Raw genomic sequence first — 72,089 nt, forward strand, 5'->3', positions numbered from 1 at the left:
GTATGGCAGCCAGAGTGAACTGATATAGTCTCCATCCATGCATCCATGAATCCCCTGCCCCCTCAGCATCCTGCTTCCTTTGGATGGAGCTGGACTAGGCATCCATCCACCCACCATCCATCCATCCGTCCACCCATCCATCCATCCATCCACCCACCATCCATCCATCCATCCATCTGTCCACCCATCCATCCATCGTCCACCCATCCTTCCATCCACCCGTCCATCCATCCACCTGTCCACCGGGGCCTGGCGGGAGGCACGCACCCTTCCCCCGCGGCAGGCAGCGACACCCAGACTCTGGGCCGGATGATGCACTCCAGAGCGCGGCTCCCCAGAGCATCTCAGAGCCCAAGGCCTCCCGGGACCGCTCCCTGCCACTTGGCAGGTTATGGGACTGCGGAGATTCCAGCGCGTCCGCCCCTGCCACCGTGACCCTACGCGCTGGCAGCGGCTTCCCCGGGAACTTCCTTCAGCCCCAGGATCACTCCATGAGGTGGGGGGGCGGAGGGCGGCCACGTCCTGAGGTGACTCGCGGGGTGTCAGAGCGCAGGGCCCCAACCCCCCCTCCCCGACCCCTGGGGTCGGACTGAGCTGGAGGAGTGGGGGGTGCGCGGGGCGGTGCCAGGGCTGGTGCACAGCTGCGTAGGCAGCATCAGCGGCAGCAGCGGGCATCTGCGGCGCCAGGAGGGGCGCGGCGACGGGAGCCCTGGCCTGGGAGAGGGCTAGTGAGGTGGGAGGGAGGTGCGCGGTGACTCGCGGGGTAGCGGAGCGCGGCGCCCCACACCCCCGGGGGCGGGCTGGGCTGGGGAAGCAGGGGGCGCGCGGGGCGGGGCGGGTGCGGGGGGCCTGGCTGGGGAAGGGGGGGCGGGGGGCGGGGCCAGGGCAGTTGCGCGGCGGCGTCAGCAGTATGAGGCGTGCGCTAGGGTTCCCGGTCGCGAGGAGGAGGAGGATGCGGCGCGCAAAGGGGAAGTGGCTGCCGAAAACAGCCGGGAGGTATGAGCCGGAGGGCGAGGGCCGGGAGGGCGGCGCGGTAGACAGCGGGACTTGGCCCCACCAGACATCCCGGGCATAGGCAGCGCAGGCACAGGGCGGGGGCGCGGCGGGCGGGCGCCCCGGCCGGCGAGAGGCCCGGTGAGGGGGGAAGGAGGTGCGCGATCGCGTCTTGAGGTGACTCGAGGGGTGGCGGAGCGCGACGCCCCCCACCCCCGGGGGCGGGCTGGGCTGGGGGAGCGCGGGAGGGGGCGCGCGGGGCGGGGCCAGGGAGGGTGCGCGGCAGCGTTGGCTGCAGCGGCAGCAGTAGGAGGCCTGCGCTCTGGGTCCCAGTTGCGTGGAGGAGGAGGATGTGGCGCGCAAAGGGGAAGTGGCTACCGAAAACAGCCAGGAGGTAAGAGCCAGAGCGCGAGGGCCGGGAGGGGCGGCGCGGCAGAGGGCGGGACTCGGCCCCGCCGGACATCCCGGGCATTGGCGGCGCCTGGCGGGGGCGCGGCGCCTGGGAGAGGGCCAGGAAGGTGGGAGGGAGGAACGCGGCCGCATCTTGAGGTGACTCGCGGGGTGGCGGAGCGCGGCGCCCCACACCCCCCAACCCCCGGGGGCGGACTGGGCTGGGGGAGCGTTGGAGGGGGCGCGCGGGGCGGGGCCATGGCGGGTGCGCGGCGGCCTCAGCAGTATGAGGCATGCGCTTGGGGTCCTGGTCGCGAGGAGGAGGATGTGGCGCGCGACGGGGAAGTGGTTGCCGAAAACAGCCAGGAGGTAAGAGCCAGAGAGCGAGGGCCGGGAGGGTCGGCGCGGCAGACAGAGGGACTTGGCCCTGCTGTTCATCCCGGGAATCAGAGGCGCCATCGGGGGCGCGGCTGGCGGGCGCCCTGGCCGGGGAGAGGGCTGGTGAGGTGGGGGGGCGGAGTGAGGCCGCGTCCCTAGGGTGACTCGAGGGGTGGTGGAGCGCGACGCCCCCCACCCCCAGGGGCGGGCTGGGGGAGCGGAGGGCGCGCGGGCCGGGCGGGTGCGCGGCGGCGGCGGCAGCAGTAGGAGGCATGCGCTCGGGGTCCAGGTCGCGAGGAGGAGGAGGATGTGGCGCGTGAAGGGGAAGTGGCTGCTGAAAACAGCCGGGAGGTATGAGCAGGAGCGCGAGGGCCAGGAGGGGCGGCGCGGCAGATGGCGGTACTAGGCCCCGCTGGACGTCCCGGGCATTGGCTTGTATCTGATTAGATACAAGCACGTGAGATGATTTGGTCCTTTAACTGGGCTTAAAAAGACTCATCTGCTCCTATTTATGAAAAAGAGAAAGAAATCATTCTCCCAAAAGTATTTGATAAACTTAAGGAGTTTATTGGACTCATGACAGCTAATTTGTTATTATTATGCAAAATTCAAAATGAGTTGATTCTGGTTGCTATTGTGCTCTACCAAATAGTTTCTGTTTATAGTTCATTTAAATGTCATATTACATTTCAAACAATTTCCTGTCAGCTATACTTTACAGGGTATCTTTTAAGTATCTGACTTGTGTCTTAAAATGTCCAAGCGTCTTAAAATGTCCAAGCAACAATTAAACTATCCCATTATGCTTTCATGAATGGAAAATAGTGTTTTATAAATTTTGAGAATTGCATTACTCACTTGTAAACATCAACATCAACCAAGATGAAAATTGTATATTTTACTTTGTTGAATTACAAAAAGGGTATTAAGTTACATTGATAGGCATAACCAAGCTTGTCTCTGCTTGTTTTTCCAAGAACACAGATGAACTCATTTAAATGTAGCAGTACCAAGGAATCATCAGCCAGAGAGAAAACCATGGCAGAGAAAGTTTTCCCTCACAGATAAATGAGTCACTGTGTCTTTTAAATAGATTTTTCTCTGATGTTGAATGAGACATTATTTTCTTTGCATCAATAGAGTAGAAGTAGTTATATTTTTGTTTTTGTTTTATACTTGCGTTTCTATTCTTAAGTCAAACTTCTTTTCTTACTGTCATGGTCTGATACTGTGCCGAGTAAAAAGCAAATTTAGTTTGTTATAATGTATTTAATTTTACAAGAGTCAGAAGAGAGTATGCTTTTTTTATTTATTACTACTGGAAGCATTACAAATACTGTGCTAAGTGTTTTGCATGTACTATTTTATTTATCATCGAATAACCTGAAATAGGTACTATTAATTTATTTATAGTCTACAGTATTCATTTAATAGTCACAACTAAAACTTATTAGTCTGATGTTCCACAATGAGAACGTAAAGAAGCTGGCTCTAGCATGTGTTCTAACGTTCATATGCTAATCGATTAGGATACATTCTTTCACTCAAGGGGAAAAATGGGCACACACATACACACACAAATAGAAAGATAAGCTCTGCTTTATTTTATCCATGGATTTTTAAAATATTTATTTTCATTATTTCTATACTGGGAGTGCATTGTGATATTTACCAAATTTCTTACAATAAATTGTAGTTCAATTCACCCCCTCCATCACTCTCCTTTATCCTCCTCCCTCCATTCATAAAAGAAAATACATAGTAGAGAAGAAATTCATTCAGCTGATGATAGAAGTAACAAGATAGAAGTTGAAACCATAAATGTAAAATCTGTATGAATTTTAATTTTAGCTGTTTATTTTCTGGAACCTCAAGTACCTATGATAAAATATGAGCACACATTACTTTGCTAAACTGCATCATATACAACTTACTTGTATGTATGCCACTTTAAAACTTTATTTCTCCTATTTTTCCTTGTATGCCACTTTAAAACTTTATTTCTCCTATTTTTCCTGCCCCCTCTTAATAAAAATAATTTACAAAACTGAAAGTACAGCCTCTAAAGTATGGGGGCTTAGAGACCCTCATACTGATAAGTGACATTTCCATAAAATGAGAGCTACCTATGTAGTGATCATACGAAAATCAAAATGAATTGATTCTGGTTGCTATTGTGCTCCACCAAAATCATAGCTACTGTTTAAAGGTAGTTTAAATGTCATTTTACATGACGTTGCAAATAACAAATCAGCTGTCAGGAGTCCAATAAATTCCTTAATTTTGTCAAATACTTTCTGGAGAATGTCTTCTTTCTTGTTCATAAATAAGAGCAGATGAGTCTTTTTAAGCCCTGTTTCAAAGGATCAAATCATCTAGTGTCCTTGTTTTTAATCAGATGTCTTAAACAATAAGAAGAGACAGAGATCTTTATCTTAATATGAAGGCTCATATCAAGGCATGAGCTCATCAGGCTTATATCATTATCAAAATTAAACCCCTTTGTACTATTAAATGTATGCTAACAAAAAAAGAGGATCTTCCTAGAAAAAAACATTCTAATGTATATTTTCCACTTATGTTTATGAAAGGGGTTATTTTCAGATGTAATTATATGCCTGAATGCAATTGGATGTAATAATCAACAGAGAATAACTTTCCTTGGCCTACAGCCAGTGTTCCCCCACTACAGAGTTCATTCATTAGCTGTAAGAAGAGACATTTGCCAGTATTTTAAAATAATATTCTACTTTCTGTCTCGGCTATGAAAATTAGTTGGAGTGATTTCAATGTTTATTCAGTTAGTACTTATTTATCCACATTATTTTTCTTTTTGTAAATTGTTTGAGTGTAATGTTCAATTGAGAAAACCCTATAGAAATCGGTGAAACCAGACTTGGGAGGCATCTTTATGGAGAGTGCATTTTCATCTGTGGCTTTCAATTTTGCATGGGCTGTAGAGGACCTTGATCCAGTTCTCCCAGTTTATCCTGCTTTGTCTGGGTTTTATCAGCAATTTTGTAACATTAGGGAAACAAGGTTAATTATTCGTGAGTTGCAAATTAACAGTCAAGATTTTTAACTACATTATTTATCCACATTACATTCATCGTCTTCTCAGACTTGATTGCTGATTGATCTGTCATCTATCCATCTCTATCTACCTATCTATCTCTATCTATCATCTATCTTGGCAACTATAATTTCAAAGGTGTCATTTAAACATCTGCCTGTGTCTTAAAATGTCTTTTGTATATTTGCCCTTGGTTTTCTGGAAGGGGATATTTTAATATGTAATTATATACCTGAATGCAATTTGATATAATAATCAACAGAGAATTCCTTTGCCAGGACCTGTAACCAGTGTACCCCCACTACAGACTTCATTCATTAAATGTAAGAGGAGACATTTAACAGTATTTTAAAATAAATAGTATTCCATTTTCCATCTTGGCTATGGAAAATGAAAATTTAGCTGGAGTAATTCCAATGTTTATTCAGTGATTACATATTTATCCACATTATTTTCCTGTTTTTAAATTGTTTAATTGAGTTTAACAATGTACTCTTCATCTTTGCTGAATTCATTAATTGTGGATTCCTTGAGTTTTTATAGAAAGAATCATGCCATATGCTGACAGAAGGGTTTATTTTCTTCATTTCTAAGGTGACTGACTTTTTAAGAGTTTTCTTACCAATTACTCTGGTTAGAACTTTAAGTACAACATTGTGTAGTCTTGGTGATAGTGAGCATCCTTGTTTTGTTCTGATCACGGGAAAAGTTTCAGTATTATACTGTAGAGTATTCTTAGCTGTGAGTAATCATGTTGGGGAAGTTTTCTTCCATTCCTCATTTTAAACTCTTTTTATAAAGCAAAGGTGTTGAATTTTTTCAAATGCATTTATCAATGTTTTCAAATGTGGTATATCAGCTTGGGTGATAATCCATTTTTTCCCTTCCTTTTCTATTAGTGTGTTACAATATATTGATTTTCTTTAGTTAAACCACCTCACATTCCTGGGATAAATCCCACTTGTTCATGCTATAAGTACTTTTAATATATTGAACAATTTGATTTGCTATAATTCAGTTAGTATTTTTATATCTGTATTAATAAGGAATATTGGTTAATTTTTTGTGCTGCTTTTTGCTTTGGTATCAGAATAAACTCTTACCTCATAAAATGAACTAATAAGCAATTTCATATTGTAGAGTTTTTGGAAGAATTTGTGAAAGATTGGTGTTAATACTTTTTAAAATGTTTAACTCAGAAGCAAAGTGACCTAGTCCTAAAGTTTTCTTTTTTGGGAGGTTTCTGATTACTGATGAATTTTTGTTGCTATGTACTTGTTATAGGTCTGTACAGACTATCTTTTTTTTATTTTGGTGAGATTGGGGCTTGAACTCAGGGCTTCAACTCAGGGCTTCATGCTTCTAAAGCAGGTAGTCTACCACTTGAGACAGACCTCCAGTCCATTTTGCTCTGGTTATTTGCCCAAGTTTGCATTGAATCATAGTTCTCCTGATCTCAGTCTTCCTAGTAATTACAAGTACAAGCATGAGCCACCTGTGCCTGTCTATATTTTCTTATCCTAAAATTGTTTAAGTTTGTGAGATTCTAGAAATTTGTCCATTTCATATTGGCTATCCAGCCATTGGCATGCAGTTTTCATAGTTTCCCTCATAATCCTTGGTTCTGTAAGGTTGTATTCATTTCCCCAATTTTGTTTCTAATCTATGTCCAACCACTTTTTCTTCTTAGGTAGTTGAGATAAAGATTTGTTAATTTTGTTGATCATTCTAAGCAACCAATATACTCTATTGAATGTGTATCCCGCCATTGATTTATTACTACTTTAATCTTTATTATTTCCTTCTTTCTTTTAGCTGTCATCTCGTTTGTTTTCAATTTTTTTGTTTTCTTAAGATATAAATTTAAAGTTTTGAATTGACATCTTTTCCCATTAAATTGGAGGTTTTTCCATCCATAAATTTCCTTTTGATTAATACTTGTAGTAAATTCTATAAACTTTGGTATTTATTTTATTTGTTCCAAAACTATTTTTTCTTTTTCCCTTTGTTACTTGTCTCACCCATTAATTTATTGAAAGCATGTAATTTAAATTCCACATTTAGCCAAGTTTTATTCTTTCATTGTATTATTTATTTGTATCTGTATTTCATACCATTAAAAAAATACTATGTACTATTTCAATATTTTTAAATTAACTGAGAGTAGCACTCAGGAGGCAGAGACAGAGGAAAATCAAAAGTTTCAGCCAGTCTTGGGCTACATAGTGAGTCCTAGGTCCAGGTCATATACTGAGAAAAAAGGATTACTGAGACTATTTGGGGGAACTAATTATTGGTGTATTCTGGAGAATTTTAGCCTATACATGAAAAACGTGTGCATTCTTCTATTATATGGTGAACTGTTCTGAATTTATCAGTGTTTTAACTACTTGTTTACATGATCATACAGTATTATTGACTTTCTATTCATTCTTGGAAGTAGAATATTACAGTTTCTAATATATACTTGGCCGTTTCTCCCTTCAATTTTGTCCATATTAGACACATATACTTCTTTTGTTCATTTGTGTTGCTCTCACAAATTACCATGGACTGGGTAATTTATAAATAATAGCAACTTATTTATCAGAGGGTCTGGAGTCCAAAATTACAGTATCAGCAGAGTGAGAGACTGGTTAGGGCTGCTTTCTGCTTCTAAGATGGTACCTTGTTACTACAACTTCTGAGGGTGAGGAATAGTGCATCCTTCAATGGTGGAAGTTTTAGAAGAACAAGAAAATCCTGCTTTAGCCTCAAAAGCCTTGCTAAGAAAGCAACTCCCGATCATGAGGGGCAGAGCACTCATGACTTTACTCCTTATCAGAGGCCACACTTCTTAACACTGTTTGCACTGAGGATTTATTTTCAATAAGAATTTAGAGGGGACACCATTATTCAAACTTTAGCATATAATTGTGGCTTTAGTGTTTGTTGCTTCCATGATGACTGTTGTTATATCTCATTTATTGTACTTTTTTGCCTTTTGTAACTTTTTTTACTTAAAGTTTATTTTGTTTTACATTAGTATAGCCAACTCTGCTCTCCTTTAGTTTTTATTTGCATGGAATATATTTTTACCTTCATTCATCCTCTATATATTTGTGCCTTTGGATGTTAAATAATGCATTATTTCCATTCAAATGTATTACCATTTTTAGCCATTTTATTAATTAGAGCCTAATCCATTCACATTTAAAGTTGCTTACGACTAAGATTTTTTTTCATTTTTACATTTTTATATTTCTTTTACCTTCTTTAATTCCTTGAGTTCACCTAGTGTTGCCTTCTTTGATGTTTCTTTTTTGCATGTATACTTTTGTTGATTCTTTTTTATTTCCTTTTTGTATTTTGTGTATAAATCAGACATTGTAATTAACATATTAAAATGACAGCTACCCTCTTATGATGTTTTTGGCACACAGAACCTCTGGGTTCGTTGTATGACTTTTCACATAAATTTATAATTACTTATTTATATGTTTGTCTTTTAAATCAAATAGAAAATAGTTATAAAATAAATATAAAATAATACCACACTTTATATTTGCCTACGTAGTTATCTTTAATGCAGTTCTTTGTTTTATCACATGGTTTCAATTGATTGTCTAGTGTCCTCTGACTTCATTCTGGAGAACTCCATTTAACATTGTTTTGAAGGTCAGGGCCAAGGGTAATTTTGCTGGATATAATGGTTTTGGCTAACAGCATTATTTCAGTATTTTTAAAATGCTGTTTCATTTCCTTCTCACTTCCATAATTATTGATGTGAAATCTGTTAAAGTTATGATGGATTCCTTTTTTATGTTAAGTAGCTTCCGTCTTTCTACTTCTAAGATCATTTATTTGTCCTTAGTTTATGATAATATGATTAAAATGTGTCTCAGAATATATCTCTGTTTCTCCATATTGAAGTTTACTGAGCTTCATGAATATATGAACCTATGTTTGTTTATCAACTTGAGAAACATTTAGCTTATCATTTCTCCAAATACTCATTCTTCCTTTTCCACCCTTTCCTGTGTTTTTTATTCTTGTATGAATACCATTACAGTTAGGCTGACTTATTTGAAGATTTATTCCAAGTGGTTTTTAATAAGAGTATTAAAAAAAACCCTCCCATGTGTGCCTTATGCAGCTCACATGATGTGAAGAAGCTGTGTCAGTCCTGCCTTAATGTCAGTGGTGTGAGTGTTCATGGTGCTTTCTCATGGTGTCATTGGAACTTTTCACCCACAGACAGCGAGGGCCAACTCTGTCCTTATGTTTGTATGCTTCATGCTCCACATGTACCTTCAGTTCATTGCATGTTCTTTTGTTCTTTTTACTCTCTTCTTGTTCCGTTCCTGCTAATTTCTGGAGGAGGAGGATGCTGTGCGCGAAGGGGAAGTGGCTGCCGAAAACAGCCCGGAGGTAAGAGCCAGAGCGCGAGGGCCGGGAGGGGCGGCACGGCAGACAGCAGGACTCGGCCCCACTGTTAATCCCGGGCATCGGAGGCGCGGAGCCCCCCATCCCCGGGGGCGGGGGTGGGCGCGGAGCGGGGCGGGGGCTGGCTGGGGAAGCGGGGGGCGCGCGGGCAGCAGAGCCCCGGGTGTGGGGCAGGGGGGAGGAGAGGGAGGCTAGATGGATAGAATGCTGGAGGAGGGAGTAGAGGAGCACAGCTTCCACCTGCTGGAACAGTGGGTGGGTGACCCTGGAGTGCTGAGCACAGATGGACCCGCGGTGGCCCAGATCCGGTGATGCTGCAGCTGATCCTGCTTCCCGTGGGCCTACCAGGGATGATACACACGACACACACACACACACACACACACAGAGAACACACCAATACAGACACATACAACACAAACATACACATCACACACAGTACACATACGCACACAACTAGGCATACACAGAGACACATACATGACACACACATGCACAGAACAAAGATACACAACACATACACACGCATAGCACACACACACATACATACACAAGATACACAACACACACATTCACGCATCGAAACACAGCATACAACACACATACACGACACACACAGACGCACATGCACACACACCTCCTACACCCACAACACATACCACACTAACACGTATACAAAACACACACACAAAACACATACGTAAACAATACACATAAACAAAGACACACATACATACAACACACACAGACACACACCTAATATCCCCACAAACCTACACACAAAACATATACACACTGGCTGAACACACTAGACACACACACCAAACACAACACACACACCTGACACCCACACCAAACACATACAACACACACATACAATTGTGCTACTGGTACAGCCTGCATCTGTGCTGTTCCGAGCCCAGGTGCCTCCAGGAGCCTTGCAGTGCATTCAGCAGACCATTTCTGCAAGGCAGAGCTCGCCACAGACTGAGCACCCTGCCTGACCCCACAGGCAAGGATGGCTCTAGGATGCCATAGCCCAGAGACATTGGACCCAAACAGGGCAACTCTGGTGCCTGTGACTCACACGGACTTCTGGAGCATCCAGTCCTCTCTGGAAACCTCAAGAGGCCTTTGGGAGGGATACAGGGAGCCAGTGCCCAGGTTGCAGACACAAACACTGCGACCTCCTCTGGAGGGGGTAAGGGCATCTACAGTGGACCAGACCAGTCACCCTACAGACCTCAAGCATCTTGCTCTGACCCAGGCCTCTAGAGGAGGAAGAGGACCTCACTGCTCAGACCCCAACAGGGTTTGGCTTCCATCAACCCTCAGCAGAAGCCTCAGCAGACAGCCCATATGCAGGGAGGCATTTGGGGAGAGACTTCAAGCCCAGATGTCAGCCCTGGCAGAGTTGTCAGAGAAAATGTGCAGCATGGAGCTTGCATGCCCCATGAGGATTTCCCTGGCCACCCCGGGCTGAGTACCTGAGATAAACTGGGAGAACTATGGCAGCTACTTTCATCGACGTGTACCTGACCTAGCCCTTGGGGACTTTGTGTGCTTGAATTGGCTAAAGATGGGGTGCTGAGGGGCAGGAATGGTGAGGCTTTCTAACAATACTTGAAACCTAATGATAAGCAACATTTCCTCATTATTTTCCAGTGACCGACCTTACTGAAATGGTGCTACAGTTGCTGTGCAAAGAAATTCTGGCGTGAAGAAGAATGTAAAAATCTACCTTCTGTGGTTCAAGATCAGGTTGGGTGTGAGTAGGAGGTTGTGGGGATCCTGGGAGAGCTAACTTAGCAAAGGTGTCTTTAACTTTTCCTTGCTCCAAGAAGCACCCTGACTGCTTTGCCACTCAGGCAGAGGGGACATGTGGGGAGAGTTATTCGATTTTTTTTGTGCTTTATTCTTTCCAGAAATCCACAGCCAAAGTATAGGCTCTTGAGCTCCAGGTACTGCTCTTGGATCACCTTGCTCAGAGCTCACTCCATCTCCCTCTCATGGAGTGTACTTTCTGCTTTCACTTTCAGTAAAACTTGGCTGCTGCTTTGCAATCTGTTTGTTCCCATCCAGTTCTTTGTTCAGGATGCCAAACACCTGAGATCTTCTCAACCAGGGTCTTTTGCGACCACCCTCTGGGAACACTATGAATACATCTGGGACACATTCATCTAGAGTGCCTTTCCCCACAATTTCTTCCTTTTTTTTTTTTAACTTTCATTTTTCTCTGTTCTATTTTATCACCTTCACATTTATTTACATATGTGTACATTGTTTGGGCCACCTGCCCCTCCTCCCATGCCCCCCAATACCTCCAGTCTGGGCAGAACCTGTTCCACCATCTTGTTCTCCGATTTTGTTGAAGAGAAAACATAGGAGATAGTAAGAAAGACATAAAGTTTTTGCAAGTTTGAGGTAAAGATGGCTGTACAGAGAGAGTCCTAGTGTTGCTTCCATGCACTTGTGTATTACAACCCACATTGGCTCATCTCTGCCAGACCTCTTCACTTCTTCCTGGTCCCCTTCCCATACTGGCCTCTGCCAGGTTAAGATTACTTTATTTGCTCCTCTACAGAGAGCACATCAACCACATTCAAATTTTAGGTTACCTTCCTTTTTCCTATTCCTCCCACACACATTCTCTCCTTACTGTGTGACCCATGTCCAATAATAGTATTGAATTTATTTTGGGTCTACAATCTGCATTTTAGGGAGAACCTGTGATTTTTGGTCTTCTGAGCCTGGCTAACTTTGCTTAAGATGGTGTTCTCAACATCCATCTGTTACTTGTGAATGACAAAATTTCATTCTTCTTTGTGGCTAAGTAAAATTCCATTGTGTATAAATACCACATTTTGTTAGTCCATTCATCCACTGAGGGGCATCTTGGCTGTTTCCATAGCTTGGCTGTTGTAAATAATGCTGCAATAAAGATGGGTGTGCAAGTGTCTTTGAAATAACTTGAGCCGCATTCCTTTGGGTATATCCCTAGGAGTGGGATTGCTGGATCATATGGCAAATCTATGTTTAGTATTTAAAAAGCCTCTATATTGTTTTCCAAAGTGGTTGAACTTGCTTGCGTTCCCACCAGCAGTGTATGAGGGTTCCTTTTTCCCCTCATCCTTGCCAACATTTGTTGGTGGTGGTGTTCTTCATGCTAGTTATTCTAACAGGAGTGAGGTAGAAGCTTAGTGAGGTTTTGATTTGCATTTCCTTTATGGCTAGGGATGGTGGGTATTTTTTCATGTGTTTTTTGGCCGTTTGGACTTCTTCCTTTGAAAAAGTTCTGTTTAGTTCAGTTGCCCACTTCTTTATTGGTTTATTAATTTGGGGGGAGTTTAGTTTTTTGAGCTCCTTATATATTCTGGTTATCAGTCCTTTGTCGGATGTATAGCTAGCAAATATTTTCTCCTACTCTGTGGGTGTTCTCTTCAGTTTAGAGACCATTTCTTTTGTTGAGCGGAAGCTTTTTGATTCCATGTAGCCTCATTTGTCCAACTTTTCTCTTAGTTGCTGGGCTGCTGCAGGTCGTCTGAGGAATTCCTTGCCTATAGCTATTGTGTCCAGGGTATTCCCTGTTCTTTCACGTACTAACTGCAAGGATTTGTATCTAATATTAAGTTCCTTCAATCCACTTTTGAGTTGATTCTAGTAAGTGTGATAGGCATGGATCTAGTTTCAGTTTTCTATAGGCAGATAACCACTTTTCCCAGCAACATTTGTTGAAGAGGCTGTCTTTTCTCCATCATTTGTTTTTGGCACCTTTGTCAAAAATAAGGTCGGATAGCTGTATGGATTCATATCCAGGTACTCTATTCTGTTACACTCTTCTTCATATCTGTTTTTGTGCCACTACCATGCTGTTCTTATTGCTGTGGGTCTGTAGTATAGTTTGAAATTGGGTATTGTGATACCTGCAGCATTGGTCTTTTTGCTCAGTATTGCCTTGGCTATTAATGGTCTTTTGTGTTTCCAAATAAACTTTAGGGTAGATGTTTCGATTTCCATGATGCATGTCATTAGGATGTTGAGGGGAATTGTGTTGAATGTGTAGATTGACTTTGGTAGTATAGCTATTTTTACTAGGTTGATCGTGCCAATCCATGAGCATGGGAGATCTTTCCATCTTCTATAGTCTTCCTTGATTTCTTTCTTCAGTAGTTTGTAGTTCCCTTAGACAGTTTATTTACATCCTTTGTTAAGTTTATTCCTAGGTAGTTGATGTTTTTTAGGCTTTTGTAAATGGAATTGTTTTCCTATATTCTTTCTCAGTTAGTTCACTGTTGGTGTATAGAAAGGCTACTGATTTTTGTAAGCTTATTTTGTATCCTGCTACATTGCTGAAGGTGTTTGTGGTGTCTAGGAGTTTTGGGGTGGAGTTTTCTGGGAATTTGTAAGGTAGTACTTGTATATACTCTCAAAGGTTCTCCAAGTTATTAAGTTCGTTAGTTCTTGTGAGAGAGCACACAGTAATTAGTACCTATTAGTCTTTGCAATTGAAAGGTAGTACTCAATGTAGCATTCACATATGAAGTATTTACATTCACTGTTTTATGACTCATGTTCCTAAAAGAAGCACAAATTGCAAGTTTACCAAATCTACCTTTGTTAATTTTGAATTTTTCTTATTTTAGATTTTCATTAATTTCAAGGATATGTATGTATATATACACATACATATAGTGTTCATATATAAATAATATAGCCTCTGAAACTAAACAAATCTTTGCGCTTGTGATTTACAAAATATCTGATAACACCACCTTTGATATTCTGTATTCTATATTCTTTCACCTCACAAAATATTTTGATGTTAATTATTTCCAGAAATACTTTCTGTGACCAAAGATCAAGTTAAATTAATGTATTCCACTGGTTGAATTATTTGAAAATGTGAAAACATTTCACCACAGTGCTTGTGATGTTAGGTCATCCCCATAACCACGGAATTAGGGATGTGGACATGAACTTGACAGGTGAGATTAACTTCATGATGTAGTTCACCGCCTTGCAGGTCAGAGACATTCAAAGCTGCCTGTGCTCAGCTCCCACTGCGCTGCTGTCCCTGCATCTTGCTCTACAGCCATGGCTACTCAGGGCTCCTCTCGATGCTGTTTGGAGAAAATGTTTGTCACTGTGTCACCCAGGTGTCCAATACAGTAGTGTAACTGGGTGTTTTCAGTTGAAACTTGAAATTGTGGTGTTAGTAGTCACATTGGTTTTGAGGAAATCCTCAGGTTAAGGTGAAGTGATCATGAGCAACAAAATGAGAATGTTTTGAGGAAAATTGGGTATTAGGTGAAATAATTATTAGCAGTTAGAATAACTTTTCTGATATTTGCTTTTTAAGAAAATCATTTCAGGAAATACACAAATCAGATTCTGCGTGATGGACCCTTCAGAAGATCTGAGAAGCCAGCTTGGACATTTAAAATCAGAACTGTCATTTATACATATGCTAACTGGCTTCAATATGAGAAATTCTTCTGGAAGACAAGGACTGCTGACCTCTGAGATTATCAAAAAGGGTGAGCATTATTTTAATCTAGAAATAGTTTTGAAGCTCACCTTGTTATGACCAGGAACTTGGTTATAATAATGTTGAATTAAGATTCTGCACATTCACTGTCATGGTGTACTTGTGCAGTGAGGCATCTTTTGAACATCATATTTGCTCAGTACTTTTTTTGTGTCATTAGGGTGTGAATTCAGGCCTTGTGCCACCTAGGGAGATGCTCCAACTCTTGAGCTGAAGTTCAGCCCCCAAACTCTTAAAAGTCACCTGAAGTAAATATTAAAGTACAGAACAGTGTCCTTGATTACCTTCCTGGTCAAGTAAGAGTGATATGGTATTTGCGATTTTAACACACCCCAGGGCCTCATGCATGCTAGGAAAGTGCTGTACCAATTGAGCCATGTTGTCAGCCTATTTTAATTTTTTTGAGACAAGGTGTACATCGTGGCCCAAGCTGGCCTCCTGCCTCAGCTGCCCAATTGCTGGCATTACAGGTGTGACCATTACACCAGCATTAATTTATAAATCTTACAATTCATCGCTCCCATGAAAGCTGCCTCACTGTACTGTAGTACTCCTAACTGTCATTACCTAGGGTCAATAATCGACCATCAGCTGAAGCTTTTCCCAGAAAGAAGCAATCTGGTCTTAATGACTAAGTTTTATTGCCAAGGATCTAAGGTGCCCTGAGAGGTGAAAGGAAGGTAATTTACTGTTGCAAGTGAATGTTAGGAATTTTCTTTGATCAAGAACAACGTTCTTTAGCAGAAATCATTTTTGGAAGTGCTTGCTGATTTTTCTACTGAAATAACTCTTAGGAGAGGGAGAGTGCTCAGTGGGTCTTCAGCAGCTCACTGCAGCGGTGTTTTTAATTACTTATATAATTGAAGTGATGGAATTTAGAGACTTGAAAAGATTTGAATGGAAGAGATGGGATTCAGAAAGTACAGCCAGGTAGGGTTTGCATAACAACTTGAGCAGTAGAGTGCCTGCCTAGCAGGTGGAAGGTCCTGAGCTCAAATACAGTCCCACAAAAAAAAAAAAAGGCTAGCCCTGTATGAAACTCTTTATCTATCTATTCATTGCTGGTACTGGGGTTTGAACTCAGAGCCTCACATTTGCTAGGCAGGTGCTCTACCACTTGAGCCACTTCAACAACTCTTTTTTGTGTCTGTGTTGAGTACTTTTGATATAAGGTGTCATGAACTATTTGGCCAGGCTAGCTTTGAACCACAGTCCTCCTGATCTCTGTTTTGTGTGTAGCTAGGATTGCAGACATGAGCCACCAGTACTCAGTTGACAGTCTTGAGTAGTAGTCACCCACCTCGGGTGGGTCTCAGACCTCAATCCTCCTCACTGTGAGACCTCATGCAGAAGGATTACAGGTGCATACCACCATGCCTAGCTTGTTGGTAGAGATGGGGGTCTTGCAACATTTTGGAGTTTGTTGGGTGGTACTGGACTTTGAACTCAGGGCCTTGTGTTTGCACAGGTAGTCTACTACTTGACCCACACCTCTAGACCAGGTCTTCTAACTTTTTGCGTGGTCTGTACTAGAATTGTGATCTTCTAATCTCTGCTTCCCAAGTAGCTGGGATTTGAACAGGCATGAACCACTGCGCCTGGCCTCTGTTCTTTACTTTTTATTTTTTCATGATTTCCCAGCACTGTACTAATGAGGACTGCTCTTACCTTTTTGTCAGCTCTAAAAGCATGTTATGAAGAGTAAGTACTTTGGCTTGATAGTTGATCATTTTGAAGGACAAATCTTCCGGTGTTCATTAATTTTGATAAAAAATATACTCTCACTGTTTAAAATTTTTTTCTAAATTTTATTAAGAGTATAGATCTTTAAATTAAGGAAATTCAGTGAACCCCCAAAAGAACAAACACAGCAAAAACATACAAAACTAATTGCTATCTTGTTTAGGAACAGCTAAAACATGATAAAAACAAAGAGCAATGTCCAGATTTCCCAAAATTCACAAGAGTGGTTATGTCTGGGGAGAAGAATGGCAAGGCTTCAAGTATATTAGTAAATTATTTTCTTCAAGTAATCTAAAGAGTACATAATTATTTATTACTCATTAAATTGTGTGTACACATTTGTGCATATAGTATAGAGATCACAATATTAATACAATATTAATGAAGTCCATCTTTTTTTGTGTGTGTGGTTCTGGGGAAGGAAACCAGAGCCTTGTACATATTAGGCAAGTGTTCTCCCAGTGAGCTGTATCCCCAGCCCTCCATTCTTCGTCTGTTACTTATAAGAAGAGAAGCTATTCCTAATCACACTTCTTATTCATTTAAAAAAATTCTGGGGCTGGCAGAGTGGCTCAAGCAGTAAGAGTGCTTGTTTACAAAGCATGAGGCCTTGAGTTCAAACCCCAGTGTCGCCAAAAAAAAAAAAAATCTGTGTTCAAGTTAACAAGTACTGACATTACAGTTTGGCACACTGTTTTTCTTTAGAAGCAATTATACATGCATTTTATACTTCCATAAAGAAAAGAAATGAAGCCTGGACCTTAGATAATTCAGAATATCTCTATGGGCCTGAGTTTGTTGTCTACAAAATAAAGTGTTTGCACCAGGTTATTTTAGATTCATCCACAATTCAATGTTTACTGCATTTTGACACATTTTTATGGAGAAAGCCCAAGGTCACCTAGGTTTTCTTCTATGTTATTTTCATAACATAAGTTTTACATGTGTGTCTGTGGTCCATTTTGCATTAATTTTTGTAAAAATTGTAACTCAGTGTTTAGATTTACTTATTTGCTACATGTGAATATACAGCATCTTCTATGGAATAGACTGTCCTTTCTCCATTGAACTTCCTTTGCTCCTCTGTCAGGAATCACTTTATAGCCAGGGGTGGTGGCTCATGTCTATAATCTCAGATGCTCTGGAGGTGGAGATCAGGAGGTAGTGGTTCATGGTCAGTGGGAGCAAAAATTTAATGTGAGTTCACCTTGACAAATAAGCTGGTTGTGAAGGTGCATGTCTCTAATCCCAGCTACATAGGAGACTGTCTATAGCAGGATCACTGTCTGAGGCCAACCTGGGCAAAAAGCACTGGATCTTATGTGAAAAACAGCTAAAACAAAAAGGACTGAGGGTGTGGCCCAAGCTGTAGAGTGCCTGCCTAACAAATGTGAGTCCTGAATTCAAACTCAGTACTCCCACACTCCACTGCCAAAGAAAATCACTTTTCTGTATTTGTGAATCTATTTCTGGACTCGATCTTGAACTTGTGATCCACCTTCTATGCTTTCACCAACACCACACTTTTTATTAGTGTAAAAGTTAAGTGTCAAAATTAGGTAGTGTTAGTTCTCTGACCTCATTCTTCAGTATCATGCTGGCTGATCTGAATCTTTTGCCTTTTTTTTTCCTACTGTGTTGTGATTGAACTCAGAGCCTTGTGGCTGCTAGGCACGCAGTCAAACTCTGAACTATATCCACAGCTTCTGCCTTTCTAGTCCATGTAAACTAGAGATTCTCTTTTCTTCTCATTTATTTACTTTTTTTTAATTATAAAAAAATTTTATTGCGATGTATTTGTTATATGGGGGGAACCATAGTGATAGTTCTGATTAGGATTATATTGTACATTATTTAGATTGCCCTGATCATGTCTCCTCCTAAAAATCACTTCACTTAAAGCATTTGCAAGAGATTTCTTCTATTTCATATAAGTATAGGAAGTCCATCTAAGGTATATGCTCATCTTAATCTCCTTCATTCACCCTTCCTCCTCCCACTAGTGCCCCCAGACACACACTGTACCTGTTTTATAGTCCTTGTTTCATTACTAATATTTAAGTTGACGTTCAAAGGGTTTCTCTATGTTTCCCCTCTGTGAGTATATTTTGTTCTGTTCCATCCCTTCTGTTGCTCTCCCTTACCTTTTTACCTCCCACCCTCCCCCCTTTTTCAACTGCTTTCAGTACACACCTTCATATCCTCTACCTTCACAGATGTTATGTTTTATGATGTTACTGATGCTCTATCATTCTCTTTTCCTTTCCCTCTTTCTCTGAGTTCCATGGAGCAGTTCTACTATGACAAACACATTCTGCATCTGAGTTTGTATATGTTTTTCTTTTGGATCTATCTTCCACGTATGAGAGAAAACATGTGGCCTTTGTGTTTCTGATCCTGGCTAACTTCACTTAACATCATGCCTTCCAATTGTATTCACTTTCAAACCACATGTCATTATCCCTTCTGGCTGAGTAAAACTTCTGTGTATACACCACATTTTCTTATGCACTCATAGTTGTAGGACACCTGGGTTGTTCCCACAGCTTGGCTATTGTGAGTCATGCTCAGATGAACATGGGAGTACAGGTGTTTTTATTGTATCCTGTCTTATGTTCCTTTGGGCAGATGCCCAGGGGCAGTATCAGTGGATCATATGGCAGTTCTAGCTTTAGCTTTCTGAGGAATCTCCGTACTGCTTTCTGAAGTGGTTGTACTAATTTGCATTCCCACCAGCATGTTTAAGGGTTCCATTTCACCACATCCTCGCCAGCATTTGTGGTTATTATTGCTCTTGATTACAGCCATTCTAACCGGGGTGAGATGAAATGTAAGTGTTGTTGTGATTTGCATATCTGTTGTAGCCAGGGAAGTTGAACACTTCTTCTTGTATATACTGTTCATTTGTACCTCTCCCTTTGAGAATTTCCTGTTTCATTCATGTGCCTGTTTTAAACTCTTGAGTATGCTTGTCATTATCTACAAAGCAGCTTGCTGGGGTTTCAGTTGGGTTGCATGGAATCTATAGGTCACATTAGGAAGAACTGACATCTCAACCACATTGAATCTTTCTTTTCATAAAATCATGATCAGGCATTCCATTTAGCTGTCATGTGTCTTTAGTTTCCTTTAATCTGGTTGATCCTTCTTTGTCTTTTGTAACACTGACTTTTTTGAAGTTCACTTACGTTATAGATTGTTATTTTTTTTCCTTTCTCCTTTCCTTCCCCTTCCTCTTTCCCTTCCTTCTCCCTGTGTAGTCCAGGATAGCCTTGATGTGTGATTGTTTGACTTCAGCCTCCTGAGTGCTGAGCTTACAGGTATGTGCCACTACACTTGGAATCAAAGTTCACAATCATCTTGTTAGAATAACTTGGTTCTACTAATTCTGAATACCTACCTAGCACTCTATTTAAATTGACTTCCCTCTGGGCTTTCCCCATTGCTGTCTTAGGTTTCAATTTTCCTGGATATGCCAGGACAGTTCTACTTGTCCATGTACTATTCAATTTATCCCAGTGAGTTCCAGCTTCCAAAATTAGGTTGCTCTTATCTTTCCTTTTCTCTTTACCCTTGTAGAATTGTGCCCTTCTAAAAATAATCTCATTCACAAAACTGCATGCCAACCTAACATCAAAATTGTGCTTATGAGGTATAATAAATTTCTGTTTCTTGATCTGGGTGGTGGTTGCATGGATAAACATATATGTAGAAAATGAGTCAGGTTTGAACTTCAGAATAGGGCATGTTGGCTGGCTGTGGTGGCAAATGCCTGTAATCCCACCTACCCTGGAAATGGAGAAAAAGATTGAGCCTCAGGCTCAACTTGAGTAGGAACTAGCAAGACCCTATTATAAAATCAAGCTTTGTTACATGATTCAGGCTGGCAATCCCAGCTATTCAGAAGACAGAAATAAGGAGGATTGAGGGACCAAGTTGGCCCAGGCAAAAGTGCAAGAGTCTACTTGAAAAAAACAAAACTAAAAGCCAAAGAACTGGTGAGTCTACCCAACTGGGCATACATTGAGAAACCCCTTTGAACACCAACTTAAATATTAATAATGAAAAACAGGACTGTAAAATGGATACAGTGTGTATTGGTGTACTAGTGGGAGGAGGAGAGTGAGTGAAAGAGATTAACATGATGGTATATGGTTGATGGACTTCATGTACCTCTATGAAGTAGAACTGAGAAAACTTGCAATTGCTTTAAGTGGGGTGGGGAGAGGGTTAAGGGGAAGAGATAATGGGGACAGTGTAACCAATGTACAGTACAAGTCTATTCGGAATTGTTAATCCCCCCATATAACGAATATCCTAATAAAAAGTTTATAAAAAATAACCTTGTTAACACCTCCCTCAAAAAAAAGGAAAAGGACTGGCTCAAGGGGTAGTTTGCTTGAGGTGTTGAAGTAAATGCTCAGTGCTGCCAAACTAAATAGATGCATAAACAAACAAACAAAGGGCTTGCTGGGCACCAGTAGCTCATTCCTGTGATCCTAGGTACTGGGAGGCTGAGAACAGAGGGTCATAGTTTGAGGCCAGCACAGGTGAAGAGACCCCATCTCCAAAATACCCAGAGAAAAATGGTCTGGAGGTTTGGTTCAAACAGTAGAGCATGTTGAATTCAAACCCCAGTTCCACAAAAATGTATGCATGTCATATCTTGAAAATAGCACTCATATTAGTGAAATTTTGAGAGGTAACAGAGATAAGCATGTGGGTTCCATTTATTGTCTTCAACAGTATTTAGGACAAATGGTCCTAATGTATGTGGCCCACCCTAGGTGTTGTGAGACTAAAGAAAGAGGCTAGACATATCTACAGTTGCACAGAGTAGAATTTATTGGGGGGAGTTACTGCCAGAAGCATGGCTCTGGGTGGCAGCAAAGACCACTTGGATTCCCTAAATATGGTTTAGAAAGAATGGCATATTTGTGAGTTAGGACAAAAGTGACTTCATTCCGGCTGGAATGCTCTCAGTTTATCTTAATATTGAGAGTCAGGTGCATCTGGGAGCCAGGATCCCTATTTAAAGCTCCATGAATGTCTCTAGTGGTTTTGTCTAATAGTGATTGTTGGAAAAACTGACTAGGGTTACTCTGGGACCACCATAGTGGTTATGAACCAGGATGGCTACAGTCATGTCAAGCCAAATCCATACATGAACAAGATAATGATGAGAAACAGAAAAGAAAGAACATCAAACAGTGAACATGATTCAAACTTACCTAGGGTTTTCTATGTCTATTTCTGTTTACCTTGAATGTTGGTATAATTGAGCACTAGAAAGTATAAATTGATATTGATCCAATTTTGTAAGGCTAATCAATTTGATATACTTTCTTCCAGATTTTTAAATACAATTGCTAATGTACACTTTCATATTTCTACATATGTTGTAGATATTCATACAAAATAATGGATATCTGAAGACATCTGTTGTTTGCATATAAAATGCTTGTTTATCTAATTTACAGACGTGAAGAATGTTCTACAGAGACACCGATTATCAGAAAGTTGCCACATGGTTACATTTCAACTTGAATTTCAGATTCTGGAAATGCAGGTAAATTAAGGAGCATGTTGAGATAACAAAGATCTTTCTTCTATGAGAGAAACAATTCCCACACCCCAGCTTCTAGCAGTGACTGAGCTGAGGAGGAGTCCATGAGGCAGAGCTCCCTTAGCACATTTCATCACTTCAGTTTTGTTAAGTATCAACCCCATCATCTGCACGTGGTAGGGTTGTTGCTGAGGCCATAAGCACTTTCTTGTAGAGCAGGTGTCACGATGCTCCTGGGCTCCCAGTGTAAGACCCTGAGGTTGCAGAACAGTGCCAGATGCCACCAGTAGTTAGCATATGGGCCTGCCATCTGTTATCTGTAAGTTTCCTAAGCTGTGTAAGAGATTTCTCTAACATTTAGCATAGTAAAACAAGAAAAAATACTACTTTGCTCTTTTTCTGTGGGTCAGGAATTTGGAAGCAGCCCAGTTGGGTGTCCATGCTCAGGCCTTCTCTTGAGCTTGTAGTCATCTAGGACCATAGCCTTCCGGAGGCTGCTTTGGCTGGATGACTCTGCAAGTTAGTTGTATTGGAGTGCTGAAACACAAGACAGGGAGGGGAGGGAGACAACTTTGGTTAAGGTTTTAATACAAGATGATGAGGCAGACAGAATGATAACACATAGCCCTACTGACTGGGGATGGGCAGTGCAGGCTGAAGCATCTTCAAAGTCTGTCTTCAGGAAGGGCAGAATTCAGGCATAATTTTGAGAACTGACAATGTTTGATGGCGAGAAAGCAAGTTTCAACCAGTAGATTTTATCATTTGGAAATGTGTACAAAAAAGAGGAATAAAACAAGTCCAGGAAGGCTGACTTGGCTTCAGCTTTTCAAATGAATGTAAGTATAGAGCAGATGTTAGTCAACCCTGTGGACTGGCTGCATTTTTGCAGTCAGGGAGCCAGAATTCTCATTTGTGTCAGTGTGTCTGCTTGTGAGCCTGTGTTCACACACATGGCCATGCATATCTGTGAGAGCATATGTGATTATCTGTGAATGTAGATGTTCATAATAAGCCTTTGTGTGTCTGTACATACACATCCCTATGCTTGCAGTTGTGATTTTCTCTATCTGGCACTGTGGTATTCATGTCTGTGTTGAGTTGTGTTTCAGTTTTATTTTTATAAGAGATGAGGACTGGTTATGGAGACCAGGGTAGCCTTTAACTCTAAATGCTCTTCCCTTAGCCTCTTAAGTGTGGGGACCACCACACTTGGTCCTCATTATATTGTTCTTCTCCTTCTTGTCATTGTCCCATCTCTGTTAGTGCATGTGCATCAGGTGCCAGCTGTCTCTGAGGGTTCCAGGCTAAGGCAGGTAAGATAGGCATGGCTAACTGAGGCCTTTCTATGAGACAAATACTAGGATGATCTCAAAAGTACAAGTAATGAAAGGAGGAAAGTCATGAGAGTCAGAATAACCTGTCTGAGATCACATGCCTTGTTGGAAAGAGGCACTGGGTGTGAACCTAACTTGATTTCCTCCCAGTTGGGCACTGGCACATTCAGACCCATCTGGAGACAGTGGTGGGGTGGTTGTAGGTGTGACATGGAGCAGTCCAGGAAGCATTCAGCAGCATAGTGAACCTAGGAGATGTCTTGTCTAAGACAAAGTGTCAGTTGAGGAGACCTTCAGAGATATCCTCACTTCCTGGATACGGGCCAGAGAATTTAGAACCCTGTTGGCCAGGCAACCACTGTCCTGACCCACTGTAACAAACTCATATCTCTCTAAACCTTATAGAGTAAAGGATGTTTTCTCGATGTCTCCCATTGCGCAGAGGCTCACATTCCAGGAGAAGCAACCCTGGAGGCCAGCCTCTGTCTGGAGAAACTACATCAGTACTTGACCACAATGCCAGTGGAGATGTTTCCAGAGGACCCCAAAGGTGACAGAGGGCAGGACAGGGCAGTTGAAGGGGGGGCACACAAGCCACTCTAATCTCCCAGAGACCACAACAGATCCCTCCTCTTGTGGGTGTGTGTCTGTGTGTCTGTGAGTATAGGAAAATTTGATCCTCCTATTTCACTTGACTCTATGACAAAGTCCTTTTTCCAGTGAGCTACTGTCTCCATGCTTGAACTGTCCCTCTTTGGCCCCAAACCAGGAAGAACTTGTGCCAGCCAACTTCCTCTGTGAGGCCTACAGGGAGAAACTCTCCAGGGCAAAAATTTTGGAGAAAATGGTGCCTTCTGTGCTGTTCTGGGACCCCATCTTCCTCCCCACAACCAGGGGCAGCAACCGAAGGTTCACTGCAACAGAGCATGAGCTCAACAGACTGTTCAAATGGTGAGCCCAGAGAATTTCCACTGCTGTGACTTAGCAATGTAGTATCCTGCTCCTGGCCCAGTTTGTTGTTCAGAGTAGGTGGCTCAGGTTATTACTCCTGGAGGATGATTCTGGGACTCATTAGGATCATCCCTGTATGTGGTAGCCCAATGCCTCATCCTACAGAGTCAGCCAACTAACTAAACCTAGCATAATCTCTGCCTTTGGAAGGCAAGGCAGAATTACAGGATCTTATCTCTTCCTGCAGTTCTATCACCACATCAAGGTGTGGAACCAACTTCAGAACCTATTTTGGAGGATGTGGAACTCAAATTATCTCATTTAGAGGCTGTGGAGTTTGAGACAGCTCCCGAAGAGACTCCAGTGCTCCAGCAGGCCATGCTGCCGGTTCCATCATGCAAGTCTACCTGGCCTTCATCTGTGACCGTAGAAAAGGTGCTGATTAAGTATAAAACTCAACTCTTGATATTCTAGCCCAAATTGGTGGCAGGGCAATTAATGCTAACTGATGTAAGTGGTTGTGCAGTCATAGTGGAGGCAGGCATTCTTGGGACCCTGTGACCCTTCTGCCCCAATCTGGCATTCCCTGGTGCAGGAACATTTTTCCCATTGAAATCCAGGGAGCAACATGAGCAGGGCCATTTTCTAGACCCGATAGATAATTCAACTCCACTTTGTCCACTGCACAAAGGCCAACGCAGTTACTATGTAGATTCAGGAATGGAACAGGATGGCTAGTCCCTGATTGATCACCTGTGTCAGAACTCTGAGTGAATTCTCAATGATTGGCCTCACTCCGTTAGTGAAAGTGAGAGGGAGTTTAAGCCTGTAGGTTTGCATGAAAGGATAGATTGGGTAGTGGGTGCCCAAGAGGCTGTGAGCACGAGCAGAAGCTGGACAGCTTCCTGAGGGAGGAAAGAATGACTTAGAGTCACCGTGGTAAGGTCTTGGAGCATGAATGTGAAGAGCATATCACAGGGTCCCCAGGTTCAGGGACAGCGACCTTAAGATACCTAGTCATGACAGGTCATTTTAGCTTCAAGGAGAATGGGAATGATAAGGGGAACCTGAATCAAGGAAGCCATATCCCACACAACCACCAACATGGCCTCACAGCACCTTCCATGCAAGGGTGGGTGTGGGCAGGGCAGGTGCCCTCCTGGGTGACACACCTCCTCAGAATAGCTTGGATCAAGGGCCCTTCACAGTGTGCTCAGAAAGAGTTGAGTGTTGAATGGCAGGTACATGACACCATCTAATCTAGTACTCACTGGGTGACTACGGTCTGTGTGTTATAACACATCAACCTCCATCTCTGTGTTCTGTGACTTTGCCCTTGTCATCATTTCTCATCCTCTTATACATCACCCAGGCCTTCCTGGGTGATGTCTGATCAGTCGATGGACATAAAGCTCATGCCAATTTTTAGTCAAGAGTTGTAGAAAATATTTGGTTTGTAGGAGAGGGCCATGCATTAAGAATTTATTGATAATAAATATTATATGTAGAATTCTATGTGATGAAGAGAAAGAATCTTCTCTCGAGACCAAATTTGGGCAAGGGGAGGAAGCAGATGTGGACTGGCATGACCTGGGCCACTTACACTCTGGTGAAGCCTCCTGATAGCAACATTTGTTGCTCTCTCAGGAGAGGGAAGCAAATAGCAACATTTGTTGCTCTCTCAGGAGAGGGAAAGCAAATAGGTGGACCTATTTGCGACAGCTCCTCCTTTGGCAGGCAGACCCAGCACCATAACCCAGGGCATCCTACCTAGGACTACCTGTAGTCCTATCCATCAGCCTGAGATTCTCCTTCAGGACAGGGCCCTGATATTGGAATCCTGGGTCCTAGCATCACTCCTTTCTAGGGTTGTCACCTCCTCTGTGAGGGCAGGAGGAAGTGGAGGCAGTTCATGTTGCACAAAGAGGGCAAGCTCAGCCGTACAATCTATAAGAGCAGCTGCCTGGTTCACTTTGCTGTTTCTGTGCATTCTTACTGTTGCCTGCAGTTCATTCTGCTTTGTGGCACTGGGAGCAGTATTCTCACTTACCTTCATGAAAGCCCATCCTCATTTGTCTGTCTGTATATAGTTTTGTTTGGATGGCATTACTGTGTGAAGTTAGCCATTCTCAGTGTCCTTGATGCTTTCTCAAGTGGCCTTGAGCAGAGGAGAGGTTCATCAGAGTGGGAAGTGCACTGCCTGGGAATCTGGTACCACAAGGATAACAGGAAGGGTTTCTTGTGATACCTGCCTCTCCCAAAGCCACGATCAGCCCTAGTCCTGACAGACACCCTGGAACTCCTTGTCCACCCAGGATCTAGTTCCCATCATAAGGGTGGTCTCCACACCTCCACATTCCTCCCAGATATTCAAATATCATGCAATGTCCTGAATACCCCCAAACACTTCCAGGGATACACAGGGCTGTGAATGTGCATGTAAATATGTGAGCTTGCATAAGCCATTTTGTCCATATGTATCCATTTCTATATACACACCTGTGATCTTCCCTTCATTCCAGTATTGAACTTAGGCTTGTGTAGAGTTGTGTTTCGTTTTTTATTCATTTGAGGGACAGCATCTTCCTATGAGGCTCAGTATAGCCTCGAACTTGAGATGCTCTTCCCTGAACCTCCAAAGTATGGCAATTGAAGATGTGTACTGCAATGCCTGCATTTCATTTTTTTTTGTTGATTCCCTTATCTACCCTTCTAATTGTCCCTTCTCCATATTAGTGCATTAGCTACATCTTCCAACTGTCCCTGAGCGCCACAAGTAACACAGGTAGCTATGGGCATGTAAAAGCAAGGGTTTCCTAGCTAGCAGATGCTAGGGTGGCTGCTCAATGAGAAAAAGGGGAGAGTGGGGAGGATGTGAGAACCACAGTGACCTGTCCAGGGTAACATCCAAGGTTGGAAGGAGGGGCCACTTATGAATCCTGCTCTATCACTTCAAATTTGGGTTACTGTCTAGCCAGGCATGTCTGAGGACAGTGTGGGTGAGGATTGGAATGTGGCTGTGTGTAGCTTTCCACATGGTCTGGGCAGGCAGGTGGGTCAGAATACCAGTGGACCTGGGGCAAGTTTTCTCTGAGACAGAGGTTCAGTGGAGTACACCTTCAGAGATGACCTTACTTATAACATTGAAAGCCAAAGACAATGCAGACTTTGAAGACCAGCAAGTAGAATGCAGAGCAACTACAGCTAGCTCATTTCTCTGGAGACACTAAAGAGTGAAGGATGTCCTCTTTGTGTCTCTTGACTGGCATATAGTCAGGCTCCAGGAGAGGCCAGAACAGAGGCCTCATCCACATTTTGAGACACTGGATCAGCTCACGAACACACATCCTTTGGTTTTTCCCAGAGGATGCTAAAGGTGACACAATCATTGACAGTATAGGTGATGCCAGCCATCAGACCAATCTGTCCCCTCGCATAAAGCAACAGATCACTATTGGTATGCCTGTGGGTGTGGGTGTGTATATACCTGAGTGTGTGAAAAATTCTTTTTGGCAATTTTCACTTCACTATAGTGCAATGCTTTTTGCCAGTTGCTACTGTTTGTGTTTAAATTGTTCCTCCTTTTTCTCCACCTAGAATGAAAATACATCAGCCTCCATGTTGGATGAGCCCTGCAGTGAACTGAAACTCAAGGCAAGAAATCTGCAGAATTTGGTGACCGAAATATTGAACTCTGCCTTATGTGAGGACACCACCTGTATCCACAACTTTCTGGGCAGCTATAGATATTTCACTACCACCGAGCAGATGCTGGATGTGCTTTTCACTTGGTGAGCACTACTTCAATACCCAAAGGACAAGCCAATTCCTAGCTGAGACTTGGCAATGCCCTGCCTTACTTTTGTTCTGGTTTAATTGTGGAGACTGGAGTGCTCAGTAGAACCCTTTCATAAGGACCAAGAGGAATGAGCCCTAGAAATGCCTCTCCCAGGCCTGCTCCTGTGGAGTTCGCCACCAGGTCTGTTGATTACATTGGGTGTCCCGACCCCTCCTTGGAGAATCTCTCTGACTTGGTCCTCACTTACCATGTCCTCACCCCAACAGTCTATTTTTAAAAGGAGGTTTCCCATGTCCTGTAGCACATCAGGGACTGCTCCAGGTTCTGAGGAACCTAGACCCAGTGCGGTATCTGTACAGGAGCTAGGTGACCTCATTCATTGCACAAATATACACAAAGCACCTACTGTATGGGATTGTGTTTCCAGCCACATAGCACAATACTGTAAAAGGACAGTCAAATTGTTGATGTCCTAGGCTCCATTCCCTTGGGAAGTCACCCAGGAACACTCGGTGTCATAACAGGTACAGTAGATGTGACACTTTCATGGACTTCTCTAGGTTCGACTCCAATGAAGATGACAGGCCAGAGGAAGAACTGAAAAAGTAAGCAGATGTTGGGGCCAGTGGGTGTGCATCTGTCTAAAGAGTGGGGACATGTGTAGGCTGAGTTTGGTTAGGATTAGACACACCCTGTGATCCAAAACACTTGTGATTCCAACTGCAGGGCTCAGGTCTAGAGCTTCACCTGAATACAAGGAAGCCAAAAGAGCTGTGGGTGTCATTCTGAGCACTTGATTGCTAGATGAGGTGTTAGGACCTCAGAGCAGGACCCTGTGTTAATCCATCATCCAAAACACATCCCATCCCTGTGGTAGTTGCCCACCATGTTGCCCCTCAGGGCCACAGAAATGGGTTGATGTCCTCACTTCATAGTGGGAAATTAGCTGATACCCAGGGACCCAATGCATGCTCAGAAGCAGGCTTTGCCAATCAGGAGAAAAGTGCTATGGGCAGATAGACCATGCCCATGGTCTTCAGGGTATTGAGGCAGCTGGAACTGCAATGTGAGGGCTCCCAGAGCCGTGTGTATGCCAGGCAGGAGAACAAGCCCTAGTGTAGTTGACATGAGGAAAGAGGCCCCAGAGACACATAGAGCTGTGTGTGGAGAGTCCTTGGACAAGGAAGAAGTGCTCAAACCACTTAGCTTGGGCTCCCTCTCATAGAGGATCCCTGCAACTCCTGTTTTTTTTTTTTTACCCTGACTGCCATGGCCTGGACAGACAAATATCATGGTCTAGAGTGTGCAGTACTTTGGATAAGCAGGGGTAGGCACAGGAACCATGCACCCATTAATCCACTGTGGCAGGGAAGGGAAAGGGAAGGCCAGGCCTGTGATTGAATTGCCCTTCCATCTGCTTCCAGGGTCTTGTCATCAATCTTTGGCACCTGGCTGGATTATTTCTCTCAGGATTTCCATGAACCACCACACTTCCCGTGCCTGAAGTTATTACTTAATTACCTGGGGATTTATATGCCAGGCTCAGAAGTGGAGGTCCAAACATTCCTTCTGCTGGACCACTGGGAGGACATGCAGCCCAGTGAGATGGAAGGTAAAAGTGAGGAGCCTGGGGACAGGGGACAGAGAGCACATGAAGAGGGATGTGTGCACACAGCCCTACCTTGTGTATATTCCTAGTCTGGTCCATTTGGAGAGCCTTTAAGGCCTCAATTCTTGGACATGGAGCTTGACCTGATCAGGGAGAACCCTTCTATATTGGATTCCCCTCATGACCTTGTTGATCACTTCATCCTGATGGAATCTGTGAGTGGCTCTGCAGGGCAGGGTGGTGGCAGGTGTCCTTCTGACTTCCTCTGTCCAGACCTGGTATTCCATGGCTCAGAGCCATTTTTCCCCATTCAGATTCTTAGATCTACATGAACATGGCCATTTTCTTAACCAGACCTCATTTTCCCCCTTCAGTGCCTGAAATTTGGCCTTCTGCAGTAATAGAATCAGGGTGGAGAAAGGTACAGCAGAAAGGACTTCATTTGTCCATGTGCTAGAACCTCAGCATTTAGGTGAGTGCTGAGGGGCTGACCCCACACTCTTTGAGCAGAACATGGAGGTTATACTCTGCAGGTTTGTGTTAAAAGTTAGGGTTGCTCAATTCACCAGACTAGGAGTCTATGAGCCAGACCAAGAGCTGGACACCACCCTGAGACAGGAAAAGGTGATTTAGAGTCATAGTGGGAAAACCTTGAGGTCAGAGTTTATAGGTCCAGGTGCACTGCAGGGACCCACAGTTCCTCAACAGCATCCTTGACCTTGAGCTCTCTTTGACACAAGGTCAGTTTAGCCTCCAGGAGGAAGAGAGTAAGGACAGTGGAATCCATATACAGGAAGTCATATCCCACACAGATGGTGTCAACTCAGCATCTCTGAATCTTTGATGAAAGGAAGGGGCTGGGTAGAACAGGTCCCTCTTTGGTGACAAACCTCCTTGGATTAATAAATACCAATTACCCCTCACAGCCTGCTCAGAGAGCTGAATGCCAGAAACATACACCATAGAATCCAGGACTGCCTGGATCACAATGAGAATGGTGTGACAGGTCAATCCCCATCTCTTCTTCTGTGGATTCTGCTTTGTCCACCTGTCTTACTGTCTTCATCTCAGTGATGAGGATTCACCCAGTGAAGGTTGATCTCTCTAGGGGCATCAAAGCTCTCTGAGATTTTAGTTGAAAATTTTGGGAAATCTTTCATTTCTAGGAAAGGGCCAAATGTGGGCATTTCATTGACTACAAAAATTCTCAATACAATCCTGTCTGCTGCAGAGCTGACAGTTGGTCAGAGTGAGAAGCAGGTATGAGCGTGTCATGACTGGCAAGACCTGGACTAGGGACATTCTGTGGATACCTGCTTACACAGACCGATTTTTCTCTCCCAGTGGAAGGATAATCATTCTGTATCCTTAGGGACTAACTCAGTAGATTCTCCTCTGTCAGGCTCACCTGGTATCATAACATAAGTCATCCTACCCAAATTTACCTGTGGGTAAAGTCCAGCAGACTGATGCTATCACAGAGGACAGGGTCCTGACTTTGGAATCCAGAGTCAGATGCTCATTCCTTCACTGGCCTGTCACCTCCTCTGAGAGGATATGAGGAAGTAGAGGCAGCATGGTTCTCCCACAGAGGGAAAACAGACATGCAATCAGACAGAGCACTGCCTGGTCCCAATTCTCACTCCAGGCCTTTCTGCAATTGCCTGCAGTTCTTTCTGCTGTGAGCAGGACACTCCTTCACCTGTACAAAAGTGCACCCTCCATTGTTGGCTCTGGGTATTGATTATTTGGAATGGATATGAAAAGAGGGCCCTGCTTTGTGGAGTTAGCCATTTTGAGTGACTTGATACTCTCTGAGGTGTCCCTGAACAAGGGAGAGATTTGTCAGAGTGTCAGTGCCCTAGCAGTGAATCTAGCACAAGGAGGATGATAGAAAGGGCACTTTGTGCTATCTAACTCCGACAATGCAGGTTCAGTGCTGGTCCTGAACAACACTCCTGGAGGACCTTGTCCAATCTCAGGACCTGCTCTGACCATCAGTGAAGTTCTCAGGCCTCCCCAGTCCTTGAAGGTCTTCAAGTAACAGGCACGGAGTCCATCTCCTGTCCAAACACCTGCATCCATAGCCAGCGATATGAATGTTTGTGTGAATGTTCATGTTCAATTGAGGTGTTTTGACATTATATACATATATATTATAATATGTATAAATACACAGAGATAGATAGATAGATAGATTGATAGACTGATACATGTACTTATCATTTTATCTCAATTCCATTGTGGAACTTAGGCTTGGTTTGAGTCCTGTGTCATTTTTGTAGTTGAATGAATGACACATTCTGGGTGTGTGGTCCTGGCTGTCCTTGAAAACAACATTCACTTCTATTAGCCTCCAAAGCATGGAAATTACAGGTGGGCATCAGCACAACCCAGTCTGCATTATATTCTTTGTTTTTCAACTTACTTCTATTGTTCCTTCTCTGTGATTGTGCATTAGCTTCCTTTTCCACTTGTCCCTAAGAGTCAAGGGAATACAGTCACCCTGGAATGTATAAAAGCAAGGACTTTCTTGGTAGCTGACACCAGGATTATCCACAGCAAGCACATGGGGACAGTGCCAAGGACAGTAAATATGCAATACCTGGCCATAGAGAGGCACCTGCTTAAATGAGGGTCCAGGTATAAACCGAGCTCTTTCCCCTCAAAATTACAAAATGGGCTGACTAGATCTGCTCATGGCGGACATGGTGTAGTGTGTGGGTGTTATCGTGTGGACAGGGTAGGCAGGTGCAGCAGTATACTGGTAGATCTTGGGGCTATTTGGTCTAAGGACAGACACTCAGTAGAGTAAAACTTCAGAGAATAAACCTCTTACACCACTCAGGACTAGTCACATTGTAGAACACAGGGGACAAGTCATCTACATTCCAGAGTAACTCAGCAAACTCATTGCTCTAGAGAACCTCCAGGGAGAAGGGGATACAATTGGTGTCTCCTAATTTGTACATACTCTGTACCCAGGAGCACCCAAAAGGAGGCCTAATCCCAGTGTTGAGACTCTCGTTCTCCCCAAGCCCATGATGCCTCTTGATTTTTGCAGGTGCCACCAAAGGTGACCCAGGGATGGCCAGAAGAGCTGGCAAGGGACATCTAGTAGAATCTGATCCCCCACCTAAAGCAACAGATCCCTATCAGTGTGTGTGTGTTTGTGGAAAATCTTTGGGTATTTTCTCAGTGCACTCTCCTTTTGCTGTTTGATACTGCTTTTGTGTTTGAATTTATTGTCATTTGTCCCCACCTAGATTGAAACTCCACCAGTGTCTCTCCAAGAAGAGTCCTGCCATAATGAAATTCCTGAGGCACACAACCTGGGGAATTTCACAGACCAGATTTGGACTGCCCTGCTCTCTTCTGTGTGCCCAGAGTTTCTCCAGGAGAATCATTCTACCTTGGTCTTCACTTACCCTTGGCCCTGGCAAAGCACCTCCCCATTTTTAAAGGAAGTTCTCTATTCTGTGGAGCAAACACTGTCATATCACAGTCCAGGGAGCTCTTGGGGATGCAGGAAAACAGGCCCAGCAAACTAGCTGGGAAAGACCCAGGTGGCTTCATTCATTTCTGAAATACAACATGAGGCTTTACTGTGTTTGGGCAGGATTCCAGGCACATAGCGTATTTTAGTAAAAGAGCAGGCAAGTCAAGGATTTCCTGGGCTCCATTCTTGTGGGAAGTTACCAGGTAACACTAGGTGTCACGGTAGATGTGACAGCTGCATTGACTCCACAAGGTATGACTCCAATGAGGAAAAAAGACCAGAGGACAAACTGAAAAAGTGACCAGCTATTGGGTAAAGAGGATGTGTACCAGTCTCCATAGGGACATTTAGGGGCTGCATTTGGGTAGCACTAGGCACACTCTGGGTGCCCAAACTCTCCTGCTTCCAAATAGAAGTCTGAGGTTGGGGGGCACCTGAGTTGAAAAGACTCCACGAGAGCTGTGGTTGTGTCCTGAGCACCTGAGTGTGGAGTGGCTGCTTGGGCCTCAGCAAAAGGCACCTTTGAGAGTCCATCATACACAATACAGCCTATCCTCCTGGGGCTTGCCTACCCTGTTGCCCATCAGGCCCCAGAGAATCTGTGAGGGTGGCCTCATCACTAGTGGAGAGTCAGCTGTTCCCCAGCTGCACTGTAAGTGCTCTGAGGGAAACTTGCACAGCAATGGAATAGTGTTCTCTCAGACAGCTGACACGCATTGCTTATGGAGATGAACCAGCTGGAACCACAAAGTGAGAGAAACTAGCCCCATAGAGAAGCCAAGGAAGAGGACATGCCCTAGTGGAGTTGACATCCCAGAGGCAAGGGAGGCCAAGGCGCACACACAGCAGTATGTGGAGAATCCCTGATCAGGGAAGATGATTCAAGCCATTTAGCTTCTACCTCCCCCCCCCCCATGCAGGCTTTCTGCCCCTGTGCCTGTCCTGCCACTGCTTGGACAGACAAAACATTTGGTCTGCTTTTTCTTGTCCTTTGGATAAGATGGTAGCAGGCACAGGATCCTAGCACTTCCAAGTCTGGTGGAAAAGGACAAAGAAAGTCAAGGTGAGTTCTGTCATTCTTCTGCCCTACTCTCTGCATCCAGGGATATCAGCTCCATCCTTGGCAGATGGCTCTACCAGTACTGGGAGAATTTTGACAATTCTGCCAAGTTTCCCTGCCTCACACTGACCACAACATACATGCAGTTACAAATGTCTGGAATACATGAGGAGTGCGAGGCCCAACTTTTCCTGGTTCACTGGGAGTACCGGGTGCCCAGTGGGGCCATATATGAAGGTGAGGAGCGTGGCATGCATCATTAGCACATGAGGAGTGGTCTATGTAGGCCCCACCTTGTGGACCTTCTATTTCTGGAGTTGGGCAAAGTGGAATGAGGGACCCACAACCCCGCAGCACTGGGACCACAGTCTAGGAAGGTTTCCTGTTGTGGGGCCAGGGCTCTGGCTCCTCCGGCAGCCTGGGGTTATCTCTGATGTTCAAAAACATCAGGCCAAGGTGGTCTTCTGGAGATTTGTCTCCTGCAGCTACATTAACAGGTCTCGTGATGGTTCCCCAACCAAATGCAGAGCCTGAGCCACCTCCTTCAGAGGCCCAAGGATTTGAGCCAAATCCTATGCCAGGACCAACAACAAATTCTCCTGGGCCTATGGCTGAAGACATGGATGTGGAGTGGATCGATGAGGACACTAAGTTCATTGCCATGCCTCAAGACCTGGTGCAAGAGCACTTCCTGGTAGTGGATGATGTGAGTGGTGGTGCCGGGAGGAGTGTTCACAGGTGTCTTTCAGACCTCCTCTGTCCAGACCTGGCATTCCCTGGTCATTTTAATAACCAGGATCACTATGGAAAGAGCTGATCTTTAACCAAAGACCTGAGTTCTCCATTTGAACAGTGGAGATAGGCCACCACAACTGGCTGTATGCACTCGGAGATTGCACAGAGGGGCAGCCAAGCATACATTTGTCTTCTGTGCCAGGACCTCAGGACTTTGGGTTAGGTCTGAATTGACTGACCCCCACTCAGTGTGTTAAGTAGATAGGAGGTTAAAGTCTAGGGGTTTGTGTGAAAGGGTAAAGCACGGTGCTGGGTTCTCCAGGCCCAGGCAGCTTTGAGCATGGACACAAGATGGACAGCACACTGAGACAGGAAGGAAGAAGTAGGACTCATAATGGTGTGTCACTAGAGATACCCACAGCTTCTAAAGAGCTTCTTTGACCTTAAGCCCTGTTTGGCACCAAGTCACTTTAGTGAATAGAGGGAGGACAGCCATGGTAATGGAACCTGAATCCATGTAGCCATATCCCACACACATACTGTCAACTCAGTTTCTCTGCATCATGCATGGATGGGAGGGGCTGGGCAAAGGCAGGGGCACACCTTGGTGGTGAACTCCACGGAGTAGTAAAAATCAGTGGCTCCTCACAGCCTTCTCAGAAGAAGCTGAGATCTGAATGTCAGACAAGGCACATACACCATTGAATCCAGTACTGAGTGGATCACAATCATCATGGTGTGAAAAGTCAATCTCTCTCTGTCTTCTGTGGCTTCTGCTTTGTCCTCCTGTCTCACCCTCTTACACCTCAGTGATGAGGACCCCATGCATTTCATCCTGCTGTGTCGTTCAGGGAGCAGGACACTCATTCCCCTGTACAAAAGTCCACCCTCCATTGTGTGGTTGTGGGTATAGCTTAGTTGGCATGGATATGAAAAGCGGGCCCTGATTTGTGGAGTTATCCATCCTGAGTGACTTGATACTCTGAGGAGTCCTTTAATAAGGGAGAGATTTGTCAGAATACAAGTGCCCACCCATGAATCTGGTACCAGGAGGATGATAGAAATGGCACTGTGCTACCAGATTCCCCACAATGCAGACTCAGCCCTGGTCCTAACCAACACCCCTGCTACACCCATACACACACACACTCACACAGGCACACATATACACATGCACTTGTCATTTTTTCTCAATTCCATTGTGGAACTCAGGCTTGGTTTGAATCCTGTGTCATTTTTATAGTTGAATGAATGACACATTCTGGGTGTGTGGCCCTGGCTGTCCTGGAAGACAACATTCAGTTCCATTAGCCTCCAACGTATGGAAATTACAGGAGGGCATCACCACAACTTGGCCTGCGTTATATTCTTTGTCTTTCAACTTACTCCAATTGTTCCTTCTCTGTGATGGTGCATTAGCTACCTGTTCCACATATCTCTAAGAGTCACAGTAAATACAGCCACGCTGGGATATGTAGAAGCAAGGACTTTCTAGGCATCCAACACCACCATCATCTACAGTTAGCACATGGGGACAGTGCCAAGGACAGGAAATATACAATACCTGGCCATAGTCACACACCTGCTTAAATGAGGGTCCATGTGTAAACGCAGCTCTGTCTCCTCAGAGTAGGAAAATGGGCTGTCCAGATCTTCCTGGGGCTGATGTGGTGTAGCATGTGGTTGTGACTGTGTCTGGTTTTCCACATGAACTGGGCACCCCAGGGGGTCAGCATATCAGTACACCTTGGGGAGGTTTTGTGTGAGGGCAGTGAGTGGGTAGAGTATAACTTCAGAGAATAAGCCTCTTATAGCACTGCGGACCAATAACTTTGTAGATCCAGGGGACCAGGCATCTACATTCCAGAGCAACCTCAGCAAACCCACTGATCTGGAGACTCTTCAGGGAGCAGAGTGTTCTCTTGGTGTCTCCCAACTTCCACAGTCTCATTCCCCATGACCTCCCCAAGTGATGCCTAGTACAAATTGGCAGATGTTGGGTCACTACAGTCCCATGAAGCCACATGATCACCAAGGTGACACAGTGATTACCAGAATAGGTGTCAAGGAACCTTCAGACCATACTGAACCTTGTTTAAAGCAAGAGATCCCTGCCAATTTGTGTGTGTGAGTGTGTGTCTATATGTTTGGGACATTTTTCTCTACACTCTGAAGGCAAATAGCGTTTCTTGTTTGATATTTGAATATCACCTCATTATACCCATCCAGATTGAAAATGCACCCGTGTCCATACAAGAGGATTCCGGGAGCAATGGAATACACACGGTTGGCTCCCTGGAGAACTTATTGGAGCAACTTTGGATTGCCATGTTCCTTGGGGACATCATATTTTTCAACCACTTTCTTGGCATCTATGGCCAGTTCACTACTGCAGAGCATGTTCTCTATGTTCTCTTCACATGGTGAGCACTGTTTCCTTACCCACTGGAGTCCCTCACTCCTGGCTGTGATTTGGCCATGCAGTGTCCTGCTCTTGTCCCAGGTTGATTGTAGACACTAGTGTGCCCAATAGAACACCCTCATGAGGTGTTGCCATTGCCTACAGGGATGAGCCATAGAAGCAGTTGTCTTGAGCCTGATGTTGTGTAGGCAGCTAGCCAGGGCTGTGGCTGCTCTGTGCATCCCCAGTCCTCCTGGGAGAATCATGCTACCTTGGACCTCACTCACTCTTGGCCTCAGCAATCAGTCTTCCCAGTTTTCAAAGAAAATCCCCAGTCTATGGAGTACTATCTGACCTGTCTTAAGCAGATTGGCAGCTCTCGGGTTCTGAGGAACACAGGCCGAGGAAGTTATCTGGGAATGAGCCAGGTGATTTCATTCCTTGCACAATGTAACATGAGGCACCTGGTACGTGTTGGCAGGTTTCCAGGAATGTAGTATATGTCAGTCAAAAAGCAGGCAGATCCCTGACGTCCTGAGCTCCATTCCTTTGGAAAATTACTCAGTAATGCTATGTTTCATCGCAGGTTCAGTAGTGTTGACAGCTTCTGTGAGTCTGCATGGTGTGATTCGCATGAGGCTGATAGACCAGAGAACAAGCTGAAAAAGTAAGCTGCTGTTGGGTAAAGAGGGTGGGCACCTGTGCCAGGACTGTGTACTTTTAGGGGATGCTTTGGATAGGACAAGGCACACACTGGGCCCCAAATTGTCTGGAGAGATTCTCTAGTGGAGAATCTAGTGGATTCTCTATTGGAGAGACACCAGTACTGAGATTCCTGGAGTGCTCACAGTCAGCATGTCAATTGAATAGTGTAATTGGCAGACAGCCAACACATATTGCTTAGGGAAATGACACAGCTAGAACCACAATATATGAGGGACACCAGGGCCCTGTGGAAGCCAAGCAGGTGAACATGCCTTAGTGGATTTGACATCACAGAGACACACAGAGCAGCATATAGAGATTCCCTGAACAGGGGAGATGTGCTCAGACCATTTAGCCTTGGCACTGTCCCATGGTGGCTCCCAGCATCTCCCTATTCTTTTCCTTCCCTGCCACTTCCTGCACAGACAAAGGTTTGGTCTGGTTGTTCTGTCCTCTGTATAGACAGGGATGGGCACAGGATGCCAGGTCCAACAAATTCACTCTGGCAGTGCAGGGAAAGGAAGACCAGTTTCTGATTCTGTTGCCCTTCTATGTGCTTCCAGGGCACTCACCTACATCCTTCACACGTGGCTTAACATGTACTGGGAGGATTTCTATGAACCTAGTGAGTTTCCCTGCCTCAAATTGATGGTAGCGTACTTGAACCTCCATATGCCTGGTTCAGAGGAGATGTACCTGGCCCAACATCTCTTGTTTCAGTGGGAGTTTCTGGAGCCCAGTGAAACAGCCTATGAAGGTGAGGAGCCTGGGTTTGCATGCTGGGCACATGAGGAGTGGTCTGTGCAGGGCCCCACCGTGTGGACCTTCCATTTTATGAGGTGGGCAAGGAGGAATGAGGAGCCTGTGACTCCACAGCACTTGGACCACAGTCTAGGCTGTGTTCTTCTCTGCAGTCAGGGCTCTGGCTTCTCTGGCAACCTTGGCCTTTTCTGATTTTTGAAAGCATGAGGACAAGGCGTTCATATGAGGATCTTGTCTCCTCCTGCAGGGCTTTTAACTGCTCAATTGCTGACGCTTCAACCCAATGCAGAGCCTGATCCATCTCCCTCAGAGGCCCAAAGATTTGAACCAAATCCTATGCCAGGACCAACAATAAGTTCTCCCAGCCCTATACCTGAGGACATGGAGCTGGAGATGATCAGTGATGACACGCAGCTCCTTACCATATCTGAGGACCATGAAGAGCACTTCATGGTAATGAGTGGTGGGAGTGGCTGTGCAGGCCAGGATGGTGTCGGTTCTCACCTGTTCTGTTCAAATGTGGCTTTCTTTGGTTCACAGGCATTTTTCCCATCAGAGGATCCTTCCTGCCCTGGCCTTATTTCCAAAGAGGATGAGCCAATGGAAGAGGAGCTTTACTTCCTTTTTTCTTAGTTTGTTTTATTCTTTTTGTGATATAAAAATGAGTCTATGAAAATTACTGTTCATATGATATTTACATTATTTACATATTGATTATTTACATTATTGTAACTAATTGACAACATTATTTGACATAAATAAACATAATTTTCTTTACTCTTTGACATTAGATGCCAAACTTCATGGCATTTCCTTCAGACCTAGTAGCATAGCACTTCATGCTGACAGATGCTGTGAATGGGTCTGCAGGGGAGGGTGGTAGCAAGTGTCCTTTAGGCTGGTTCTGCACACACCTGGCATCTCCTGGCTAAAAGCCATTTTCCCCTTCAATTCAACCTGAAGAGGGCCATTTTCTTAATGCAAAACTTCAGGTCAACCTTTGGACTGTAGATGTGTGCTCCCTCCAGTTACTGTGCAGAGTCAGGGATGGGGTAGAGGTGCATCTATGCATATATTTACCTCCTATGCTATGACCTCAGGCATTTGATTGAGGCTGGAGATGGCTGACCCATCCCTTTTGTGAGTATAACATGGTATTTAGAGTGCAGGGCTTTGTGTGAAAGAGATGGATGCTGTGTTCACCAGGTCCAGGAGTGTGTGAGCATGAGTGACAAATGGACTGCTCCCTGAGAGAGGAAAGGACTTTTGAGTCATACTGGGTCCCTGAGAGAGGAAAGGACTTTCGAGTCATACTGGGATGACCTTGATGTCAGAGTTTATAAACCAATGGGTTGCATTTGTCATTTGTGGGAGTCACAGTTCCTGGACAGCAACCTGTTTGGCTATTAATATCCCTAAGACTAATCCCTAAGTCTATTCCAATGAAACTTTAGAATCTAATTTGGTAATACCATTTGGATATAGGAAAATAGTATGGAAACTATAATGCTCAGAACTTCTTTGAATTATACACCGACAAACACAAAGACAGAGATATTTTAATTTTAGTACCAAATTTATCCCTTTTATCCCTCAGTTAAGAGTAAATCCAAATTTAAAAACCCTTTTCTCCTCTTAGGAGGGTGGCATTTTTAGTGATTTTGATCTCAAAACACACAAATAAAGGAGACTCACAAACCCAATTTTCTTATAGCTCTTACAGTGAGGAGAAGATCTCTAGAAAGAATGTATTTCTATATAAAAGTCACAAAAGTTGTTAAATCATTGAATGAAATTTGCAGTGGTGGAATATATATATAAATCACAACACAAGGAACTAGCAGCAAAAATCAGGACACTAGCTAAAAATATACAAAATCAAATCCATGCTTCATTACAAATGATCAGGATTTCGATACATAAGGCCAGAAATTATTCTTCCCTTTAAGTCCTGAGATATCTGTCAGGGAACGAACAAAAGAGACTGTGTTTTTATTTGGCTTGAGTAAAGGGGAGTTTTAAAATGAAGTGCAATCTTAAGTCATGGTATAAAATATAAATTGGAGAATGCAGAAGTTAATTTTATTCCGACTATTGCAATAGTGAGAACTTTCATTTCTGCAGGAAAACACAAAAGTTTTACAGAGGCATCAAACAAGGGAGTCAAGTGGAAGGGTTGATGGACTTTAAGTTGTGAAGAAGAAGGACTTCTTGCAGTTAGCTGTTTCAAAAGATAAAGTATGCAGTGAGAAATTTCTTAGTCATAACTGCTTTCCAGGGCCACAGGATAAAAGGAATCCAATATTATCAAGAATATGCATGGGTTTTTCAAATCTGGTCTTTGACAAGGAAATTCAAGGCATTGACGAAGATGGACTTAAAACTCTTTTTAAGACAGCTAAGGCAGTCTTGAGAGGAAAGTTTATAGCCATGAGTGCATATATTAAAAAGATTGAAAGATCCCAAATCAATGACCTAATGATACATCTCAAACTCCTAGAAAAACAAGAACAAGCAAATCCCAAAACAAATAGAAGGAGAGAAATAATAAAAATAAGAGCTGAAATCAACGAAATAGAAACCAAAAAAACCATACAAAGAATTAATGAAACAAAAAGTTGGTTCTTTGAAAAAATAAACAAGATCGATAGACCCCTGGCAAACCTGACTAAAATGAGGAGAGAAAAAACCCAAATTAGTAGAATTAGGAATGCAAAAGGGGAGATAACAACAAACACCATGGAAGTCCAGGAAATCATCAGAGACTACATTGAGAACCTATATTCCAATAAATTTGAAAATCTAAAAGAAATGGACAGATTTCTAGATACATATGATCATCCAAAACTGAACCAAGAGGAAATTAATCACCTGAATAGACTTATAACACAAAATGTTCCTGAACATTGCCTTTCAATGGGTTACCTGTTGTTGGTGGTGTTGCTGATGATGGCTATTCTAACAGGGGTGAGGTGGAATCTTAGCATGGTTTTAATTTGCATTTCTTAATTCTCTTTAAATCCTTAGCAGAATTCTTTCTACAAATGGACAGTGCAGACCCAGCAAGGACAGAGGTGAAGGTGGAGTTGTGGTAGAGAAGAGGGCTTATGGGAGCCTGACTAATGCTGGTCAGGAAGAGACCCTTTGTCAGTTCTTCCTCTTGTTCAAGGGAAAAAGAGACTATGTCCTTTCTTCTGAACAACCTGAGCTCATTTCCCATTCTTTTGCTCTTATGGACTTGGTAGCAGAGGATATTTGCTAGACAATGTAAACCATTAGGTACTTAATGAGGGGAATTTTTTATACAAATAAAAGGAAAAACAAAGATTGGTGCTTGGAGCAGACTACAGAGGTGGGGGTTGGCGGTTGAGGGAGCTAGATGAGAAGAGTTCTAGCTATTGAGCTGGAAGCAATGCTAGGTGGTGGAGCAAGGACAGGAATGGAAAACCTATAAGTTTCCTGGTTTAAAGTTTATGAGTCTTTGGTGGCACAACAATGTCACAGTCATGGTCACATCCTGGAACAGAGCATGGATGAGTCTAATAGCAGCTCTCAGACTGTCTCCTTTTGCTTTTTTAAGTTTTATTTATTTATTTATTTATTTTTATTCTTGTATTGGGGGTCCATTGTGCCATTTACAAAAATTCTTACCATATATCATAGTTGAATTCGCCCTCTCCATCATCCTCCTTTATCCTCCACCATTCCCCTCCCCACTCCGCCTCATTCCTGGGGTAGTTTCAACAGGTCTCATTTTTCCATTTAAATATACATATTAATTAATTACAAGCATAATATTCCTGCCATATTTACACTTCTGTACTCTTTTCTTGTATCCTCCCACTCTCCCACTGGTACCAACCCCCCAGACAGGACCTGTTTTGTTTTTTTAAAAAAATGACATTTTTGTTTAAGATAGCTGTTAAAGACAAGGCACCCTGTAGCTGGTTATAAGCATGTTCAGGAAATTACCAGAGTAAAACAGTAAGTATCTATGGTGAGAAGAGTCTCTAAATGACCAAGGCTAAAAATCTAATTAGATTCATTGGGCACGTTCTGAGAAGGAGATTTGTTTATTTTTGTATAACATAACATTTAAAAACAATACCTAGGATTCTGAATAATAACATCATAAATCACATATCGTATACAGTGTGGGCATTAATAAATTTCTAGGAGCTAAACAATTTATGAAATATTTGGATTAAAAACTTCTACCTGTGAAAATACAACTTAGCAACAGGTAAATGTATCCTAATTTATAATGTTTCCTAGACAATTTAATAAATCAAATAAACATGACTTTTTTTAGGTTTCTCTTTTTAAAAGATAAAACAATTTTTTTTTAAGATTTTTCCAAGGTCTCTCTGAGAACTCTCAAAATCATTTTGAGGTCAAGATTTCATTTGGGGTGTGATTTGAGGAAACTATAGCAAAAATGTCAAAAAGGTTTGAACATTTGATTAAGTAAGATCACAGGTCACTGTGATATAATACTTAGCTACCTATTTATCCAAAGTGACAATAAAAGATTTCAAAGTGCCCATAAGTGATAACATAATTATTAAAAACTTTCAGCAGTTTTGAAAGGTTTTCTGAAATACTCACAGACATGGTAAAGGTAACAAAAGGCCTAGGAAATTATTCTCATAAGACACAAAATTTTTGCTTCTGTCCTTGCTGGGTTAATTAAAAAGAAAGAAAACTCTCTTATAATGCCTTACAAACAGCAGACAGATAATTCAAGAAATTTTGTCCATAAAAAACCTTTGTAAATGAATATACTCAAGCTTACATTCAACCACCCAAGCTTTCTTTTCTGCAAATCTTCCATAAGTTTTTACATCCAGTCCATTTGGTACCTGAATTTTCCTCTTTCTCATTCTAGAACAAGTCATTTTATATTAAAACAAAATTACTCCCTCTTCCCCTTTATTATGGGAAAACATGCTACATGCCTTGTATTCTTTGCATATATGTTATTTTCCTTGTAACAACATTTTCTTTTCCAATGTGGTATTGGAGTTTGAACTCAGGGTGCTGGGCTCCACCTTTTAAGCCACTCTAGCCTCTCAACAGAGAAAACTAAGAAGCAGCAATTGTAAAATGTCTGTTACATACCAGGATTCTGGAGCAGACTAGAAAATTTTATGAGTATAGTAACTGACAATTTTTTACGGATAGAAGATTCTTCATTGTACAGTGTTCCAATGTAGCCAAGAAGAACATGTCTACCCACAAAGGCAAATATATTTAGCTTCTGTATGAATAAAGACATTAAAGTTTATGCTCTTAAAGTTATACTCAATGATTTAGTAATTAATCTTACTTATACATTATTAATGAATATCTGTTACTTAATTTAGCATAGGTCAAATGGGCAAAAGGCAAAAGCCCCTAAAAAGGTTTCAGAAAGTATTTTTAGGCAGATATAATAAAACATAAGTGTTGTTGGAAAGTCCCTGCACAAAAATTTATTCCACTTAAGTCAACTTAACACACATGCTCTCAACAATTATGCTTGGGTTTTTGAGATAAATTTTTTAAGATATTAAATAAAGCTCACCATAATTTCAAGTTATTTTCCTGCTATTTTTACAATACATGCATGTTAGGCAAGAGTTTTAAAAATCACAAAAGTGAAAAGGCAGGGTGATCAAGTGGATCAAGTGGTAGAGCACTTAGCATGCGTGAGGTCCTGAATTAAAACCTCAGTACCTAAAACAAACAAACGAACAAAAACCCAAAGTAAAAAAACCTAAAGAGGTGAAGCAAATGGGCTTGTGTTTTCTTTGCTTCTGTGCATGATATACACAGCAACTGGTATTCATTTTTGTTTCAACTTTAGGTTGAATTTATAATTTTTATCATCCTAAACACCTGGTAAATATTATAATATGTTATTTGGCTAGTAAATCCAAGCAGAATAAAATTATGTGTTCATATGATATTTAATGCTGATAACTAACAAGACACTCTAATTGCTTTATTAAACTAACAATCCCAAGCTAGTCTTACTCAAGTCACATGAACCTGAAAAACATTTGAGTTAGAATCAAATTACCATTTGGGTTAGTTTGTACATTTCTTGGATTTATAGAAATATTTAATTTATATGAGCACATATCATCCAATTTGAATAAAGTTCTTTTAAGAAACTGTAAGTTAATTTGATAATACCACCAAGGGGTAGAGAACTATCATGTATACGTGTACATGTGTCTGTCTATACACCTATACATGCACACACATATCTGTATGTGCACACACTCACAGACCGGTGCAAATGGAGACGTTAGAGCTTCCTTTCTGAACTTTAGCCATGACTTGGATTAACACAAAGCTCACTAGCTTATATAAAATAGGGGGCTCTAATCTTTGTTACACTTTACAGATTTTAGATAGAACAAAATTTTTTTCAAATAGAACAAATTACGATTCAGTGCTCAGCGTAATGGGTAATGCGTTTTACATCTATCTGTGGGACAGACTATGAAAATTTTCTGGGTTTTGTGCTGGATAGGGGTACTGCAGCGTTTACAAAACTTCTTACAATAAATCAAATACATCATATTGAATTCACCCCTCCATCAGTCTCCCCTCCCCCACTCCTGGAGCAGTTTCCACGGGCCTCATTTTTCCACTTCCTACAGTATTTGCACTATATTCATCACCCACACCCTTTCCCCACCTCCTCCCCCATCCCACTGGAACCAACACCCCCCAACAGTTCTGATCCACCCTCCTGTTCTCTGGTTTTGTAAAAGAAAAAAACGATATTCTTGTTTGTTTATGATAGCTATTCAGGGAGTTCCCTCGTGACATTTCCGTGCACATATGTATTAGAACCCAGATTGGTTCGTCTCTTCTATTCTTCTCCTTTTTACTTTAGTCTCCTTCTTACAGTGATTGCAACAGATTTAAAAATTCTACATTCATTCTTGTTTGTGAAGTACATCAACCACATTCATTTGCCCTTATTTTATGGAACTTGTGGACTAAATTTTGAACAATAGACCTTTTAAGAATCAGAAGCAGTCTGTCAACAGTTTTCAAAGGCCATCTGACTAAATAAAATATCTAACCTGTTTCAAGTTAGCTTTATTTTTTGTCTTTTCAGCTCTAACTGGTTGCTTTCAGAAGGGGGGATCTGGGTTCCTTGATAGCCCCCAGTGGGGCAGGAAACCTAAAGTTCACATGACTATAGGGATAGAAGGGCTGGACTGGGAAAGAAAAAGTCTGGCAGTGTGTGCAAAGGATAGAGGAGGTAGGAGATTGAAGGATCATTTCACAGGACACAGAGGAGCTCACAGAAGAACAGAGTCAATAGAGGAAGAGGGAAAAGAGGAGGAGAGACCTTAGATGCACCAGAGAGCAGAGTTGTCTGAACAAAGTGAATGAAGTTCCCAAGTTACTCTTAATAATCTCTTGCCAACAGGAAAGAGTTGGTGGAGCATATAGTCAGCAGATTTTTTAAAAGGTGGGAGAGTTTCAGTAGATTGAGAGGTTCTCACTGGAAAGCAGGAACCAAGAGAACAGAGGAGCATTACAGAGAGCCAGGAAAAATGGCCAGTTGAGGAGTGAAGGAGTAAACCCCACTCGAAACACACAACCAAAACAAACCTCAGCAAGGAGGCATTTTCCAAACAAAAGATTCAGAGAATCATAGGAGTCAGATCTATTACTTGGATCCCAGGTCTAGGACTTGGACTCCAAAGGCTCCCAGATCATCCAGCCCATAGCACAGAAAATGGCTTTGAATGAGAGCAGTGGGGTCCTGGCTGAGAGGCCTGGGACACAGTGATAAATCTAATCCTATCCAAATTCTAGTAGTGTAATGTTAAAGAGAACCAGAACCAGGAAATGGTTAATGAAGTAAAACCAGATTTTATTCAGAACTCTTGCAACTAGGGGAAAAGTGACCTCAGTAGTGGACTCAGTTATGAAGACAATAAAATAGGGATGCATAGCTGATGGGCAGAATGAGTCCTGTGGATGGAAAACCACTAAGAGGAGACATTCAGTGTAGGGGATTTTTGCTCAACCAACTTAACAGTGTTCTGGCTGATGGCAACAGGGTGCTCACATATCGATGGTGGGAGCTGAAGAATTTGATCAGATACAGTGGGAAATTCTCTCTAAAAGATTTAGCAAGATTCTTCTACACCTGGGCTATACAGGTCCAGCAAGGTCAGGGGCCAAGGTCAAGACCTCTTCTTTGAGGGCTTGGGGGAACCTGACTGCTGTTTGCTGGGCTGGGACACTAATGCAGACAGAATATGGGGTTGTCAGAAGCAGCAGCTACACTTCAGTGTGAGAAACACTCTAGGATGCCTCCACATGAAAGGATGCTAATAAAGGGAATATTTTCCCAGCCACCTGAACAGCACACAAAAATGAAGACTCACTCAAAGTCAAATGAAAAGATGCAAAAATGAACCAGGCACCAGTGACTCATGCCTGTAATCCTAGCTACTCCAGAGGCTGAGAACAGAAGGATCACAGCTCCAGGCCAGCTCAGGTAAAATTTTGTGAGATCTCATCCCAACCAATAGATAGGCATGGTGGTGAACTTCTATTTTGGAGGATGCTGGTTTCAGGACAGCCCTGGCAAAAAGTTCACAAGACCACATATCAACTGATAGCTGGACGTGGTGGCCTGTCTGTCATCCCGCCTACTGCAGGAAGCATAAATAGGAGGACAGTAGTCCAGGCCAGCCCAGGGGAAAAATGAGACCTTAACTCAGCAATAACCAGAACAAAAAGGGCTGTAGGCATAGCTCAAGCAGTAGAGCATCTACTGCTTGATGCACTTGGTCTGAGTTCAAACCCCAGTACCACAAAAAAAATGTAAAAATGAATCTGTTAAAATCTGAACTCACAGCTCAAATAGCCAACAGTATAGCAGAGTCAGGGAACAGAAAAGTGTTCCTGTTTCTAATGATTCATGGGTTTCAGAACATGTATGAAAGGTGCTAAAACATACACTTTGCACATTAAAAGTATAATGGGTTTAACTACACAGCAATTCATGAACCATGCAGTTCAACACTGAAAGTGGGTGAGGGGTTCAACAAAAGGGAACAAAGGGAGGGCTTTTAAAGGATGATTGCAGTCACAAAGCAAAGAAAAGGTTTGGTTGGTTAAAGGAGCAGTTGCCAATTGGTATCAGTGCAGTGGAAAATCCCTAGTTAGGAGTTAGTTGGCAATGTTTGATTGGTTCAGCTTAATACTGTTGTCTGAGACTATGATCTTTCCACTGAGTTGGGTTTTGGTTTGCTTCCATAGGAACTCAGCACACTAGAGCCATTCTAAAGCCATCCCAATTAATTATTTTAACAGTGAGAGAAAGGAAACCTTTTCTGTCTTTTCTGTGTTCTGTGGAAACAAGTGAATCTGGGCAGAGCTCTAGACATGGACAGAAGGCTCTAGAGCCTCACCTCTGCCTCCTGCATTCATTTTTGCAACTGAGTTCTTCTACCTGTAGAATCCTCCTACACCAGTCTGGCCTCTCTGGCACCCTATCATCACTGAGAAATGGTTCTGTGCTTGTTTCTTACGTTACTCATTGGGGTTGCTACCACATGATGACAAATAGAGAAGAAAGCCTCACTGAGTGAAAAAAGCTGCACTTGAGCCAGGCTCACCTTACGCAACTCAATTCCCAACTTCATGTCACACCTAATTTGAAATACAAATTCCAGCTTTAGCAGTCTTGAATTTGTACTTGTCATAGACCTTTAGGGACGATCTCATCCAGAGATTCTGAAGTACTATTGTGCACAATAAGTGTTGGACTGCTTTTTAAAAACGCAAATTCGTGGGACTCAGTCTCAGAAATTCTGATTAGATCTGTCTTGGTTGGGACTCAGAAATATGCATTTGTAATAAGACTTCCAGGAATTTGCCTTTTTAAGAGGGCTTCTCAGAGAGTTGGTTGTGTTCTCTGAGAATCACTGTCTAGTAAAAATCACAAGTGTCCAAAACTCCTGTAAATTCGAATAATCTCTTGTCTAAGTCAAATTAAAGTATTTGACTTAATTTAGAACAACACAAATTGAGGAGTGAATAATCACACAAGATTAAATCACATAAAAGTGTTTTTAAACCATGAAAATGTAGGAATACATTTATTTATAAATTTCTTTTGTAAAATTAAAGTTTTGAGAGCTTTCTTTAAACAGAAACTTGTTATAATAGGAGGGGAGGAATTCCATTGTAAGTCAAACATCAAAGCCTTTGCTGAGCACCCTGATCTACCACAGCAAGTGTATTTTTCAACTCCCCAAATTAAGACAATCTATAAAGAAATGTTCATTTATTAGCAACTGGTGTTTGACAGTTCATTTGCTGTCAGCCTCCATCTTTCCTTTGCAAGCTGATTTGCATAATGTGTTATTATGTCTGAATGGAAAGCTAAATGCCTCCATGCAGTCTTAAAATGGCAAGTGCTTGTCAGTGCCATGCAATATTCAGAAGTAATGGATCCAAATCAAAACAGCAGTCACTGAGATGTTAAAAAAAAAACTTGCTGTGTATCCTTCCTTGAAAAATTTACACTTTGATACAGAATTGTCAATTAGACATTACATGTGTTAAACAGTTTAGTTCAACTGTGAAGGAATTTACTGTAGCTTGAGTCTACTGTGTTCTAAGTAATTACAAATCACATTACAGTTTATTATTATTATTATTTCAAAGCAGCACAGGGAATAATCTCCAAATGACCTTGGCAAGATATCTCCAAGAATTTCTACTTAATTATTTTAGAATACATGGAAGTTTGTGATAATGTTTTTTAAAAACTCTGAAAAATCTATCATGGAAATCTAAAATTATTTTAGTCTTACATTTGATGTTTTACAATTTGCAAAATGGTGCTAATTTTTGCTATTTAACAGGAAACACTCTCTTAAAAGAGTTTTTGCTGCATAGTGGGTTTCCCTTGCAGATATTTAAAATAGTTCTCATTTTAACGTGCTGTTTCAATATTAACATTTGATTGAACATTAGCACCAACAAGTGAAGTCATGAAACTTCCTCCGAATAAACCAATGAAAGGATGTCATTTTGTCTGAAGGATCTTTTCAACTGGAAGACAACAAAGAAGAGAATGTAGTTACAAAACATTTATGCGTGTAGCATTTTCAACACCAGGATGTCTAACTTTGCTCTCACTTAAAAGCTGCTACCAAAAAAGGTTAAGTTCAAAGTTATGGTTGACTCTCAGTAGACTGGGTCCTGGAAGAGTTCCATAAGAGAGAAGCATGAAAAGATGACCAAGGTCTGAAACCCCAATTTAGGGATCCTGGGATCTTCCACCAAGGCAGAGCTGGGAGTCAGGCCTATACTCTTAGGAAAAGAACAAGTTGGTGTCCTGCTTTAATCTACATCCCTGTCCATAAATGGAATGCCTGGAAATGGAATGAGAGAAGTGATAGTGTGACTGGCTTCCCCAGTGGATCCCTCAGGTTGTAGTTGATTTGGGACTTTGAGTGCTGGGAGACACACACTAAGTGTCAGCTGGTGGGAAATGTGCTTTTAGAGTTTTTTGACCCCCATACTAGCCCTAGAAAGTGATGGTGTGTGCAATATGTTTTGTTTGGCTGTAGACTGGTTATGGATGGCAAATGAGTGGACAGAAGCTGACCTCAGAATCAAAACAAGGACCCAGTGAACCCAGATAATAGCCTATTGAAGAGAATTCCTAAGAGACCTCAGATGTAGGCACAGAGAAAGAATTCAAAACAGTGAGATGGAAAGAAAGACGTACAGGGGGTGGGTGGGAAATAAATGATCCAGAACTGTGGGAACAATGGAATGTGTGATTTTAGAGGTATCTTACAGACAGACTGGCCCTCTTCCCTCATTTTACAAATAACAAAAGAGAGGCCCAGAAAAAATGAGTCATGAAAAGATTTACCCAGCTGTTTACTGGCAGGACTGGGCCGACTTGGATTATGTGGCATTTAGTCATGGATTCTTTTATCATGTCTCATTGGAGAAAGTATCGGCTTAACCACATTCTCCCCAATGATTTACTTATAAACCAAAATAGAGTCATTGGACAGATAACAAATCCAATGCTGCTTCATTTGCTACCAAGATGTTCTTGGCAGTTTACACTTTCTTGTTTCTTCCACTAATATTAATGCTAGTGCCAATTATAATCATAGTATCAACAAGAAAAAAATTATAGACTAAATGGTGGTGAAATTGTTCTGTCTCTGCTCCATTCTTTCTTTAGCAGAGCAAGAATATAATATTCATGTGTTTAAAATTCATATAATAAGTAAATTTTTATTTCTTAGCACCCACTCCATTCATTCATTCAACAAAAACATTTTTAACACCCAAAGGGGCTGAGCATTGTTCTAGAAATGGGACAGATAGCAGTGAACAGAACCCAGTATGCAACTACATTTACACTGCATGTACTCTAGAGGGTGAGAGAGTGACCACACAAAATAACTGACAATATTATCTCAGAAGTGGGGAGTGCAGTGCAGAAAATGAGGCCAACTAAGTGTATGGGAGAATTCAACTTCTCCACCATCACCACAGAGCAAATTTTGTGGCCACATGGCTGGGAAAGTCATTGCAGAGCACTAAAGATTCTCACTGCATTCCACACTATGGGACCTGTGTAATACCAGTTCTGCAGATTATAAATGTTTTGCAAAAAAGGAAACAAAATTCTCTGATTAAATAATCTTTTAAAGTCCTAGCTAAGTCGAGTAAAATGAATGTATTTCTGTACAGTCATTTAGACAGTAAGAATGATACTATAATCCCAAATTTCTACAATACAAGAATACTAGAATATTACAAGGGGAAATTCCATATCCTGACTGTAAAACTTGCTGAAAATGTCCTCTGTGGAAAGCATTTGGAGAACAAAAGCACCTAGAGGTAGATTTTGATAAATGGAGGGAAGTGTATATTTGCAAATGTGTTGCACGGGCATATCCTTAGGGATCCAAATATCCATCTGTTGGTTAACACGCTTGATTCATTGCTGCATTTTAACAAGTCATTGAGGCTTCCGACTTTGAATATTGATAACTTAGGAACAACCTGTTGCACATCTCCACTGAAGTTAAGAGAGTTATTTTTAACTACAAAATAATCAACTTGTAAAATTAGAAGATGGACATTCAAAAAGGAAAGCTTCAATAACCCATACAAAATACTAGATCAGTCTCTATCCTACACTTGACAGGGTGCTAAAAAGACATTCAGTCTGCCTGGATGACACAGTACAGTGTTTGGTAGAAGACACACATAGTGAACACGAGAGAATTAGTCAAATCAGTAGTCCATAGTGCCATGCTTACCATTTTTAATGATAGAAGTTAAATTAATAGAACACACAACCCAACACTTTAAAAAGAACTATTAGTGCATTTAGTATATTTGCAATGCTGTACAATCACTATCTACATCTCCTCTGAAAATATTTTCATCACTCCAAAAACAGAAAACCTATGCCCATCAAGCAGTTCCTCCCCTTATGGTTTGGAACCTGTGTTTCCCTAAAAGCTCATCGGTTTTTAGAGATGTGGTCCCCAGTGGTGATGCTACCGAGAGCAGGTGGACCTTTTAGGATACAAGGTCTAATATCAGGAAGTTAGGTCATCAGAGCTGTTTCTTTGAATGGAATATTGAGACCCTGGTTCTTCTTTTCTAGTTTTCTCTTCCAAGCCACCATGGGGCAAGCAGCTTTGCTCCATTATCCATTCTGGCCTCGATGCTCTGCCTCACCACAGGCCCCAAAACAGTGAAGACAGATGGTCATGAACTGAAGCCTCAAAACCATGAGCCAAAACAAACCATTCCTCCTTATAAGTTTTCCAGGTATCTGTCACAGAGACAGAGAACTGACTGACACATTTCACACCTGTCCTGCTTTTAAGCCCCTCAACATTTACTGTTTCTTGGCTCTGTTTTTTTTTTTAACCTATTGTGGATGTGGCTTTTTGTCTCTGACTTCTTATTCTTAGCATGGTCTCATGTATCAGTGCTTCATCCCCTTTTCTGGTTGAATATTCCATGGTCTGTATCTACCACAATCTGTCCACTCATCTGCCTGTGGGTACTTGGGCTAATTCTTCCTTTTGGTGACAATGAATAGAGCTTTGTATGAGCATACCTGTGGGTAGCAAGTAAATGTGGGTAAATGGGTATTTGAACATCTTTTCATTTATTTTGGGTATTATGTTAGTTAGCTTTTCTTGTATAATTTGTAAAAAATTGTCCTTTTTTCCAACATGTTTGGACTTAAGTATTGTTGTCTTTATTGGAATACAAGTATTAATTTTAAAGGTCTACTAACTAAATTCTTATCATGGTAAATTTCACATTTTTTCCAACTTATTTTTGTAAGAACTTTGAAATCTCTTCTTAGTTATAAAACATTAGAAAACCCTAAAACATAGGGCTTTCTTTCAGTGGATCCATAATATGTTGCTGACCATCACAGCTTCATTTCAGAAAGTAAATGCAGAAGTGATTTTTTTTGTGATAAGTATGCTGTAAAATTTATTTTCAATGATTTTGTCTGATTGACTTCCTTTAAAGAGACTTTTTGTGAATATTGGTACACATGGTAATCAGACTTTATATAACTACATGTTAATTAACTGAACAAGTTCATCTCTAAACTAGAGAAGAAATTAATGCTTCTGGTATACTTAATTACACATTGTAAAGCTTCAAAAGTAACAGTAACACAAAAATATTCATGTATAATCAAAGGGAACAGATAATAGAAAAATATTCACATCAAGATTAAAAGTGATTTAATGTAAATGGTTTGATTTAAAATATAACATAACCTAGGAGCATATTTACCATTCTATATGTGTCATAAATAGTAAAGATAAAAGAAACCATAGCTTCATAACATTAAATCAAACAATCTGTACTACTTCCATGCTGAGCAGGTAAACCTCTGATTTTTGAAATCATACAGCTGTGGCGCCATGCACATTAATGTGAATCCTCTGAGGTACTATACATGTATGTAATACATTTAAAATTGGATAAAAGAGGTTAACTTACATGATATAAACTAGTGTGTCTGTGTTTAAGGCCAGTTTTAGGATGGACAATTTTACCATTATATTTTTTACATTGTTTTTGCCTATATGAAAAGTTTCAAAAATTTTTTATTGATTTCCTGTATCAAATGTCTCCATATTTTAAATATATGTGTAAGTATATATCCCAACATTTTCTCACTGTGAAAGAATCACCATCATAAACTTTAGATTGTTGATATAAAGAAACACAAGTATTGCATGAATACCAGTACGAAAAGGAATCAATGTGTACAGTAATAACCACACTGGGATTTACCATCAAATTATCTTCACACTATGGAAGGATACTAACTAGCATTTTTAACATTATACCACATAATTAATGAAAACAAATGTGTGAATTTATCTCATAGATTTTAATGAAAATTATAAAATAAGTGTATATTTGTTGATAATTTGTGTTAACTATTAACAATGTTGCCAGTACATTCTAATTGTGCTTTTTCCATCAATTCTTTCAAGTTCATACCACCTAAAAGAAATTCCAAAGTTGGTCAGCTTCTGCTGTGGTCGTTAGTTACATCCTAGAATTCTTCACTGACTTTGTTTTATATAAATGTTCAAATTCCTAAACCTATATTTGCAATATGCTTTCTCAAATTCCTTCTCTGAAATCTTACATAACGATGGCTTCTCCAAAATTCTATTAGGCCAAATCACTTCCTGGAGCTCAAAGTCCATTTTATGTCATTGTGTAAAATATTAGTTGATGTAATAGTTTCCTTTTTTTCATCTGAACTTATTATCTCCATTATCCAAATTGCTTAGAAGACTGCATTTTACATAGGGATAAATAGCAGCACAGTCTTTGAGTGATTTTAGAGAATACCTTATGAGTGGATTTCCAAACATCTTTAAAAAATTCCCTTCTTTCCTGAAATTAGCACTGATATTTTTATGATATCCCTCCTTTGTATGGAGACCATATGCCTTACAGGAGACTAGATGTGAAAAGTGTGCTGATTTATCTAGCCCTAACTCACTGATGCCAGTAAACCTGTCAGAGATGAAGCTTGTCATGGGAATGTGAAGTGCGTCAGGAAATGAGGCAGAAGGTAAATTCTGTTGAAGATTCTCTATTCATGATTCCTTTTCTCCTTTATAATTTTCTAATGTGATGACTAAAACTGTTGAGTTTTTGTAGCATGAGGATAAAGCTATCTAACAAAAGTTATAAAGAACATGGGAAAATGTCTGGGTATTTTATGACATTACTAGGCCACTGAATTCAAACTACAATAATCTTTATCTTCCTTAAAACTTATTATAAATTAGTGTTAAGTCTAATGTTTATGTCACTATAAGTAATAATTTCTTTTGAACGTAGTGAAAGCATAATGATATAGGTGTGTATGTTAAAAAATGGGATTTACACTCCACACTTAGATTAAAAGTATTCCGCAATTGCTTCTAAAGCTACATCTCATTATCTTTTGAGTGGATTATTACCTCTTTGCCAAAATCTGTGCTATTTTAGTAGGTTTTGGAAAGAAATTATTAATTGTTGATAAGGCAGACTTTGAAGTCCATGGAGCTTAATCTGCTCTTATATGCTATATCTTTTTTAAAAAAATTAGGTTGTTTCATAAAGGCTATTATGATTATGATGCTTAGGACCATCAAGAAGATAGCAATATCTAGTTTCTTGCTAGGTTAACACACCATTATTAAAAAAAATATGTCAAACTTCATGAAGAATGATTTATTTGCAATTCTTGATGTAAATGATAATGGCTATGGAATCAAAGAAATGTCTTCTATTTTGAGAATATGTTTGTGGTACCAAAGGAAAATATTTTAATATCTACAAGTTGTTTATAGACTATATTAATATTATGAATTTAATGTTTGTGTCCACTAAAATTTACATGTTAAAACTAATTCTAAATGTGATGCTATTTGGAAGAGAAGCCTTTGCAGGTAATTAGGACATGACATGAAGCCATCATGAATTGCAAAATAAGACAAAGGGCTACTTTGGTATTTTGTAGTGATGTGAGGAGATACAGAGAGGGTAACAGTCAATATAATGGAAAAGGTCCTAGAAAGAACTCAGATATGCTGGATCCTTTTCTTGGATTTCTAGCCCCCAGAACTGTGAAAAATAAATATTGTTATTTGTGAGTCATGCAATCTATCGTACTGACGAAGACATTTAAGATAAAGCATCAGAGAAAGAATTTAGTACTGCAGAAAGCACGATGGACTTGCATTAAACACACTATATTCAAATTATGCACTTTCTGTTAATTGGATAGATGATTGCAAAAAAATTCAATGTCAGAGATTGAATGTTGGACATTATATGCATATTATAAGACATATGATAATAAAATCATGCAAATTATATTGAACTCCTTAAAATGGTTAATGGTTATAAAAGTGTCTATATAAAGTTCTGTTGCTGACAAGAAAGTTGTAGTGTACAAATATGTTCAATATAAATTCCAGGAACTACCTTGGAAATACATGATATTATCATTAGAGTTATTATAGCACATTTTTTAGAAAGTAAAAAAAATTATTGACCAGATTCAAAACACTTAAAAACCGTTTACAATAATTCTGTGAATTTCAAAGCACAAATGACGTATTTGATTTTATAAAATGTAAAGCTGTAAAAACGTTTGTTTAGTGATTTTCAGAAATATAATCACATGCAATCAATTTTCATCATCTCTGTCTTTGGAAAGCAATGAATCAATTAGAATCTCACTTCTACAAAAAAGAACAAATATTGCTTAAACCCTATTTTATTTGACATATATATATATATATATTTATATGTATAGTGTTGAAATGAAAGCTTTAAAAATAATAACATTGAAACATTTCTTAGTAAAATTATTACACGATAATACACATATATAGTCTTTGTAAGGCATGCTCTAGAAACTTGTTACAAGGGTTTGAAAATTAGTCCATTCAAGCTAAAGAAACATATGCCATACAGCATGCTCCACTAAGTTCCTACAGAAGAAAACTTGGGTCGCAGAGTGGAGCTAGCAGCACCAGGACAGCATCAATGTCAAAAGTAAAGAATTGGTGAAGTCAATAGTCTTGTCTACATAAAATTTGAACTGAATGTGCCTGGAAGCTGAAAAGAAATTTGATAAAAGTTGTCATATAACTGATGAGAGGATAGGGAAAGAAAATATGCTAAACATTTTTAATTTAAAAATAAAGCAAGGGGGAGATCAAGAAGGCAGTTTGCTAACAATTCTAAACTCTGGTGCTTCCCAAAGTTGAAAGAACTGGAATTTGACAGTTGTGGAAAGACATGTACCAGGCTCCAAAGGTAGCAAGAAGGAGAACACTTGTCCCACCCAAAATCCAGTGAAGCAACAGAGTTACCAGAAAATCATTTGGAGGTTTGTGCTTCTTGCATTGGAGCAGAGCATCAGCTCCTCCAGCCCAATGTTCACAATAAGTACAATATGGAGAAGGTTGGTGCCCAATCAACAAAGGTTTCCAGCTGAAAATCTGCTAAGGAGAGCTGAAGGGACCCAGTGAGCAGATGTGAAGCCACACAGTGCTCCAGGCAGGAACAAAAGCCCTCACCGGATCCAGCTGTCAACTTCCCTGGAGTGTGTGTGACTCCTTCTTAACCTGGAGCCAGTGTAACTCCCACTGATGCCTGCCAAATCCCCATTCCAGCTTGTGTGACCACCAGCATAAAGCCTATGGGGTACAGTTACCCAACAGGGAAAACTTACTGGAATCGAGAAGCAGCCCACAGAGGTCACAGGGAATGGAACACAGTGTGGCACACTACCAATAGTGAGCTGCACCTCCAACCCATTAGAGACCTCCATAAATGACATTGAGGTAAAACCCTGTGCTTGTGCATACCTTCATATAGAAAGATCTGGGGACCTTGAGAGACTGAAACATCGCAAATATGAATGATGTGAAGCTGGCAAGTTGTCAGTACAAACATTAACATGTTAGATCTATAAACACTCCACTTTCTTCAGCACTGGTCACCAACCCAGAGGGAGGTATCCAATTTGGTCTGACGTCTAATTGACAGAAAGACAGATACAAAGTCTGGGGAAGAGCAACAGCAATAGAAAATTAGCAATCTTTACATAAAATTTATGCCTATTGCAGCTGAAACTGTGATGTAAACCTCTTACTCATTTACTTGAAGCTAGTTTTTTTTCTGTACATTCCAAGAGTGTTTTTGACTTCTTGCTCCCCAATTCTCTCTATTGACTTTTCGCTGTCTCTCCTCTCTCATGGCAGTCACAAGACCCCCATGAGCCACCTTTAAGTTTGTAAATCTAAACCACTTCTTCGTCTCCATTTCTACTACTCTCCCTAATTTATACTTACTACCAGTCAACCAGCAGAACAACTCCCTAGTTGTCCATCTCCTTTCTCCTTGTCTATTCTCCTACAATCCTCCTTAAATAACAATAATTCCAATACATAAAGGGATTCACTTTTGTTCTGTTCTGTGTTTATAATTTTATTCAATTTTCTCCACTATTCTCCCACACTTCTCCACTATTTTATTACTTACCTTAGCTTTTCTATCCATCCTACTCTGCCTCTGAATTAACACCTTATATTAGCTAGGTCAGCACCCCCTGTTACCACATAAACATTTTGCCTAATATTAACCACTAGACCTTTCCCTCTGTCTCCCTTCACAGCACTAATAATCTTTAGCCTTCAGTAGCATAAAGATTCATATTTGTTCCAAAAAACCAAACACACTGGAGCAGTAGTAGTAACTGATCTACATCAGGGATTATTGTAACTTCATGGCTGCAATTCAATATTGTGACAGCTTTGGTAGCTAAGCCTCCTTGACCTATGTGGAACAGGGGGTAGATTTCAATATCTTGATAATAAGAAGCTGAAGTGATTTTTATTGAGCCACTGTCCCATCTTGAGACAAGAAAATATGCCAGAGCTCCACCATTACTCAGTTCTATACAATGTTCCATAAAACCCCAACTGAAGAGGCACAGGGAATTTGAAACCTGAAGTAAAACATCACCAGGTGTGTAAATCTCAATGTAGAAAGAAGCAGTAGCAAGAGAATAGAGCTCCCTCAAAACGCCAACTCTACCACTAAGGAACTGAACAACAGTGATTAGTAAGAAATATCAAATATTGAATTCCAAAACATAATAGTAGGAATGATTAATGAGATAAAATTGAGGCACACAAAGTAGTGTCTGAACTCAAAGAAGATATGAATAAACAAGTAGAAGCGCTCAAAGATAACTGAAACAAATATGAATGAAATTAAGAAGACCATGGAGGATAGGAAAGAGGAAATCAATAAAAATTTCCTCCTTATTTTGTCTATTAGTTAATAAATCAGCAAATCTGATAAATAACCAATCTGAAATGAACAAGTCAATATCACAAAAAAAGTCTCAATCAAAAGCTTGGTGAACAGAGTGGAGTAAGTTGAAAATAAAGTACCAGGGACAAAAGATAAAGTAGAATACATCAAATAGTAAAAGACCATGAAAATATGCTGAAATATGAATGGAACATGCCAGAAGTCTGGGACACCAACAAAAGACCAAATGTAGGAATCATGGGTATAGAAGAAGGAGAAGATCTACAAATTAAAAGCATCAATAGCACATTGAATTATATAATAGCTGAAAACTTCCCCAAGATTGAGAAAGAGAGGGATATCCAGATTCAGGAGGATTTCAGAACACCAAACTGATAGGACCAGAAAAGAAATATCCCCAGACATATCATAATCAAAACATTCAATACAGAACAAGGAAAGAATATGGAAAGGTGCAAAAGAAAAATTACTGGTCAAATATAAAGCCAGCCCATCAGTAAAACAGTGCATTTCTCAACATAAACTTAAATTCAAGAAGGTCATGGAAACATATATTTCAGGCCCTGAAAGAAAAGAACTGTCAACCTAGACTACTCTATCCATCAAAAGTATCCTTCCTAATTGAAGGAGAAATACAAACTTTCCACAACAAGCAAAAGTTCAGGAATTCTTGACCACCACATAGCATTGCAGAAAATAATTAAAGGACTCTTACAATCCAAAGAAGATATAAGAAGATTTTATAGTCAAACAGAAAGATGTGAAGAAAAATGAACACTTTTACCAACCAGACTGGTAAACAAGGACTAGGGGAACAGTAAACATCAGGGGAATAAAAATGACTGAAAAAAATGCACAACTGTTAATACTCACATTGGATCTTAATGGCCTCAATGCTGTAATCAAAAGTAAAAGAATAGCAAGTTGAGTTAAACAAGGAGACACATCTTGTTTACATGTTGCTTACAAAAGACACATCTCACTGAGACAAACAAAAATGACTTAGATTAAAAGGATGGAAAAAGGTTTTCCAAGCAAATGGACCACGAAAACAGTCAGGAATAACTATACTTATATCTGACAAAATAGGCTTCAGAATAAAATCAGAAGAGACAATGAAGGTCACTTCATATTAATTAAAGAAAAATATCATCAAGGGGAAATATCAATTCTTACCATAAACACACCAAAAATAGGGGCACTCAACAACTTTAAAAAACACTAAAGGAATTAAAAATACAGATAGACCCTAACACAGTGACAATGAGAGACACATATACCCACTGTCACCAATACATGGAGTATTCAGGGAAAAAATGAACACATGCTAGACTAAATGGACGTAATAGTCATCTGAAGTGTATTTCACCCAAACACTATGCAATAAACATTTTTTTCAGAAGCTCATGGAGATTTCTCTAAAGTAGGTCAGATTTTTGGCCTCAAAAGAAATTTCAAAAATTTAAGAAAATTGAAATAACCCCCTATATCACAACAGATAACAATGGAACACACCTAGTACTCAAGAACAAAAGAAACTACAGGAAATATTCAAACACCTGGAGACTGAACAACACACTACTGAGTAACTGGCAAGTGATCAAAGAAATAAGAGAAGAAACTAAAAAGTTCTTAGAATCTAATGAAAATGAAAATACAACCTCAGTATTTGTGGGATACAGCAAAAGCATGATAAGGGTCATGTTTACAGCTATAAGTGTCTTCATAAAAAAACAAGAGACATCACAAATTAAAAAAAAACTAATAATACAACTGAGTCATCTAGAAATACAAGAAAAACCAAACCCAAAACAGCAGACAGGGAGAAATAATAAAGATAAGAGCTGAGCTCAATGAGATCTAGACCAAAAAAACTATACAAAGAACCAATGAAACAAAAAGTTGGTTCTTTGAAAAGATTAAGACTGGCAAACCTTTAGCCAACATGAGAAAATAGAGGAGGAAACAGATCCAATTAATAAAATCAAAGATGAAAAATTGGACATAGCCACAAATACTAACATCCAGAGGATCATTACATAACACATTGAAAGCATATAATTTCTAGACACATATGACCAAACATAACTTATCCAAGAAGATATTAAGCCTCCCTACAATGAAGAGAACAGGACCTCATGGATTCATGGTTAAATTGTTCTAGACCTTAAAAGAAGACCTAATACAACTCTCCTAAATCTTTTCCATGAAATAAAAAGGGAAGGAACACTGCCACATTCATTCTATGAGGCTAGTATTATACTCATCCCAAAATCTGATGTGGGCACAATTAAAATAGAGAATTACAGGCCATTCTCTTTAATGAAGTTGGATGCAAAAATCCTCAATAAAATACTGGCAAATCGTATCAAATAGATTATACACCATGATGTAGTTGGTTTCACCCCAGGGATGCAGGAATGGTTCAACATATGCAAATTATTAAATGAAATATCATATATTAACAGAAGAAATGTCAAAAACTGTATGATCATCTCAATAGATGCAAAAAAAGCCCTCAACAAAATTTCACTTTCTTTCATGATAAAGGCAATGATGAAACTAGAACTAGAAGGATTGCACCTCAAAATGATAAAGACTATATATAAGAAGCCTCTAGCCAACATCATACTAAATGGGGAAACCTGAAAACATTTCCTCTTCAGTCAGGAACAAGAGAGGGAAGGTCCACTGCCTTCACGTTTATTCAACATACTCTTGGAATTCATAGTAAAATAAATAGAACAGGAAGAAGAAATAAAAGAAATTCAATGCAGATGACATGATCTTATGCCTAAAAGACCTGAAAAACTTCACCAAAAAACTTCTAGACATCAAAAACACCTTTCAACAAAGTAGCAGGATACAAAATCAATTTGTAAAAATTAGTAGCCTTTGTATGAACCAACAATGAACAGACTGTGAAAGAATATCCAAAAACAATTCTATCTCCAGTAGCCTCAATAAATCAAAATGGAGGAATAAACTTAACAATGGCAGTGAACAACTATTTTTACAATGAAAACTAAATCATGGAAAAAAGAAATCAAAGCCTACAGACATGAAAAGATCTTCTATTCCACAGATCAGCAGAATAAGTATTATGACAATGGCTATGTTGCCAAAATTATGTTTAACACAATCCCCTATCAAAATTCCAATAGCATTCGTCACAGAGATTGAAAAATCAACCGTAGAGTTCATTTGTCAGCACAAAAGGCTGTGAATAGACAAAGCAATACTAAGTATATACAGCAAAGATTGAAGTATCACAATATCCTACTTCTAAATATACTACAGAGCAATAGCAATAAAAACAACATGGTACTTGTGCAAAAACAGATTTGAAGACTAATGGAACAGAATAAACGACCTAAGTATGAAACCTTGCAGCTATGCCCACATGATTTTTGACAATGGCATCCAAACATGCAATGGAGGAAACACAGCCTCTTCAGTGAATGTTGATGGAAGAACTGGTTATCTGCCTGGAGAAAAATTAAACAAAATCTATGTCTTTCACCCTGTACAATCGTCAACTCAAAGTGGATTAAGGGCCTTAATATAAACCTGAAACTTTCAATTAGTGCAGTATAAAGCAGGAAATAAACTGGATCTAATAGGAAAAGACAATGACTTCCTAAAAAGAATTCAAATGACTTAGCAATAAAAACAAATGATTGACAAATGGGACAGCATGTACTGAACAAGCCTCTGCAACAGAAAAGACATGAACACCAGATTGAAGAGGCAGCCTACAGAATGGGAGAAAATCTTTCCCAGCTACACATCTGACAAAGGATTATTAACCAGAATTCACAGGATGCTCAAAAACTCAACTCCCAAAGACTCGATGACACAATGAAGAAATGGACAAATGAACTGAACAGAGCTTTTTAAAAGGAACAAGTCCAAATGGCTAAAAAACACATGAAGAAATGTTCAACATTCCTGACCATAAAGGAAATGCAAATAAAATCAAAATTAAGACTCCACCACCCTCCTGTTAGAACACAAAGAACAACAAATGCTGGTAATAATGTGGGGAAAGAGAAACCTTCCCACATTGTAGGTGAGAATCTAAATTAGTATAACAACCATGAAAACTCACAATAGCCTCCTCAAAACTCATAAAATAGAATTGCCATATGATCCCCCAATAGCCCTTCTATATACATACCTGAAGTAATAAGTAATGTAAGTCAGGTTACAATAAAGGCACCTGCACATCCATATTTATTGCAGCATTATTCACAATAGCCAAGCTGTGGAAACAGCCAAGATGACCCACAACTGAAAAATGAATTAAGAAAAAATGGAAATTTTATAGAATGGAATTTTACTCAGCCACAAAAAAGAAAGAGCTTTTGTTATTTGCAAGTAAATGTACAGAACTGGAAAACATCGTTTTAAGTGAAGTTAGCTAGGTTCAGAAAACCAAAGGTCATATATGTGGAACACAGACCCAATACAAATATAAGAAATATTATGAAAAGTAGGACACAGCTAAGAAAAGGTCACTAAAGGGCAAGTGACCCTCTCACTTTAGGGAAAGGGTAAAATAAGAAAGTTAAGAAGGTGAATATGGTTGATATACTTTTTATACAAAAATGAATATAGAAATTTTAACTCTTTTTAAATCACCATAAGAAGGGTGCTCAGGTAGAAAGAAGACAAAATAGAGGGTAAGAATCAATTCAGGTTATAATACATAAATACATGGAAATGTCACAATAACATAGCCTGAATAGCTCTCTTAAATGAACAAAACTGTCATTTTTTTACAAAATTTGTGACCAGAAGGGAAAAACAGGTCCTGTATGGAAGATTGTACCATAGAAGGGGGAAGGCAATAAGGAAAATGTATAGGAGGGTGACTATAGTGGAAATATTATATACTTAGCCATGTAAATGGAAAAATGGGACTGATGAAACTGTCAGAAATGTGGGGAGGGTGAGTAAAAGGGGATGATGGAGGGAGTGAATTCAAATCTTATATATTGTAAAAGCTTTTGAAAATGTCACAAAATACCCTCCGTCAGCAATAATAAAATAATAAAGTTTTAAAATAAAATAAATAAAATCAACTAAAAATTAAGTAAGAAAGGGAAAAATCAAACAGACTACAGTAAGGTTGAATAAGAGCTACATATTTAACAATAGTCAAACCATGAAAACCTTTCAAGAAAGGAGGGAAGAAAATCTATGTAATCAAATGATAGTCCGGGAGTTTGGTTTAAAAGGAGGCTATCTCAATAATCCAGAATACACATACACACACACACACGAATACACACCATGCACACACACACCACACACACACACACACACACACCACATGCACGCACAGGAATGTTACTAGATACAGAAACTGGCCACGCTAACCATGACCACAGTGTGTGGTCAGAAGGCTGCAGGCTGCACAGGGTCACTTTTTGGGTCTTTTGTCAAGCTTTGGGTCCTTTGGGGGGCCACATTAACCCTGAGGAAAGAGAATCGTTTTCTATTTAGTTATCCCCCAAAGCAGCCCATTTCTGGAGAAAGGAATGCTGTTCAGTGATGAAGCTCTATTCCAACATGCCCAAAATATTGGATGCATAGCACATAAACACACACACACACACACACACACTAACCACGAATACCACACACAACACACACACACAACACACACACAACACACAAACACACATCTCACACACACATAACACACAAACACATATCACACACACCACACACACATCACCCACAGACACAAATGAGCACGACACACACAACACACACCACACACACCACATACACTACACACACCACACAAACACACCACCCACTCATAATGCAAACCACACATATCACACACATACACAGACACCACACACAAACACACATACACCACACACATGCACACACCATACACCAAATACACACATCACACAAACACACAAACACATATCACACACACACATCACACATGACACACACATCACACATCACATATACACATCACACACACACATCACACACACCACACAAACACACCAAACACTCACACACACATAAACACACACATCACACACACACACCACACATGTCACACACACATACCACATCACACACACACACAACACACACCACAAGCACACACACAAACACACCACACACACAAAAACACACACCACACACAAACACACAAAATGCACACCACACACACATCACACACAGAAACAAATGCACACCACACACACACCACACAAAGAACACACAAACACCACACACACATCACACACACATATCACACACACATCACACAGACACACACTCCATATACACATCCACCACAAACAACACACACATACCACACACATCACACACTCACACCACACACACACACACCACACACACGATGCACACAACACACACAAACATTTACACAAACAAACATCACACACAAACACACACACATCATGCACAAACAAACACACACACGCACACACCACACACCACACACACATCACACACAGACACACACCACACACAAACCACACACAAACACACACCACACACACACCACACAAACACACGTCACACACTCATCACACACACACACACACCACACATGCACATACCACACATACACACCAGAAACACACACACACCAAACATACACACACACAGGAGAAACACACACACACCAAATATACACACACACACCAGAAACATACACATACAAACACACCACACACACACCACACACACACACACACACACACACACACATACACCACACAACACACACACACACACCAAAATTCCAGGATTGCTTTCTTCACACATTCTTTGAAGAGAGTGCTTTTTTCTCCTTATACACTTCCTCTTCATCATCCTCTTTTTCCTCCCTCACACAAACATGATAAGCTCCTCATGGAATCCCCTTATCCAAGAAGGGAATAAGATTATAAGAGAAATTGACAAGTCAGAAAATCTGGCCAGAACTTTGAGAAAATATGCAATATATTTTAGCATGTTGCTGGAAGAAAACTTGTTTAATGGGTTATAATTAAGCCAGGACACCAGTATTTGGTGAGTCCCTACATGTATAAATTACAGAATAATCATTGACAACTAAATTTTCTAGATAGAAAACTACTGAAATTATGGTACTATTAGTAGCTCAAGAAAAATGAAAGTGAGGAATTTTTCCAAAAATAACAAAAGAATTGATTTTTTATGCTCATGAACATATTAAAATTTGTAATAAAGACTAAGTGATAGACTTTGAAGCATCTATAAAATTTGAAATTCAATCACTTAACATAAATCTTGAAAAAATCTGATCAATAATATCTATTTTTCTTTAGACATTTCATTATTAGAATATTGAGGTACTGCTTTATGTCTAGCACTTAATAATGCTCTAGAAATTTACAAACAGAAACAAATAATGCAATGGGGAATATACAGATCACACATAATTTCATTATGCTATTCCTAATGATTATACGAAAGATGTGCAAAAATCAATGGCGTTCTTAGATTCCATTTAAAGTATTTTTATGCATTTATTAAACTCAATATGACGTATGAGCATTATTTGAATTTGGAGTAAGTTTCAAATAATTTTGTTTTGAGTGTAATGTGTCATATTCCTTAGTAGCTCAAATATAATATACATTTAAATAGACTGGCATCATTTTTTAAACATTTTCTACCTAGTTTTTTTTGGTAAATATAGTTTTAAGTACGAAATTATTTGTTAGAAATTGTCATTGACTTATAACTGAAATGTCATAAATTAGGGATTTCTTACAATGATTTTAGAACATCTGGAATGTGAAGATATAAGAAAATTATTAATGCAGTAATTAATATCTGTGTGAAAATCTTTCATATCTGTTACATGGAAAATTTGTATTTTGAATGTTTACACATTAACAGGAAACAAATATTTGATGAAATATGAAATTTCAATAATTAAATTGTTGAGTACAATGTGATTGTTTTAATGATGCTGATAGAATACAAATTGAAAAAAAATGAAGCACATTCAAATGTGAAGAGTTACTTAAAAAGTATGACAGTCTTTATAGCCAAGGATATTTTTGTCATTCTATATGACTATTATTCCATGCTTAATGAGTACAGAAGTGAGTGAATGGAGATTGTGTCTGGGAATGATTTGGTGGCTTGGTTTCATTTCTTTTGTAATAGGGAATAGTGAATCTCAAATTGTATTTGTAAGAACTTCATGAGTGCTGGATGATAAATAGTGTCCAACTAGCTTTTAAACACTCTGTAAATCATATCCCCAGAAACAACCAAGAATTCTTGTTAGAGATGAGTATTATATTTTTCTGTGGTTGAAAAGTGGACAGAATATATTTATAGTCAATCTGAGCTTATGTTTTTGTAATGATTACAACAAAATTTTTATAGTTATTCCTTGAGGATAAATGATGTCATTGTATACTGAGTTTTTCTGCTTTTCTTTGCCACTTTTGATAATAATTACATTCTTAAGTTATTGCTATACTACAACTTTAAAATGAAACTATATCAATGAAGATAAAAAAAAGACTAAATATCTCCTTTGAACATTGTATCAGAATGGTATAGAAAGCTATTTGCTTTTATTTGCTTGCTTGATTAACTGAGTTGTAATAAGTAACATGTTATACTGACTCATAATTAGGGTCTTTTAAAAGTGAAATATTATAATTTTTTAAAAATTACATTGGATTATTTAAATTTCACATAATTTATTCTAATAATTTTTCCTTCTTATCATGTACTTAGAAATTTTCCTGAAGATATATATATATATATGTCACTTTTCACACCATTTTTCACATTTTATATTTCAGTATTCTAACTTTAGGCCAATTAATATGTTTTTCTGATTTTAAATTTTTATTGATTCCAACCAGTGCTGCACACCCAGTAATCATTCATTATCTGTATGCATGGGTTCCCAAAGGCTCTAAGTAGGGATGGAATCCACTTCTATTTAGAAAATAGCACTTTCTGGGAATTGATGTATTTCTGTCCTTTCAAAAGTTGGTCTGAGTCTCAGGATAGAACCAGTGGTCTCCGTCTTCAAAGGCTGCAGTGGATTTACCATGAGTCTCCAATAAGTAATAACTTAATGGGTGCCATCTAAGTACTTTAAGCTTATATATCATCCCCCTAGAGTCTCTTACTCATACAGGATGGTTTATGATGCATAGGCCTACCGATATTTTGAAGTTGCAGCAACTGTAAAGCCGTTGTAATGATAACCATTTGGAGTGAGTTCAGAATCCACAGGCTGAAGGCATGATTCCCCACTGGACTATGCTCACTTCAGGAGTCATCTGTGAGGTAGAGTTTCTGCCAGCAACTTGAATTTACAACAAACTGCTTACAATTCTAAAGGGTTACCATGACCACATAAGATTTTAATTTACATGAAATCAGGAACTCTGTATATTTATGATTAAAGTGTTTTTTGAAAATTACAATGTTGGAGAATATGAAATAGAGATGCATAAGACATGGCCTTGTTAAGTTTCAAATGAAGAACTTCTGTGACCTGTCCTCCTGAATCTGAGACCACCTGGCATTGAGTATGCCTTTCCTTTGAGGGGAAGATAAGTCACTGACTGTGGTAAAGTGATTTAAAGGTAGCTATTTCTGATGGGGTAAGAACTCCATTGTTTAGATCTTAATATGCAGATAAGTTATTGAAGGCCACTTACCCAATTTGCATTGCAATCCTATTTGATCCAATACTTAGTATAATACATTTAATTCTTTCTCAAGTAAAATCAAACAAGCACCTAAAATTGTATTGTTTCAAACAGGTGTTCAGTAGCCCAGTTTGACAGAAACTTTGACTTCTTCAACATGCGGCATCCAGTGTTGCTCTCAGTATTGAAACCTATATGACAAATTGAAATCTAAGAGCCAGGGTTTGATATACTGAACATTTATAAACCAATTTTTCATTTGCCAGACCAAATCATAGCAATGGAAAGGGTTTAGGAATATAACTTAAGTAATATCAAGGTGATGGGTTTGGTGAAAATTAGGCCAGTCCCTGTGGATTAGTTATCTAAAGCTAAATAACAAATTGGCTCTGAATGAACAGTTTAAAAATATGAATATGTGCCCTCTCAATTTCCATGGTTCACAAATCTGGTATTGGTTCAGCTGAGTCCTCTGGTTCAGGGCTTTTGTGAGGCTGCATTTAAGGTACTAACAGGGACTAACATCCTCTCAAAGTGCTTACGAGGGAAGATTAATTTATATGGTAAATATTTATGTATCTAAGCTTATTCACATGGGTCTCTCTATCTCAAGACAAGGTAAGACTTCCTCAAGATGAAGCAATCTAAAAGTCATCTAGAGAAAATAATTCAGATGTAAGCCACAGTATTTATATAACCTAAAGTCAGAGGTGAAGTGCCATCATTTCTACCATACCATATTTATTAGAAGTTTCAATCTATCTCACAGTCAAAGAAAGAGGATTGCAACACTGCAAGAATACCAAAAAGGGGAATTGGGGACCACCATAGTGATTGCCTGTCACATTTTACCATAATAAAAATAAGAGATCCATTAGATTACAGCAAGTTCAGCATGCAATATTGATTAGGAGGGAGTCACCACATAAAGTATATATCTTCCAACATAATTCATAACCTTAGTGATAGCAAAATGTCAATAAACATATGTGAAAATTTATCAAGACAAGTGAGAAATTTTAAACATATATAAAATATTGATTAACATCTGTCATACAAAGTGACAAAATTGTAAGTAAAGTATTATGAAATTCTACTTTAATGTAATGTAAAACTACTTAAATTCAAATTATGGATTTGCTTGTATTACTATAACTTAAAGTAAATTTTGCTTTTTAAAAATATTTTGATGATGCGGGGTACATTTCTTATTAGTTCTAGCAATTTTCTTTGGTGTTTAGGTTTTATAATTCTGAGAAGGTAACTTTCATTTTTAATTATAAACCCTAAAACAGGTTTTGAGATTTTTTTTGGTAGGACCATGATCTGATCACAGGACTTTATCAATGAAAAGAAGGTGCTCTACTGCTTGAGTCCCCACTCCATTTGATTCTCCTATTTTCATCCTCACATGTAGCTAGAACTAGAGGTGTGAATCTCCAGCATTTGGCAAAAGAAGTTTTTAGGAAATGTCAAAGTTGCACAGAGATTTTTATAATATTCTTGAAAAAACAGTTAGCTTCAAAAATAGAAAAAACATAACAATTCCATAGATTTATCTTAAATTTCATTTATATGTACTGATTAATATACATACATAGTTTTGCTTCATAATGTTCTTCAGTCAGCAAAATTCTTTCCAAAAATATTATTCTTAGAAAGTTAATTAAAAATAGATTTAAAAAGAAGAGTTACAGGCAGAAGGTAGCTGAGAAGCACCCCCTGCTGGCTGGCATCTCTGCCAGAACAATTGGAGAGCAGCTGCTCTTTCAGGTGGGTGACTAAAGGAAGGTGTTGAAGTATGAGCAGCAATAACTCAGGTCTTTCTTAAAAAAATAAAGAATTTGAACAGTGGAACAGAGGAAGAGAAAGACCACCTGTGCATATGGAGAGAACATATATAGTGGAGGGTAGGGCTGAGGTGAAATAAAGAACAAAAGCCTCAGAAAACACACACTGCAGTCTTAGTTGCAAACACATTTAATCTTATATCAACAAAGAGCAAAAGAGAAACAGAAATAGAGGTAAAAGCAAACAAAAACAAAATGAACAAAGACTTTGGAGCAGAGGATGGAGGCAGAGAAATAAAATTCCAAACTCTAGAGCTCACAGAAGCACAACAGCAAAAGTCAGGGATTGGGACAAAAGAAAGAAGGAAAGACTCAGAACAAACAATTAACACTGGTCACAATACTGGCCAGAATCATGGTCTAACTAAGACTCCTATAGTCTGAATAGCAAACTGGTACTGGGAAGGCTTCCCTTCTGATCCTTTGTCACTTGGTCATAGTTCAGGGGGAGGAAGCCATTTTTAGAGGCTCCTATCTGCTTGTGAAACTTTAGGAAACAGATATTCCTGCATTATCCTGTATTCGGGATGTTATAACAAGGATCAATTGCTGATACACCAAGTACTTCCCTGAACAACTGGTCTACTTAAGGACAGCTCCATGCAGTGGGAAAACAGTCAGAGTAACAGGAGGTGTGGAATTGTGAAAGCTTCAGGAAGGAGTAGAAGCTGTTGGAAAAAATTATGTGCAGATCTAAACTAAAAATGTTCGAGACCAGGAGGGTGGAGTATGTGAATTTGATATAGGAGGGAAATACTGCATCTCTACAGGGATTCCCCAACACATGACCAGACATTTGCAGGCAATGGATACTAGGACCAGCTGGTGGAAAGTTTGTGTTCCATTTCACCTGGTCTTGTGGAGCAGGGCAGACCAAAGTAATGGCATCCCACTCTACCCACAAACCTTAGCTTCTGGTTCCTAGGTGAGCATTACAAATAAAAAGAAAGTTGAAGAGCACTGCAACCTGCTCCCTCTAGGTGGCACATTGCCAAAGTGGTCAAAGAAAGTGCTACCAGTAATTGTAGCTGAAATCTTTCACTACCTATGCTTTTGACTTCCTTAGAGAAATGGAAAACTTTCTTTTTTTATTTAAAAAATCATTTTCAT

General features: G+C 40.4%; 2 protein-coding genes across 14 annotated transcripts; both read left to right on the plus strand.

Annotated features, from left to right (window-relative positions):
- The first annotated feature begins 901 nt into the window (after positions 1-901).
- LOC141415575 (uncharacterized) lies at positions 902-33,183 on the plus strand. Of its 12 annotated transcripts, none has more exons than XM_074052489.1 (12): positions 902-996; positions 9,194-9,244; positions 10,925-14,244; positions 14,619-14,796; positions 22,031-22,119; positions 23,896-24,003; positions 24,223-24,404; positions 24,652-24,839; positions 28,002-28,195; positions 28,764-28,808; positions 29,628-29,815; positions 33,079-33,183. In XM_074052489.1, exons 5-12 carry the CDS (start codon positions 22,040-22,042, stop codon positions 33,081-33,083), a joined length of 990 nt encoding a protein of 329 aa, XP_073908590.1. In that variant the 5' UTR covers positions 902-996; positions 9,194-9,244; positions 10,925-14,244; positions 14,619-14,796; positions 22,031-22,039; the 3' UTR covers positions 33,084-33,183. The 12 variants fall into 12 exon arrangements, with proteins under 12 accessions (XP_073908590.1, XP_073908591.1, XP_073908592.1 ...); XM_074052490.1 differs by having other exon boundaries at positions 10,925-11,027; XM_074052491.1 differs by having other exon boundaries at positions 10,925-10,988.
- Positions 33,184-33,188: 5 nt separating this feature from the next.
- On the plus strand, positions 33,189-39,759 carry LOC109677200 (ral guanine nucleotide dissociation stimulator-like). 2 transcript variants are annotated; one of them, XM_074052484.1, is made up of 7 exons: positions 33,189-34,608; positions 34,899-35,077; positions 37,336-37,529; positions 38,094-38,174; positions 38,776-38,969; positions 39,222-39,427; positions 39,515-39,759. In XM_074052484.1, the coding sequence occupies exons 1-7, from the start codon at positions 34,512-34,514 to the stop codon at positions 39,605-39,607; spliced, it is 1,044 nt and encodes a 347-aa protein (XP_073908585.1). In that variant the 5' UTR covers positions 33,189-34,511; the 3' UTR covers positions 39,608-39,759. The 2 variants fall into 2 exon arrangements, with proteins under 2 accessions (XP_073908585.1, XP_073908586.1); XM_074052485.1 differs by lacking the exon at positions 34,899-35,077.
- The last annotated feature ends 32,330 nt before the right edge of the window (positions 39,760-72,089 follow it).

This window comes from Castor canadensis, chromosome 13 (genome assembly GCF_047511655.1).
Source record: "Castor canadensis chromosome 13, mCasCan1.hap1v2, whole genome shotgun sequence".
NCBI lineage: Eukaryota > Metazoa > Chordata > Mammalia > Rodentia > Castoridae > Castor > Castor canadensis.

What these genes read in the sequence shown, in the direction of transcription:
- LOC141415575 (XM_074052489.1), top strand. Translation starts at nt 22,040, where the DNA reads ATGTTCTACAGAGACACCGATTATCAGAAAGTTGCCACATGGTTACAT. An exon ending in GTTTCCAGAGGACCCCAAAG is followed by an intron (nt 24,004 to 24,222) that starts GTGACAGAGGGC and finishes GCCCCAAACCAG; the next exon opens with GAAGAACTTGTGCCAGCCAA. An exon ending in CTCAACAGACTGTTCAAATG is followed by an intron (nt 24,405 to 24,651) that starts GTGAGCCCAGAG and finishes CTCTTCCTGCAG; the next exon opens with TTCTATCACCACATCAAGGT.
- LOC109677200 (XM_074052484.1), top strand. Translation starts at nt 34,512, where the DNA reads ATGCAGTTACAAATGTCTGGAATACATGAGGAGTGCGAGGCCCAACTT. An exon ending in ACTTCCTGGTAGTGGATGAT is followed by an intron (nt 35,078 to 37,335) that starts GTGAGTGGTGGT and finishes ATACCCATCCAG; the next exon opens with ATTGAAAATGCACCCGTGTC. An exon ending in CAGTGAAACAGCCTATGAAG is followed by an intron (nt 38,970 to 39,221) that starts GTGAGGAGCCTG and finishes CTCCTCCTGCAG; the next exon opens with GGCTTTTAACTGCTCAATTG.